Source organism: Loxodonta africana, chromosome 12, assembly GCF_030014295.1.
Source record: "Loxodonta africana isolate mLoxAfr1 chromosome 12, mLoxAfr1.hap2, whole genome shotgun sequence".
Lineage (NCBI taxonomy): Eukaryota > Metazoa > Chordata > Mammalia > Proboscidea > Elephantidae > Loxodonta > Loxodonta africana.
The window spans coordinates 11686091-11758179 of NC_087353.1; positions in this window are offsets into that span (position 1 = coordinate 11686091).

Here is a 72089-nt window from a genome sequence, read left to right on the forward strand (position 1 = left end):
TGATATTCCTTGTTCCATGTCTTCTGAATTCGGCTTGAATTGTGAAGGTACCTTACCAAAATGGCCTCGCCTGTGGGGAAGGGATACATACAGAGTCTTTGCAAAAGGCCAAGTCTTTCCATTTTGAGGCTTGGTTATTTATAAGGCATACTGGAGAAATCGGATAAAAACTAGCATCAGAACAATGCAACTCACTGAATATGCTAACAAATCTTTGCATAGTATAAAAATATAGTGATTTATAATTTATAAAAATGATTACGCATTCAGTGTTTCATTTGATCTGCACAACAGATTTGGGAACTGGGAATTATGGTGAAGCCAGAATGTAAAAACAGGTCTTCAACCATCTATTCTTCATTTAAAAACAGGTCTTCAACCATTAGCCCTCATGCTCATTTCTTTACAGTTTAGTGCCCCGGCACCTTTTTAATTTTTGACTTCTGTCAGCATCCATTTCAGAGGTACTCTGTCTTCATTCACCAACCAAACTGACTGGAATTCGTTTTAAAAAAACAAAAACTAAACACAATCGAAATGATAGAATCCAGTTTTTAAAATTGTGTCTGTTGCTTATAGGCTGCCAAATAACCAAGTTCTTTTATGTTTTCCTTCTGAAGTCAATTTTTGTCCTATGCAGGAGGAACCAAAGAGTTGGAGTTCAGAAAAGAGGAACACCATTTTGGAAACCCCTGAAAACCAGTGAGTGTTGTGGCCGTGAGCAGAAAAGAGCCCCTGGAACCAGAGCTCTGTGGAGACTGGAAAATAAAATGGTTTCCCCTCTGTTGTTGATTGCCATCAACACTAGATGAACAGGTTGGCAGAAAATGCTTATCAAAGAGGATTTTCCCCAATCTGATCATAATTGATGCAATGTGCCGTGTCGAATCACTTCCTGTTTCCTGATTGCAGGTAAGAAAAATGTGATTTAATCAGAACGTTTGCAACAGTTCAGAGCCCATGCAGCCTGAAACAGGTGCAGCTAACGTCCCGCTCTGCTGCTGCTCACACGGCCTGGCTGAAACCCCATGGCCATGGCCAGGTCGGGGCCTAGTCTAGAATGCATGGCTTTTGGCTCACCACCACAGTAAAATGAAAAGACTGTAAACTGTTTGAGAAAAAGGCCAGGAAGAAATTAAGCAGGACTCTATAGCACTCAGTCTTGTCAGAAACCAGCCTGTCATCCAATCAGCAGATTTTAAAAGAACTAGGAATACATTTCTTATTTTATGGAGAATATGTATATTGGGCTATAAATTCTAACAACATACTTTCTTCTCAGTCCTCATAGGCAACTCCAATAATGTCCCTCCCAACCTTTCTACCTTTTCTTACAAACATAGACTGTGAACACTTATTCATTTAAAACTATTTGTTGAGCCAGGCACTCTCACACATGCTATTTCTTTCATTCACGCCCTATGAAGTCCAGTCTTTTACCTCATTTCACAGAGACAAAATGAGACCTAGACAAGAAGTGGCTTGCCCAAAGTCACACAGCTCGTACGTCTCAGAGACTGCTTGGAAACCCAAGTATTTTAGAGATCAGGGTTCTGCCCTACATGCTGGCTGCCTCCCACCAACAGTGCTGTCCAAACTTTCTGCTTGAATCATACAGTGGCTTTGATTTGAGGTCAAAACTAGAAAAAGTCTTCAACCCAAAATACCCTTATTTAAAACTTCAAGTGCTTTCTGTGCATTTCATGCGTTGATTTTACACTTCTGTTCATTCAACAAATGTTTGCTGAGCTCCTTTTACATGTCAGACGTTTTAAGTGCTGAAGATACAGAGGTTTTTAAAAGGAGGAACAAAATCTCTGCGCTCCTGGAACTTATACTCAAGCGAATAGAGAGAGACAATAAAAAAATCATTAAAGTATAGAGGATAGAAGAAAGTCATGAAAGTAAAGCAGAAAAGGAAAATCAGGGGTGAGGAGGAGATTGTGATTAACTACAGGCTGGTCAGGGAAGGCCTCACTGAGAAGGTAACTTCTGAGCAAAGACTTGCAAGAGGTAGCAGAGGGAACCCTGAAGATGCCGGGAGAAAGAGCATTCAGGGGAAGAGAGAAGAGCATTTGCAAGGGTCCCTGAAAAAAGAGCATGCTTGGAACAGGAAGGAACCCAGTGTGGCTGGACCAGAGTGAGAAAAGTGGAGCATCGTGGGTGATGAGGCCAGGTCGAGTGGGTGCTGTAGGTCATGGTGAGGACGTCAGGCTTCCACCTAGGAAGGGAATATTAAAGGTTTTTGAGCAATGGGGAGGGGTGATAGGATCTTAAAAAAAAATTTTTTTTTTTTTTTTCACTTAACCTATAATAGGACCAGCCTGGACACTGGTTTGAGAACAGGCCAAAAGGCTACATGGGCAGCAGAGGGAACATTTGGGAGGCCAGCACAAAAATACACCTTGGAAATGATGATGGCTTGGACCCAGGTGGTGAGCAATAGTCAAATTCCGGACACATTTGAAGGTGAAGTCCGCCAGACTTGCTGACGGACTGGATGCAGGGTCTGAGAGGAAACGTTAGGAATGACCAAACGATTTTGACCAGAGCAATTGAAAGGGTGCAGTTGCTGATGACTGAGACAGGGAAGGCTGTGGAAATACCTCTCATCTCTGCAAGTCACACACAGCTTTTGTCTTTCCTACATCAGATCTATGCAAATTTACAGTGCTTAAATGCATTTGATTCTCCTCCAATGTAGCATACAAAATGGGAATACCCCTTTAAAAACATGTTGTTGTCTTAATCATCTAGTGCTGCTGTAACAGAAATACCACAAGTGGATGGCTTAACAAAAAAAAAAGTTTATTCTCTCACAGTCTAGTAGGCTACAAGTCCAAATTCAGGGCGTCAGCTCCAGGGGAAGGGTTTGTTTCTCTGACGGCTCTGGAGGAAGGTCTTCGTTATCGGTCTTCCCTTCGTCTGGGAACATCTCAGCACAGGAACCTCAGGTCCAAAGGATGCACTCTGCTCCAGGCACTGTTTTCTTGGTGGTATAAGGTCCCATGTCTCTCTGCTCACTTCTCTCTTTTATATCTCAAAAGAGATTGGCTTAAGACATTATCTAATCTTGTAGAGCTCATCAACATAACTGCCGCTAATCCATCTCATTACATCATAGTCATGGGATTTTACAACACATAGGGAAATCACATCAGATGATAAAATGGTAGACAATCATACAATGCCAGGAATCATGACCTAGCCAAGCTGACAGATATTTTGGAGGGACACAATTCAACCCATGACAGTTGTCATTTCTTTAGAAACAAAGAAAACGTGTCTTTTGGCAGGAAAAATGATCCATATTTAGTTAGCATTTCTAAGGTGAATATTTTTAATTGGAAATCAACATGTAATACCACAAAACAAAAATCTGCATGTGGAAAAAGCTTATTTTTCAACCATAACCATCTCCCCTGAATATAATTAAAAAATAGAAATTATTGGCTTCTACCAATAATCATAAATTCTTATTATTTCTGTGTAAACATGATAAAGTTTTAAGCCAGCAATCAAGATTAAAAAAAAAAAAAAATGTTGCCATTGCGTCAATTCTGACTCACAGCAGCCCTATAGAACAGCGTTGAACTGTCCCATAGAGTTTCCAAGGAGTGGCTGGTGGTGGATTCAAACTACCAATCTTTTAGTTAACAGCTGATCTCTCAACCACTGCGCCACCATGTAATTCCTTAAAAGTAAAATATAAAGCCCTTTTAGTAGATAATGAAAGTACGTTTAGAACCACCTCAATACATTTAAACTCACCTTAAATGTCAGTGAAATATTTTTCGTTCTATTCCAAATCTATTGGTCTTCCACTATTTCTCTCCTGGACCACCACAATAACCTTCTAAAAGTCTTACCTGCTTCAATCTCACTCTCCTTCCCATTTTAACCCAGCCTATATGATAACACCCAATGTGGCTTTCTAAAATGTAAATTTGGTAATGCGTCTCTCCTTTTTTCTCTCCTAATTAGTACCGTTCAATCATTTATCGTTGCCCACAGCGGGGAGAAAAAGTCCAAACTCCTTAAACACAAAGTAAGTCCTTCACTACTTGTCTCCTGCCTTCCTTCCCACTTCATTTCCTCTTGCAAGTGCTACAGCTGAGCCACAACAGCCTGTATTCTATTTCCTAAACACAGCTAATAAACTCATTCATGCCTTTATGTCTTTCAACATAATTTCATCTATGCCTAACATTTGCTTCCCCTGTTTTTGTTAAACCATTACTCATCCTTCAAGACCCATCTCACATATTATAGTTCTTGTGAAACCTTCCAAGCCTTATTTAATACAAAGTTAGATGCTCCCTACATATACAGTTGGAAACCCTGGTTGCATAGTGGTTAAGTGCTACGGCTGCTAACCAAAGGGTTGGCAGTTCAAATCCACCAGGCGCTCCTTGGAAACTTTGTAGGGGCAGTTCTACTCTGTCCTATAGGGTATCTATGAGTCAGAATCGACTCGACGGCACTGGGTTTTAGTTTGGTTATATATACAGTTGTTGTTGTTAGGTGCTATTGAGTTGGCTCCAACTCCCAGCGACACTATGTACAACAGAATGAAAACACTGCCAATTCTGGCACCATCTTCACAATCCTTGCTATGTTTGAGCCTGTTTTTGCAGTCACTGTGTCAACCCAGCTCATTGAGGGTCTTCCTTTTTTTCACTGACCCCCTAGCTTACCAAGCACAATGTCCTTCTCCAGGGACTGGTCCCAAATGACAACATGTCCAAAGTACATGAGACCAAGCCTAGCCATCCTCACTTCCAAGGAGCACTCTGGCTGTACTTCTTCTAAGACAGGTTTCTTTGTTCTTCTGGAAGTCCATGGTATATGCAATATTCTTTGCCAATACCAAAATTCAAAGGCATCAATTCTTCAGTCTTCCTTATTCAATGTCCAGCTTTCACATGCATATGAGTTAATTGAATATATCATGGCTTGGGTCAGGCACACCTTAGTCCTCAATGTGGCATCTTCTGTTTAGTAGGAAATGGTATTTTAAAATCTCAGACTTGGGCACTGTTTGCTCTTTGATACTGAAGTATCATTATTTCTAGGCCATTTCAGTGGACAGGGCTGTGAAATATATTTTTAAAGAAGTCATGAGTTTACATTGAATCCCATAATTCCAGAACAACAGTACAGAGTTCTTCCTTTCTTTCCTCCATTTTATATTTCCCTATTTGTTTTATTGCATGGTAAGAACATTAGTCCCCAGCCACATCGATATCACTACTCATTTGCTGTAACCTACAATACACACAAAATAGTTTCAAAATTATTGCCCCAATATCGCTACATCCTAAAAACCTACTAAGTTCAAGATTTATTTTCAATTCTTTCAATCCTTAGAATATAACCCACAATGATATATGGTCAGAATACCAGATTTAAAAAAAAAAAAAAAACCCATTGCCATTGAGTCAATTCCGACTCATGGCGACCCTACAGGACAGAGTAGAACTGTCCCATTAACTTTCCAAGGAGCGGCTAGTGGATTCGAACTGCTGACCTTTTGGTTAGCAGCTGATCGCTTAACCACTTCGTCACCAGGCAATACTACAATTAATCGGATTTTTCTCTGTAGTGATGTTATCAATTTGAGATAGCTAGTTAAGTTTTTTTTTCTGCTTTTATTCGATTTTAAGGTTGTTTTTCTTTTTTATTGGGTCCTTGACAAAATGTCAACATGCAAATCTGAAAGAACCCATAGTTTTGCTTTAGAATAGTATACCAAGGCACAATAGATTAGCAAAAAAAGCAAAGCAACAGCCCAGAAGCTTGGAGACATGGTTACTTACCCAAGTATAGCTGTCCTACGTCTCTAGTGCTGCTATAACAGAAATAACACAAGGCGATGGCTCTAACAAACAGCAATGTATTTTCTCAAAGTTTAGAAGGCTAGAAGTCCAAATTCAGAGCTCCAGCTCTAGGGGAAAGCTTTCTCTCTCTGTCAGACCTGGGGGTGACTCTTTGTCTCTTCAGCTTCTCCTTCCTGATTCCTTGGAGATCTTCATGTGATCTCCAAATTCAGAGCACCGGCTCTAGGGGAAAGCTTTCTCTCTCTGTCAGACCTGGGGGTGAGTCTTTGTCTCTTCAGCTTCTGCTTCCTGATTCCTTGGAGATCTCCATGTGTCTTGACATCTATCTTACCCCATCTCTGTCTCTGCTCGCTTGTTTAATCTCTTTTTACATGTCAAAAGAGATTGACTCAAGATACACCCTACACTAATCCTGCCTTATTAGCATATCCATTCCCAAACAGGATTATAACCACAGGCATAGAGGTTAGGATTTACAACATATATTTTGCCAGGACATAATTCAATCCATAATACTAAATTTATTTTGCCAGGACATAATTCAATCCATAATACTAAATAAATACAGTAGTGGTATACAATACTCTAGTTATAGTTCCCATTTAGTGTTTATTATAGGCTAGACCCTGGGTTGGGTGGCTTATAAAATCTGAAATATTCCTTAAGTTATATGTTATATGCTCATATTATTTTCACATTACAGTTGAGAAAGCTAAAGATAACTGAATCTAAATAATTTGTTCTGTCAGTTAACTAAGTGGTTAAACCTGTATTCAATTCCAGTTACATGTGACTCCAAAGCCAATGTTCTCTCTACCATATCATTCTGCATATCATTGAATGTCTTTGGCCCAGTTCAGTCATGGGTTGAACGTACTGGACTCTAAGTTCTCCAAGGCTCTAAAATTCTGATTACGATGACACTCTTTAAGAGTTCTTTCAGTTTCCTACGTTGACATTTTGTCAAGAATCTAATGAAAAAGGTGGAAGAATTGGAGAAAGGACTGGTCGTGAACTCATAAGTAAGGATCCTTCCAACATCTATTAGAACTATATAGAACAACTACAGACCAGGCCCAGAACTTACTCCCAGACTTATATGGTACAGAAGACCTGTTAACCACAGAGTGGGACGGAGCTGTGACCAGACTTCATGGAAAGCAACTTAGACATGAAAGCATTGCCACAGAGGTAATGCTCCCTGCTTCCACTGCCTCAGCTTTGTCCCTGATTCCCCTCCGCCAGGCTGCCAATCCCTGAACTAAAGCAAAACAACAGAAAAACTAAACTTCTCATTTTCCTTTATATGAGCCTGAACAATGCATACAGGGAACCACACAATCACCATTGAAATCCATTCCAACTTCCATTCATTTCTGGACAAACACAGGCCTCGCTCTCTAAAGATTGCAATGGGGGTGGGGGAGGGTAACAGAGCAGGTAAAGAAGCTTAGAAGAAGAGGACCAAGCCAACAGACCCGAGCAAGTATGAGAAATCTGAGCAGTATCCCTCCAATGAAAGAGTCTTAATGCATGGAAGTAGAAGAAGCTTTCATATCTTTAATTTGTCATTTCAATCAATTTCAACGAACATAGCACCCATGGAACTGGAGCAATGAAGAACAAGCTATCTGAAATCAGGAAACAATACATAAAAAACATAAAACAATAATCCCAAGATAAAGACCGCAATGTAGGCATAAAAGTGCAGATTGAGATCTTCGGGAAACTAAATCAGTGAACTAGATTCCTAAATGGGGAAAGATAGGAGATTTGGATTATAAAATTAATCTAGAAGAAGGCAAATCTCAGAGCTCCAAACAGTACAAACAAACTCACAGGCTAACCACATCCTGGGTCTAGGGAAAGGCTTGACTCTTAAGAGTAAGAATATCACAGAGAAATTCTTCTAAATCTTAGATATGTATTGACCATATATATATATACTAATTTCAAGACTATACTAAAAAAAAAAAAAAAAACCTTACCAACAAGGTTAGTAGATGTCCTACAAATGGAAAGTATCAAGTTGGCATGAAATACTAAATGCCTGAATAATTTTAAATCTTTCAAAGAATGTTCCCTATCAAAAATTATGTTCATATTCAAGACTGACAAAAAAAACCTTACCAGAAAATAAAGAAATTATAGGAGTTACATACCTTTCTTAAAATGAAATGGAAAACAATCAATTTATGTTGGAATAAAAAACAAGAATAGGGTGGACAAAGTAAAGAGAAACCTGTGAGAGCCGGAACTCGACGGAAGTACCTTGTTTTTCTGGGTCTTGCAAGTTTTCCACCTTTGACAGGGTGCAGTCTTACCGCTTTTCTATTGCTCTCTATTAGTGGAAAATATTTGCGTTTTCCTTCTCTGACAAGTTTCCACCTTACACAAGTTCTGGCTTTCACAGGTGTTACTGTGTAAAATAAATAAAAGACTGAAATGAGAAAAGCACAAAGTTAAGCTTAATTCTTATAAGGTGATAGAAATAATAGAGCAGCATTAATTTATAACATATTAACCAATACAATATTAATAATCGGGACCTGACATTAGTGTATCATTGACTGAAGGCTGGATTAGGAAAAACGACTGCGAACTGTTTCATCTTGCTTGAAGAATGGGCTTCAAGACACCACTTCGTGATGCTGAAGCCCACTTAACAGATGAAAATTATCACTAAGACAGTCCAAGTTCACAATATATATCAAAATGCAAAAGAAAAATCTAAGAAAATATCATGAAAACATTAAAAGTGGAAAGCATACATATGATAAAGACATGTAAGGTGAAAAGTACTGAGAAACGAGGAGTGCAATGCAAAAGAGATGTATTTAAATCAAAATGACAGAAGAATAAGAAAGGCTCAAAATGAAGAGACAGGCATAGAAATACCAAGTAAATGTAAACGAAAATATCAGAGAAGTAATATTAATAGTAATAAAAATATAGAATACAGGGAAAATTACATTAAATGGAATAAAGAGGCTCATTACAATTTTATAAAAGGTATGAACCATAAAGAGGGTATGTGTTGTAGAGACCATAGCCTCTACTTCAGCGCAACAAAGTTAAAAATAACCTTTGAATGGCCAAAAAAGAAAAATTTGATTTAAAAACCTTTGAATAACTCTTAAGTCAAAAATAAAGCAAAAATACTACTACAAACTACTTAGAAATGAACAACAATGAGAAAAGTACATATGAAAATTAATGGAATGCCAAACTGCTGTACTCAGAACAAACCCATTGCCTTAAATGCTTACATTATTTTCCAAAACTGAAATCAAAGAAATTCTCTTGGAAATAGCAATGGCACATAACATTTTCATCCCCAAATGGGTCAAAAATGTTTTAATAATATTTAAGCTGGGGAGTATGTCAGGATATGGTCAATCTCATATTTTATATGTGGGAATGAAAATTGGTGAAACCTTTCAGAGGAGAAATTTGTCAGTAAATATCCAAAGCCTTTAAACTACTGCCCAGAAATTCCACTTTTAAAATTTTACCCTGAGAAAATAAATTGCTATAAAGGTGTACAAAGATTTACCTCCAAGAATTTTTACCAGAGTATTGTTTATAATAGAAAAATATTGGTAACTTACTAAATAAAAACCCTGGGAGGATACATATGATAGTGTACATCAATGTGAAGGTACACTATTTCAACATGGAAAAGAACAAAGTAGAAGAATATTACTACGATTGAATAATGTCCCCCCAAAAATAAGTGTTGTAAATCCTAATCTCCATGCTTGTGGTAACAATCTCTTTGGGAATGGGTTGTCTTTTTATGTTAATGAGACAGGATTAGTATAGGGTGTATCTTGAGTCAATCTCTTCTGAGATATAAAAGAGGTTAAACAAGCAAGCAGAGAAGAGATGGGGGAAGAGAGATGCCAAGCCACGTGAAGATCACCCAGGAAGCAGAAGGTCAAAAGGGACAAGGACCTTCCCCGAGAGCCGACAGAGAGAGAAACCCTTCCCTTACAGCCAGCACCATGAATTCAGACTTCTAGCCTCCTAAACTGTGAGAAAATAAATCTCTGGTTGTTACAGCCACCCACTTGTGGTATTTCTGTTTTAGAAGCACTAGATAACTATGACAAATATGTAATACTGTTTATACTGAATATATAAAACTGTTTAGGATATGTAGGTAAGTGGGAAAGCAGGTTAAAAAACACTATGTATAGAATGATGCCGGCTAATATTAAACAAATGTAAATGTGCACAAACACATATAAAATAATTACCACACATTCCTTCCTCAAAATAACTATCTCTGTAGTTTTAGACTTCTTTTTTCTAATATTTTAAAATGAATATTAGCAATTTACAATCCTCTTAGTAAATGTTATTAAGTGCAAATAGAATTTGAGCTATATTGACAACTAACAACAAATCAAGTATATATTTCATCATTCTTTTGTATCTGGCTTTGTACCGGTCCCTCTAAGAAATACCAAAAAGATAGAACTTTAAGGGACTTAGAATGCATTTGGTCAATTTGCTCATTTTACTGATGACAAAAATGAATCTCAGAGGAGGCAAGTGATTTATCCAGGCTCAGTCAGAGTCTTTAGAACAGAATTCTGATCAGAATTTTCATCTCCTGGTTCCAGCCAATGTTTTCAAATACCCCTGCCATAGAGGACATGCTTTGTATTCTGTGTAAAAAGTTATCGTTGTTAGTTGCAGTCGAGTCAATTCACACTCACGGAGTAGAACTGCTCCACAGGGTTTTCGAGGCTGTGATCTTTCAGAAGCAGGTTACCAGGCCTGTCTTCTGAGGTGCCTCTGGGTCAGTTCAAACCACCAACCTTTTGGCTAGTGGTCAAGCACTTAATGTAGGAGAGAAAAATTCACTAACCCTGATTTTTCCAAAATGAAAACCTTTCTGGTCTATTCTTCCATCAATGACATATGAAACAATGGAAGGGCTACCTTAAATTATCTTTAAAATGGAAGTAGGTTCCAAAGGTAGAGATGCTGTAAAACCTTGAGACAACTTTTCTTTTCTTTTCTTTTTTTGGTTTGAAATAAGCATGAATGTTTTGAGCATTGTCATACTCTATAAAGCAGAGCTGTGATTTCTATGTTGCAACCCACAGAGGAGCAGACTATTGAAGCAATGACTTCAAATTTGTTTTTCAATCCGACTTAGTTGAAAAGGGTAATTTATTCTCTGGGGTTGGGTGCAGCAGCTAAACTACCTGTCAAATGACTGCAATGTTTCTGGGCTTATGGAAGCAGCTGCGGAGTCCCTATGTAAAGCAGAGCTGTGTTCTCGGCTTTCGCATGACATTTCCCCTTGACGCCCAAACACTTGTTGGGTTTTGAAAGTGGTTATGAAAAGAGGGGCCTTGAGAGGGAAAAAGCAGACAAAACTTCATGGAACAAGCTTTGTGGCTGGCTCTGATCGGGATGTGTATCTCTATGGCAATCAAGGTCTGCTCCCGAAAGCAGAAAGAGACAGGCCTTGCACACTCATGATTAGACCAAGCTCAAGTTGCCAAATATTAACATGAAGGACAAAGCCTTAAAAAAAAAAAAAAAAAAAACACCTTTTGTGGGTATTCTCGTTCACTCCGAAGCCAGAGCTGAGGTCTGCTAATACCTTACAGGAATGAATCTGATTTAACCACAAAACCAAGTACTTCAGATGAGAATCCCCAAACCCTCTCCTCAGGTGGCCAGTGATGCTCCCAGAGATCAAGGATATAAAAGTGTCTTACTGAGAGCTGTCAGTGATGCCAAGACCAAAGGCATTCATTCAGTTAATATTTATTCAACAAATACACAGAATCAAGAATCAGAGAACTGAGTTCAGTAAGTCAGGGAGTTGTCAAACAGGTCATCAAAATCACGGAGGAGGTATCAGAACGAGGGGTGCCAATAATCAAGGGAGAAACAGACCTGAGTAAGATACTGTTGCCTGAGGCTGGGTTTTATGTGTTCTCTTTGGGTGTACGGTGCAAGCGGGATGGCCAACTGTGTTTAAAAGGACAAGGTGGGCAAGAGACAGATCCTTGGGATGGTGTGGTGCAGTGAATTACTTAAAATGACACTTCTAGACATACTTTTTGTAACCCCCACCAAACAATTAGAGGGTCAGTGAAAAAGAGGAAGGCCCTCAACAAGACGGGCTGACACAGTGACTGCAACAGTGGACTTAAGCATAACAACGATTGTGAGGATGGCACAGGACTGGGCAGTGTTTCGTCCTGTTGTACATAGGGTCACTATGAGTTAGAACCGACTTGATGGCACCTAGCAGTCATCATTCTAGGCTTAACATAAGCCATCCCAGAGGCTTATGTTAAGCCTAGAATGGTGGTGGGAACAAGGATCTCACCACCACCAAAAAAGAGCTGGGAGTGAAGTGTGTGGTTTGAACTTGGGATCCCTGTGCTGAGAAGCTCCTGGAACCAGGAGACCGAAAGAGGGAGAACTGTAACACCAAAGACGGTGAGAAGTGACAGCAGAGAAATGGCCACAGCAGAGGCAGGAGACCGGCAGGAGACTGCACGGTGGGTTGTCTGGCCCACAGAGTGAGAAAGGCGAGCACCTTCAGGCAAGAGGCTTACTGGAGGAATGGGTTGCCTCAGGGCACTTACTGGCAGAGCTAAAAGAGCTTTGTAACACTTGCCTGAGCAGGACAGAGGCTGAAGGGCCAGAGAAATGTGTGCCTGCAGGCATGGCTGAAAAGAGGCTGTCCTGATAGAAGAACTGTCTCCTGAGTGTTTCTGAACCTGAATTGTAAACCCTGTAATCATGAGTATTGTCTGAATTATTGAACTCAGCAGAGAAGTAGAGAGTGTGTGGGAGGAACAGTTGGTGTCAGAATTGGTAAACATGGCAGAGAGAGGAGGCATGTCTGACCCCCACCTCATAGGAGTCAGCCTTAGGCTGTTGATCTTGCTTCTCCTTCCCCCTTGTGAAGTTAGAGGAGGTCAGATGCTGCTGCTGCCACGCCATTTTTACAGATGGGATTCTACTTGACAAGTCCTTTTTCAACAATAAAGCAATTAGAAGTACTGTCCCAGACCCAAAGACAGACCTGCCTAAGATAGAGATATCAAAGATTCTGGGAAATGAAAACCTAACTCCTACTCCAAGAAAGGCCCAGATACGGTCAGGGAATGTAGAAATGTACCCGGCATGTATGTATGTAATGATGTATGAGGGCAAAAAGACATAGCTTCCTTCATCCAAGGCAAAAGGTAGAAGATGCTTTTGGTCTGCTGGGAGCTACCCTTGGCTGATTCAAATCTGACCCCACACTTCTTTATGTGCAAGCCTCCAACAGGCATATTATCCCGAATGGACTCTTATCTGTAAGTAAGCTATTAGTGTCAGCTCTGCCTATGACTTTGCCAGCCCAGATCTCAGCAACAAGAATCTATGACCTGGTTCCTGCCTACCTCTCCAGGTTTATCTCTTTTAACCAGCTCTTTTATACTTTATGGTTCATTCATGCCAATTTGTTATGCTTTCCAAAGCCACTTTGGCTTGAATATGCCACTCTCTTTGCCTTATATATAATTCTCATTCTTCATATCAATGTATCCTTGAGGATTCAGATAAGCCATCCTCTCCTTTATGAAGTTTTTCACGATCCCCCAGTTTGTTGAGATGTCTTCCTTCTGTGATCAAATGTAATCCTGCACACTTTATCATAATACTTATACTACTTGTTGTTATTGTTAGCTGCTGTTGAGTCGACCGGAAACCCTGGTGGCATATTGGTTAAGAGCTATGGCTGCTAATCAAAAGGTCAGCAGTTTGAATCTACCACGTGCTCATTGGAAGCTCTATGCGGCAGTTCTACTCTGTCCTATAGGGTTGCTATGAGTTGGAATCAACTTGATGGCAATGGGTTTGGTTGGTTGGTATTTTTTGTTGAGTTGACCGTTACTCATGGTAACCCCAAGTGTTTTACCCTGTAAGAACTGCTCCATAGTATTCTCTTGGTTGTAATCTTTTTTTCCCCCCAGAAGCTATTTATTTATTTTTGGTAAAAATATACACAGCAAAATATACTCCAATTCAACAATTTCTACATATATAATTCAGTGAAATTGATTACATTCTTCAAGTTGTGCAACCATTCTCACTATTCTCTTCCAAATTATTCCATCACCATTAACATAAACTTCTTTCTGTGATAAAATGTGGCCCTGCGCAACCCTTATCATAACACTTATGCTACTTGTTATTGTTAGCTGCTGTTGAGTCAACCCCTAGGCTTCTCATCTAACCTTTCAAGTTGCTGTTGTCAATTTGATCACATATAGATAATTCTTTAATAAAGCACTGTGCTCAGGGCAGACATTCTTTACTAATTAAGCTAAACTACTCTTTGGTTTAAAGATGACTTCAGTGGATAGTTTTGGCTTAAGATTTGAGGTTTAAAGATTACCTCATGGCAATAGTTTCAGGATATCAGTTACCCTTAATGGCTCCAGAAAGTCTTGATTCCATGAGAACTTGATAGTCTGTTTCATATTTTCCCCATTTTGATCAGTATTCTTCTATAGAATACGTAATCAAAATGTTCAGTAATGGCAGCCAAGCACCATCCCATTCTTCTGGTCTCATGGCAAAGAAGGCAGTTGTTCATGGAGGCAATTAGATATGCATTCCAGCTTCTCCTCCAGTTCCTCACTCTCCTTCTTCCTCTACTGCTCCAGGCGAATGGAGACCAATTTTCATACCTGGGATTCTTGGCTGTAATCTTTATGGAAGCAGTTGGCCAAGTCTTTCTTCCACAGAGCTGCTGGGTGGGTTTGAACCACCAACCTTTGGGTTAGCAGCCAATCGCAAAACACTTGCACCACCCTGGATCCTTTATGCTACTATTCTCTCATTATGTATTCGTCTTCCCTACTGAATGGGACTGCTTTGAAGATAGAGGTTATGTTGTTTCTGTCTATATCCCAAAACATTATATTGGACCTGATACATAGTAAGTGCTCAGTAAGCTGTCATCATATCTTTCACTGAAGCCCTAACTGAACCATCCCAATCTAATCACCACTGGCCTGATTTATTTTGTCCCTCACATGATGGCACTTCCCTGAAGACAGATGAACTCTTGCAACAATACTTTTTACCATTAAAACTTATTATTTGACTCTGCTACCCAGAGAGGAAAAAAAAAATGTTTACCATTAGGTCAATATGCTGCAGACAAATTCTCTGTGAACAAGACGTACCTATAGTCCTGTCCTTGTATCTGTCTTACTTAGGGCAAGACACAGTTGTCCATCCCTGAGTGATTTCTGAGTAATTTAACTATAAGATTGGCGCTTGCACATTGTAGGTGCTCAAAAAGTGTTTGTTAAATGAGTAAAATGATATACGTGAGCACACAGACTCTCCAACTAGCAGTCAGAATGAAACAGAAGAGGTAGACTGAGATAGAACCAGATTCCTCCTGCTCATTGACTACCACTAGGGCAAAGATATGTGCTGTGTTGAGAAGGGCAACAGGTGAGGAGTCTGAAGACCTTGGTTCAGGTTCTGCCCTGCTGCTCGATAACTGTATGCTCTGAGTCCTAGTCTGATAGCATATGGCAAGGTACTTAACACTTCTGAATCTCAGTTATTGCATCTAAAATTGGGATAATAATTATCAACCCACACCTCTTTGAGGATTTCTGTAAATTTTAATGCAAGATCACATGTGTAAGAAGTCATTATAAGCTCTGTTGTCTTTGTTGTTAGGTGTCATCAAGTCAGTTCCGACTCACAGTGACCCTATGTACAACAGAAAGAAACACTGCCTGGTCCTGCACCATCCTCACAATTATTGCTATGTTTGAACCAGTTATTGCTGCTACTGTGTGGATCTACCTCATCGAGGGTCTTCCTCTTTTTCACTGACCTTCTACCTTACCATAACTTACCATATTGTCCTTCTCTAGGGGCTGGTCCCACCTAATAACATGTCCAAAGTACATGAGACAAAGTCTCACCTCCTCACTTCCAAGGATGTACTTCTTCCAAGACAGACTTGTTCCTAGTTCTGGTAGCCCATGTTATATTCAGTATTCTTAACCAACGCCATAATTCAAAGGCATCAATTCTTCTTTGGTATTCCTCATTCATTGTCCAGCTTTCATATGCAATGAGGCAGTTGAAGATATTACGGCTTGGGTCAGACGCACCTTGGTCCTCAAAGTGACATCTTTGGTTTTCAACACTTCAAAGAGGTCTTCTGCACTTTTGCAGCCCAATGCAATACATCATTTGATTTCTTGACTGCTGCTTCCGTGGGCATTGATTGTGGGCCCAAGTAAAACAAAATCCTTGACAATTTCAACCTTTTCTCCGTTTATCATTATGTTGCTTATTGGTGCAGTTCTGAAGATTTTGTTTCTTGATGTTGAGGTGTAATCCATACTGAAGGCTGTGGTCTGTGGTCTTCCTCAGTAAGTGCTTCAAGTTCTCTTTGCTTTCAGCAAGCAAGGCTGTGTCATCTGCATATCACAGGTTGTTCATGAGTCTTCCTCCAATCCTGATGCCTCGTACTTCTTCATATAGTCCAGCTTCTCGGATTATTTGTTCAGCATACAGATTGAATAAGAATGGTGAAAGGATACAACCCTGAAGCACACCTTTCCTGATTTTAAACTGCACAGTATCACCTTGTTCTGTTAGAACAGCTACCTCTTAGTCTATATACAGGCTCTGTGCATGAGCACAATTAAGTGTTCTAGAATTCCCATTCTTCAGAATGTTATCCATAATTTGTTATGATCCACACAGTCGAATAGCTTTGCATTGTCAATAAAACACAGGTAAACCTCTTTCTGGTATTCTCTGCTTTCAGCCAAGAGCCATCCAACATCAGCAATGATATCCCTCGTTCCACATCCTCTTCTGAATCTGGCCTGAATTTCTCACAGTTCCTTGTCAACATACTGCTGGAACTGCTTTTGAATGATCTTCAGCAAAATTTTACTTGTGTGTGAAATTAATTATATTATTCAGTAATTTTCACATTCTGTTGGAATGGGCACAAATATGGATCTTTTCCAGTCAGTTGGCCAGGTAGCTGCCTTCCTAATTTATTGGCATAGACAAGTGAGCACCTTCAGCTCTGCATCTGTTTGTTGAAACATTTCAATTGTTATCCTGTCAATGCCTGGTGCCTTGTTTTTTGTCAGTGCCTTCAATGTAGCTTGTACTTCTTCCTTCAATACCATTGGTTCTTGATCATATGCTACCTCCTGGAATAGTTGGATGTCAACCAATTCTTTGTGGTACAGTGACTCTGTGTATTTCTTCCATCTTCTTTTGATGCTTCTGTGTCATTCAATATTTTGCCCATAGAATCCTTCAAAATTGCAACTGGAAGCTTGAATTTTTTTTTTCTTTTTTATCAGTTCTTCAAGCTTGAGAAACACCAAGCATGTTCCTTTCTTTTGGTTTTCTAACTCCAGGTCTTTGCACATATAATATTTTACTGTCTTCTCGAGCTGCCCTTTGAAATCTTCTGTTCAGTTCTTTGATTTCATCATTTCTTCCATTCGCTTTAGCTACTCCATGTTCAAGAGTAAGCTTCAGAGTCTCTTCTGACATCCATTTTGGTCTTTTCTTTCTTTCCTGTCTTTTTAATGACCTTCTGCTTTCTTCACATATGATGTCCTTGATGTTATCCCACAACTCATCTGGTCTTCATTTATTAGTGTTCAGTGCGTCAAATCTATTCTTGAGATGGTCTCCAAATTCAGGTGAGATATACTCAAGGTCGTGTTTTGTTTCTCGTGGACTTGTTTTTAATTTTCTTCAGCTTTGTCTTAAACTTGCGTATGAACAATTGATGGTATTATTCATTTGGCAAATATTTACTGGGTGCCCAGTATGTGCCAGACACTGTTCTAGAAGCTGTGAATACAGTAGTTTAAAAAAAAAAAAAAAAACTCAGCTCTCAGTGTTTTTACATAATGCAAATTTCCAGCTAAACACACCATTAATTTTTATTGTGCTTTAAGTGAAAGTTTACGAATCAAGTCAGTCTTTCATACAAAAGTTTATATACACCTTGCTATATACTCCTAATTGCTCTCCCCCTAATGAGACAGCACACTTCTTTCCACCCTATTTTCATGTCCATTCGGCCAGCTTCTGACCCTTTCTGCCCTCTCATCTCCCATCCAGACATGAGCTGCCCACATAGTCTAAGGTGTCTACTTGATCCAAGAAACTCACTCGTCACCAGTATCATTTTCTATCCCATAGTCCAGTCCAATCCCTGTCTGAACAGCTGGCTTTTGGAATGGTTCCTGTCTTGAGGTAACAGAAGGTCTAGGGACCATGACCTCTGGTGTCCTTCTAGTCTCAGTCAGACCATTAAGTCTGATCTTTTTATGAGAATTAGGTCTGCATCCCACTGCTTTCCTGCTCCCTCAGGGGCTCTCTGTTGTATTCCCTGTCAGGGCAGTCATCAGTTTAGCTGGGCACCATCTAGTTCTTCTGGTCTTAGGATGATGTAGTCTCTGGCCCTTTCTGTCTCTTGGGCTCATAATTACCTTGTATCTTTGGTATTCTTCATTCTCCTTTCCTCCAGGTTGGTTGAGACCAATTGATGCATCTTAGGTGGCCATTTGCTAGCGTTTAAGACCCCAGACACCACTCTCCGAAGTCGGATGCAGAATGTTTTCTTAATAGATTTTATTATGCCAATTGACTTAGATGTCCCCTGAAACCATGGTCCCTAAACCCCCGCCCCTGCTACGCTGGCCTTTGAAGCATTCAGTTTATTCAGGAAACCTCTTGGCTTTTGGTTTAGTCCAGTTGTGCTGACCTCTCCTGTATTGTGTGTTGTCTTTCCCTTCACCTAAAATAGTTCTTGTCTACTATCTAACTAGTGAATACCCCTCTCCCTCCCTCCCTCCCCACTTTCATAACCTTCAAAGAATATTTTCTTCTCTGTTTAAACTATTTCTCAAGTTCTTATAATAGTGGTCTCATACAATATTTGTCCTTTTGCAGCTGACTAATTTCACTCAGAATAATGCCTTCCAGATTCCTCCACGTTATGAAATGTTTCATGGATTCATCATTGTTCTTCATTGAACGCATAGTATCTTATGATAGGCACATAAAATGTGTTCATTAAATATTTGCTGAGAATTAAATATATACAACAAATCCTTTCACAATGAATATATCTTCTCAACAAAAGCTTTTTTCTTATGTAAAGCCACAAAGAAATCACTTACTTTACTTATGCAACAAATGTATATTGAGCTCCTACTATTTGTCAACCACTTTTCTAAAGCTGGGAAAGCATTTCCTTCTTTCAAAGACCACACCATCTATTGGGAGATATGGACAAGTAAGCAGAAAATAATCACAGTATGTATGCAGTAACTCTAGAAACATCTTAATAAGTTTTGGGGTCAGGGAAGACTTCCAAGTGGCAATGATCCTTGAGCTATACCTTGAAGAAAGCATTTGAGTTTTTTCAGGGATTTGCTAGGGATTTGGTCAGTATGTAGAGAACAGAATGAGAAAAGGCACAAAGGAATGCATGTGTAGATAAAGAGAAACTATGCTGGACAAGTAAGCTGTGGCCTTGTATACCATGCCAAGGGGCTTAAGCTTTATCCAGGAGGCAAGGGGTCGCCATTAGTCAGAACCAACTCGATGACAACGAACAACGTTATAATCTTACTTCCAAATTAATGTATTATCTTGAAATTACACAATTATGTCTTTATGTAGTTAACAACGTAATTTTTTAGATGGACATTTTCTAATTTTAGGTTTTTCTCTTGTGAATTTTCTTAAGCTTTTAGAGCCTGCTACCATTTTTCCATGGTATAAGAGTGTCTGATTTAGCACAAAACTTAGATTATAGTTATTTTAAGTGTACTTTGTCAGTGTTTTATGGTGTTTATTCCATCTGGAGTGCCATGACTTCAAGTGCTCCACTGCGTGGACAAGTGTGAAAACCTCTGCTATTTCTCATTCGGAGTGAGAAAAACACAAAACAAGATACAGGATAACATAGTTGAACTTTGTTCTGTGCAACAGATTTGTTGCAAGATAATTGGATTAGATGCCATGTGTGTACCTCCAAACTCAGTTTTGAAGTTACAGTGGAAGATAAATAATTCCAGCCTCGCTTCACGATGTCACATTCCAGGCCAACAGGGTTGAATGCTGTTGGCAACACACCAGCATATGTACTCCTTTTGACAGTTGCCCCCTGTCCCCTTCATCCAGAATATCATACTGTTCTTCATGTCCACCCATTAAAATCCTACCCATCCTTCCAGACTCAATATCCAAGCCACTCTCTCTCTGAAGCCTTCCTTGATCATTTCTTCCCATCCACCACTGCCTAGTGAGAAGTAATTTTTGCCTCCAGTGTATTCCTAAAGTGAAAATTGTATGAGTTTTGATTTGGGTATATCAGGAAACCCTGGTGGCATAGTGGTTAAGTGCTACGGCTGCTAACCAAAGGGTCGGCAGTTCGAATCCACCAGGTGCTCCTTGGAAACTCTATGGGGCAGTTCTACTCTGTCCTATAGGGTCGCTATCAGTTGGAATCGACTCGATGGCACTGGGTCCGGGTTGGGATGTCAGGTCTAAATGTGGAGTTATTTGTAACACATTATTATTCAACTACTGGTGTCTATAAAGAAATGATGTGGCTCAAAATCAAAACTTAGACTTATCTGAAATGTAATGCAGCTCTGTTTTGAATCTCCTTGGCTGAGTCTCTACCTTTGAGGAAGCCTTGGGTACTCTGCTGCAAAGAGCTCAGAAAGTACAGCATAATTATCTGTGCCTTTCTAGGGAATTAAACACTTCCAGCTTCCTGATCTTCCTCACCTTCGTGCTGTAAGAACTCCTGAATACATCCCCTCCATAAAATCATAGCCGAAACTACTTGGAGATCACCCTTTTGTGTATCAATATCTGATATGCCAAGAGAAGAGACTTGCCAAAGGTGACTCAAAACTCATGGCAGAGTTAGGCTCAAGACCCCGGGTTCCTGACTCCAAAGCCAAGATCTTTCTACAGAACCCTCTGATGCATGTATAGAAGACTTCAGAGTCTCTGAGAGATTTGCTGGCCTGTCTTGAAGATTCTTCCTGCTACAGCATAATAATCAACTTTGAGATTGGTGCAACCATTAAACCATGCATATTTAGAGTCACTGAACAAGCCAGAAGAGACTCCTTTTATCATGTGCTCCAACATTCTTGTTTATATATAAGGAAAATGAGGTCTAGAGGAAAAAAAAAAAAAATCCCTTCCCCAAGCCAAATTCGTATTCAACTGGCAAGAATTCCACCTTCACCCCTTACTAATTGTGTGACCTTTAGAAAGCTACTCAACCTTTCCAGGCTCTTGTTTTACTATCTATGAAATGAGGTTAATAGTATTGACTCTGCTTGGTTGTTGTAGGGGCTAGGAGAGCCTCAGAGGCTCAGATCTGGAAATTATAGAGTCTTCTTTCTATAACACCAAGCCTCGTCTTGCTTAAACGTATAAGGTTGTCAGGCCAACCTGGTTTGTATCTCCCTTATTTTCTCTTCCTGCTATTGCCATCTTCCTTAAGTGATGGTTGGTTTGGGCCTGCAGCAGAGGTGCCTCATGAAAAAGAGAGGTTCCAATGTCTGCTGTGAGTCGGCCTGGCTGATCAAAGGTGTGAAGGGTGGTATGGAGGCTTCCATTTCCCTGGCTTCAGGGGCCTCCTGTAAAACAATTCTCAATGGTCCAGAAGGTAGAAGCTGAGTCCCAAGTGATCCCCAACTATCCTCTGGTACTTCACATCCTACTGTCCAAAATTCCTGCAGGTTTAATCCATTTACCTTATTTTCCCCATTCGCTAAACTGTCCACCTGTGTCCAGTGTATTTCTCTTTTCCTTGTTTTTTTTTTTTTTTTCTTCCACCCCTTTCCAAACTTGATTACACTATAACCAAGGCTTAACTTGGGCCTCGTTTCCTAGCTTAATTGAGTCCCTCTGATTTGAGGATGGTTATGGGCCCTATGGTTAAGAGCTTGACTGTTAACCAAAAGGCCAGCAGTTCGAATCCACCAGCTGTTCCCTGCGAACCCTAAAGAGCAGTTCTACTCTGTCCTATAGGGTCTCTTTGAGTTGGAACCAACTGGACAGCAATGAGTTTGGGGTTTGGATGGACTCAGAATTAAAATTGGGCTAAACGCTTGTGATAAAGGGCAGTGGTGATTCACTAGAATTTTCACCTTCCATGCCAGAGATCTGGGTTAGATTCCTGGCCAGTGCACCTCAAGCACAGCCACCACCCATCTGTGTACCCTTGATTGTTGCTAAGATGCTGAATGGGTTTCAGCGAAGCTTCCAGACTAAGACATACTAGGAAGAAAGTCCTCATGATCTATTTCTGAAAACCAGCCAATGAAAACCCTGATTTGCAACCAATCGTGAGGATGGCGTAGGACCTGGCAGCATTTTGTTCCATTGTGCATGGGGTCAGGGGCTTGCTTGAGAGCAGCTAAAAACAGTAAGGACAACAAATGCTTGTGAGGGTAAGGAGTCCTGTTTGTTCTTCCACCTAAGTACCCCCAACTCCATTCTAACCTCTCCCCTCCGTTGATGAAGCCGATAGTGAGTGAAATAAACATATTCCATACACAATAAGCTTCTGAGTGGTGACTCTTTTGGTCAAATAAAACCCTTGCAGAGATTGCCTGTAGCCTGTCTAGAAAAGGGTTAAAGTTCCCCAGAAAGGAAGTCAGCCCTCTTCCTGGATGCAGCATTGCAGGTTGAAATTTCATTTGGCTTTTACTTTAATTATAGCCCCCACGACTCCAGCAGAGAGTGGCAGGTATGATGGCCATTCAGTAACATGTTGAAAAAAGCCACAGTCTACATATTCCTCCTGCATTTCATAAATAGGCTGTGGCTGCAGTCAGCAGCTCGGCAGGAAGCTCCAAGCTGATATTTTTCCCAAACACCGGGCAGGACAATCAAGGGGGGGCGGAGAGCATTAAAATCAGGTACTCACAAAAATAGAAGCCGGGGCTGATGGCCACCACCGAGAATTACTTCACTACAATTCAATGAATTCTTCTGGTGCACTTTTATTTGACAGAGAGTGTTCCAAACACTTTGGAGAAGGAGGGCTGGAATACAGCAATGACTGAAACAAGGTCTCTGCTCTCAAGATAAAATCCAGGAAAGGAGATCGGCTGAGGCAGAACTAACCACAACACATGAGTGCCTAGAAAAGGACTCTGGGAAGTGCTGTAGTCGGTGTGCTTTTCACGAAGAGTTATCCTTTAAGGAGGAGAGTTCATCTGATATCATCTTAAGGAATGGGTAGGGTTTTGAAGGTCCTTGCTGTGGATAAGAGCTCCAGAAGGGTATTGAGGAAGTGCAGCCACAATAAGCTAAGCTCTAAGGCAGAAAAGGACAAGGTGTATAAGTCCCATAGTCTGAAGTAGAGGACACAAGCAAAGAAGTAGTGGAAAGGGAGGTTGAGACCAGATTACTAAGAATGGCAGGCTACAGTGTGCAGAATTTATTCATTGAAGGTTTTGACAGGAGTGTAAAATAATCAAGTCTATTTTAAACAGATTAATCCTTACGGAAGACTCAGAATGAATTGAAGGAGCCAACCATTAGGGTCTCTTCATAAGAACCAGGGAAATGACCACAGGGTGGACAGGAAGAGACCAAAGCAAGGGACACTGTAGAGGTCAAATTGACAGTCAATATTCTGGTCACCTCCCTATATTAAAATTGGCCAGAGGCTTGTCCTTGGATGAACTGCAGGAAATCACCACTCAATTATCACACTTCAGATAAGAAAGAAAGTGGGAACCCATATCAGTCCAGTTTGCTCAGCAAGAAGATGCTTACCCTGTGTGCGGCCTACTCAGAAGCCAGAGGAATTATGCAAGACTACTTTTCTATTGCACTTTAATCACAGTCTCCTAAACGAACTAAATGAAAGACAAAAGGCACCACCACCTTGTATATGTTTAAAATGGTGTAAAAATTAGAAATTTGTGGCCTTGAATTTTCACATCTATGAATTGAGAAGTCACTTTAAGGTGAGAAATGCTGTCTTAGCTATTTTTGTGCCTTCAGCAGCCAGCTTCTGCCTGGTACCTCCTAAGTGCCTAATCGATTGTTGCTGAAGGGATGGCATTTTGTGCATCCTAGTCAGAATCGACTCGACGGCACTGGGTTTTTTGCTGGGAGTACTAATTGCTATCATTCATTCAGCACTCACTATGTGCCAGGTACATAATTTGTTCCTAATCCTTGTAACAACCTAACAAGGTAAATATTCCAATTTTACAGGTGAGGAGATTGAGTCTTAGAAAATGAAATAAATAAATTATCCACGATCACACAGCTAGGCAGTGACCGAGCTGAGATTCAGACTACTTGGTTTTGATGAAGGCAAAGTCCACGATTGTTTCACTAAATGAACTGCCTCTAGCCATGTCGTTAAAAAAAAAAAAATGCATCCGTAATGTGCTAATGATGTAACATAAACATCACACAACTACCAAAAGCATTAAGGCTCCGTTCACTTGTCCAATACTAAGAACAAATTGTTGTTTCTATGAAGCAAGGGGTTAGGCTCTCATCCTCATCCAAACCACCAACGGTCAGGTAACAAGGACTGTGCCTCAATATTTAAAGCCCATCATTCTCTGAATGTCACGGTAGGGACTTCATTCAGTCAGCAGTTCAAATATGTGTACCAACTGGAACAGTCCACCTATAACCTTTCAAATAAAACCTCAAGTAAAAGCCTGGTATTTAATGTGCGTATGTCCATTCAAATATCATTCAATCTTTAAAACCGCCGTTTAGGAGCTAGGCATGAAAAAAATTAAATGGCTGCATTTGCAGGTGAAGTGTCTCCAGCCATCACTGGGCATCCTTTGAAGTCTCAAGGGATCTCCAGTGCCAGAGGCCTCAAGCACTACCTTCTCCTGGGTGCTCACCTTGAGGAGTTTGTTCACCTCAGCTGCAGCGTGGCCTCTCCTGCCTCTTTAATGGGGTGCCATCTCCAACCCTGGGCTGGCCTCACTTAGGAGAAATGAGTCATGTTCCTCTCACTTCATTGGTTCTTGAAGGCCTCACAGTCCACTGATGTGAAACCAAAAATAAAAAAAAACAAGCTCATTGCCATCCAGCCAATTCTGATTCATAGCGACCTTATAGGACACAGTAGAACTGCCCCATAGGTAGATTCGAACTGCCAACCTTCACTCTTAACCTGTCTTAGTTATCTAGTGTTGCTATAACAGAAATACCACAAGTGGATGGCTTTAACAAAGAGAATTTATTCTCTCACAGTCTAGCAGGCTAGAAGTCCAAATTCAGAGCATCAGCTTCAGGGGAAGGCTTTGTCTTCTCTGTCGGCTCTGGAGAAAGGTCCTTGTCATCAATCTTCCCCTGTTGAGGAGCTTCTCAGTGCAGGAACCATGGGTCCAAAGAACAAGCTATGCTTCCAGTGCATCTGGCTTGGTGGTATGTGGTTCCCCTGTAGAGACTGGCTCAAGACACAATCCAATCTTGTAGATTGAGTCCTGTCTCATTAATATAACTGCCAATAATCCCACCTCATAAACATCATAGAGGTAGGATTTATAACACATAGGAAAATCACACTAGATGACAAAACAGTGGACAATCACGTACTACTGGGAATCATGGCCTGGCCAAATTGATACACATATTTTTGGGGGACACAGTTCAATCCACGACATAACCACCGTGACACCAGGGCTCCGATGTAAAACTACAGAGGGCAGAATTATCTTTACGCAGGATTCAGTAAGGCTCAAGATGTTGTATTTATTGACTCTTCAAGAAGTTTAACTTGTATCTGTTGTTCAGACCAGCTCGTCTGCGAGTGCATAATTTAATCATCATAAAATGGCCAACAGACAAATCTTAGCAGCAATAGGCCTCCTCTTCACACATGCATAATGTCAGGCAGGCAGAATGGGAATGACAAGTTCTTTTTCTTGAAGTCGAAAATTTCATTTCTCTGCAGTGATCTCGTGGTTTCTATATGTTCTTCTGGAAGGCTCAAACATCAGGTCTCCTGCGCTTGTTCTTTCAGGTTAGCTTCAACCATTTGCCTTCTGGGACTGCGAAAGCAGGTCATTATGCAAATGAGGTACATTCCTAGAGTCAGAGAAGTAACAGCTTTCCCTAGCAGCATAGGGAATGTTCTATTCCACTAAAGTTAAAAAAGTATGAAAATACTTTATAGTGTACTGTGATGTCATATGCTTTACCTTTCGTACTAAAAAAATCATTATTTAAAGTGATAAAAACTGTCATGAGGCAGATGACCTGAAAAATGTATAGTTAAACTTACAAAAAGATATATAAACAGAAACCCAATGCATGTATTTGATCTTTTTTTCTTTTTTTCTCAATTAGGATATTAGCATAGAAGACTGGTCTTCAGTCATTGTAACATAGTTGAGAAGAGAGAAATACTAAAATATCATATTATCAGAAGCAAAACTAAACAAAACAAAGAACAAGATGTACCCAGAGTGCTATGTGAACACAGAGGGAGGGATACTTCTCCTAACCCAGGATAAGAAGGGGAAAAGGGGCAGTGGTCAGGAAAAGGTTCTTGTAATATTGTTACTTGGATCAAGTCAGGTGACAAGTTTGCAGGTGGAGTAAAAAGGAACACGTGCAGGTGGGGCAGGAGATGCTCTAGAGAAGTAGCCCATGCAAAGGCACAGGGCGAGAACGTGTAGTTCCCTTGGCAAGCCCAAGTGGTCCAATGTGATTAGAGCGTGGAGTGTGGCAACAGAAGTGAAGCCAGGAATCGTGTCACCGGGAACCAAATGTGCCTGCCCTGGAAACCTGAACTCCATCCTGAGATCTGGGGGCTGCAGTACAGGGTCATTAGTAGGCGAGTTTTAAGCTGCTATTGGGAGATTTTAAGGCAAAATGAAATAAATGCATCAGGAGTGAAGAGTAATCAAGTACTCATTCTAACTGCACATGAGGGGAGGTTCCGTAAAAGATATGAGATAAAATGAAGAGAAGGACTTCTGGACAATATGGCGGTATTGAGGAGATTTCAGCTTATGGTCACATCCCACATATGACACCACAAAACTCTAATTCTACATTGATGGGCGGGGGGAGCAAAATTCGCAGCTACTGGAAGATAAATGCATTGACAATTACCCTTTAAGTTAAATTTCATTTAATTAATTAATTGAAGAAATGTTTATTCTACACTCTGTACCTTCCCTACATATGCATTCAACTCATCAGTGTTATTCTTAAACTCTGAGCTTTCTCAGGGGTAGGGACTATGCTGATGTAACTCCCTTCACGTGTGAGCAACTGCTGGTCTCCACTGGTTTATGTCCAGTGTTGTTAACACCCAGGTTCATTCTATACAAGAACCACTTACCTTTTCACCATCCTACAACAGCAGACTGTATCCCAATTATTGCCAATTAACTGAAATGCATTTGCCATAGATTTACATATATTTTAATTGCCTTCAAAACCCAGCCTCAAACTCACCTCCTCTGGTATCCTTCCCTAGCCATTCTGCTCTGAACCAATAGCTTCATTCATGCACTCACTCACTCATTCATTCATTCAAGAAATATTCCTGAGCACCAACAATAGGCTTAGCACTGTGATTAGGTAGTGCAGAGTCAAAAATTTTAAAATAGACATAGTTTTTGCCCTCTAAGAGCTTCTAGAATTGGGTAGGGGAGGATACAAGTAAATAAGGAATTAAAATAAAGTGTAATGAGAAAGGAAATATATAATCAGAGTTAGTATAATTAATTTGATAATAAATCATGTGTTGAACAGCACTCGGATTTTCTATTACTATATGGCTTTTGATATGTCTAATTTTATCTTCTCAATTAAATTTTAGCTTCTTAAGGGGGGGGATATGTCTTTATAATGTTATTGTTTCATGGGACATGGCTTAGTGTTTTATACATAAAAAGTGCTGGAAAAATGTTTCTGGATTTTATTTAATGACTCACCAAGGCAACTGGACAAGGGGATATAAGAAACTCAATACAGATATAAATGAGGCATTAATTAATGCAAGCGAGTTAAAGGAATAAGGTATTTATATTTATTGTTCACCTAGTATGTGTCAAAAATCCAAAACCAAACCTGTTGCCATTGAGTCGATTCCAACTGATAGCAACCCTATAGGACAGAGTAGAACTACCCTGTAGGGTTTCCAAGGAGCATCGGGTGGGTTTGAACTGCCAACCTTTTGGTTAGCAGCCAAGCTCTTAACCACTGAGCCACCAGGGCCCTGAATAATGGCAAAACAGAATAGCCTGCATCTAAATATAGGGCACTCTGTTAGGGGAAGGCATGCAAGGTCAAGGGAACAGAGACAAGGAGCCGCCAGCCCAGCCAGAGTGCGTAGAAGCTAAGTGGTGTAACCTCAAAATACCTCCAAAATAAATCATTTCCTCCAATCTCAGGAACTTAGCCTTCTTTTGGCATATATTTTAAACTTCCATAACTTCCATAACTTCTCTGTCTCTGATAGCAAGTACACTGGCCATTTTTATTGCAATGATTTTTTTTTTTGCTTATCACAACAGAGAAACTAGCAGGAGAAAACAAAAATGAAAAACACAGTGACGTCTTTTTTTTTTTTTTAACAGAAACTCTATTTAGTTTACTATACATTCTTACACTCAACTAAATATAAATGTTTGCAGTGTGTCCTATCTCATTCTCAAATTCTGTTTCCCCAAGGATTTGCAAGTCCCTGGGTGGCGCAAGTGGTTAAGCCCTAGACCACTAACCCAAAGGTTGGTGGTTCAAATCCATCCACAGGTGTCTCAGAAGTAAGCTCTGGTGAACTGCTCTTGGAAGATCACAGCTTGAAACCCTTACACGGTGAAGTTCTGGTCTGCACACATGGGCCGACACGAGCCGGAGTCTCCCCAGTGGCCACCGACAGCAGCACGGACTTACAGACACCCTTAATGAGGCCCACCCTGGGTTCATTATCCAGTTTGACATGGACCAACACGAGCCGAAGTCTCCTCAGTGGTAACCGACAGCAGCATGGCCAACACGAGCCAGAGTCTCCCCAGTGGCCACCGACAGCAGCATGGCCAACACGAGCCAGAGTCTCCCCAGTGGCCACCGACAGCAGCATGGCCAACACGAGCCAGAGTCTCCCCAGAGGCCACTGACAGCAGCATGGACTTACAGACACCCTTAACGAAGGCCCACCCTGGGCTCATTATCCAGTTTGTATTGGGGGATTTCTGTCTTGCTTCAGAGCCTTTCTTACTGAGATTTACCAGTGTTCCTGCTCCAAGTTTGGTCTGTAGATATTAATTTTTTTTTTCTCCTCATCTTCTATGACCCGTTCTCATTCTCCACCCACAGCTACACCACCAGCTACACATGTTGGGCATCCTTGTGTGAGACCCACTAACCTGCAACTTGACCTAGTGCCTGTATGGGTATCTTGATGTGTGGTGTTGACCATCTGCACCCAATTTATCACACATTCTTAATCATTTGGAATATACTTGTTGACATTTACCGACATCTTCATGGTTTTCTTTAGCTTAATGACCTACATGATTTATAAATCAAAAGCAATCCTTTCTTCTCTTCAATAGAGAGCACACACTTTAACATCTTCTGTAATTATCTACTATTAAGATTAATCTATTGAGATTATACTTACAGGTAATCGTAGCGTAGAAGCATTCCTTGATATTCTGGCTTCTAGATTGTATGTCTGCCCAATGGAGTATATTTTTACTCTATGACTAGAGAAATAATGATAACATTGATATGCCCTTATAAGGACATCGCCTCTTACTGATCAGTATCAGAAACCACCACCCACAAATTCACTTCCTTCTAAGAGCAAACAGAAGGCTAGGCGTCCAGAGACTTAGTGGGCTGTGGGACTTTGAACATATAACTTCCTCTTTCAGGGCCTCAGTGTTCTCTCTTGTAAAATTAGCGTGGTGATTGTGGTAGCTGTTAGTGGTCTTCGAGTCAGCCCCCAACTCATGGCGACCCCATGCACAACAGAATGTAACACTGCCTGGTCCTGTGCCATCCCTATGATCAGTCCTGGCTCAGACTATTATGATCCATCCATAGGGCTTTCACTGGCTGATTTTTGGAAGTAGATCGCCAAGTTCATCTTAGTCTGGAAACTCTGCTGAAACCTGTTCAGCATCATGGCAACATGCAAGCCTCTAGTGACAGACCAGTGGTGCACTGGCCACAAATCAAACTTGGGTTTTCTGCATAGAAGGCAAAAACTCTACCACTGAACCAAACTAAGATTACTGAACTAGATAATGCGTAAGGTTACTTCTAGCTCGAGCTTTCTATGAGACGAAGGGCTCATCATAGCGCTAAGTGCTGCAAGGGAATAAAACCAAGTCTGGTTTATAGATGGCATCCATGCTCTCCTGTAGCTTATACTCTATTGTGGAGGGTAAGACAACTAAAGGCTGCTATGTTAACTTTAAAGAAATGAAATGTTCTCCCGTTATCACCCATTGAATATGTTGTTACAGAAAAGCATACTTATAAAGCATCTTGAAGGATGATTGTTATTTTACAGCTCAGGTACCAAAAAAATTCAAACCCCCGCCAACTCATAGATTCCAACTCATGGCAACTGTATAAGACAGAGTAGAACTGCCCATAGAATCTCCAAGGCCATTGCATCTTTCTCCCACAGGGCGGCTGGTGGGTTCGAACCACAGGCCTTTTGGTTAGCAACCAAGCACTTAACCGTACTTGAGGAATGGGAAGGGGCACAGCATTCCAGGGAGAGGAAGGACAGAAGCAAAATCGTGGAGGAAAAGGACTGAGCACTACTCGGGCAACAGCAAGAAGTACGATTGGTTAGAACAATGTGCATTTATTGAGCTCTTACTCTATGTCAAGGCAGATGCAATAAGCCAGGAATATACAAATGAAAAAGACATAGTCATTAGTATTTTCAGGATAGCTGATAGTAACAATTTACCAAAGGAAGCAACACATGAATAAATGAAAAGCACTCTCTACCCTTATTGGAGATAACATGTAGAAAATTTCGTATTTTCAAAGTATTCCTTTTTTTTTTTTTTTTAATAGACTTCACTTTAGTCCCATGCACTGGATGGGTGTTAGAGATACAGAGACGAAACAGATGTGAGAAGTTATGGGAGATAAGATAGAGTTTAAATTAGGGCCAAGCTGCAGAGGGTCTACAATGCCCAACAAGGAAGGCTGTTCTTAATTTGAAGGACAACAGGAAGTCACTGAAGATTTCTGAGCAAAAAGGTCATATGAACAAAGTCACTAAGGCAATTAATCTGGCAACCGTGTGGATAGTGGACTGGGAATGGCACAGAGGCAATGATAATAAAATCCAGAGAAGAAATTTACCAGAGAAAGTGAGAGAAAGGTGGATTGATGCCAGTCATGCTGCTGAAAACGAATAAGCAAACGCTGGCTTGTTCAAATTTGTCAACCAGGCCCATTCCGCGGTGAGAGACTCTGGCACCCGCTCTGGGCATGCCAGGGCTCATCTATACCCGCCTGGTGGGCAGGAAGACCAGAGCACTCACAGACGCATTATCAAATCAAAAAGGCTACAGGAAAGCCAACATCCTGTCCTACATTCTGGGGCTTAACTACTGTTGACTTTGCTAGATTTAACTTTACTTTTTTTTTTTTCTTTTCTTCTTAAGGAACCCTGTCCGCTCAGTGGTCAAAGCATTCGACCACTAACTGAAAGGTCCGCGGTTGGAAATCACCAGTGGCTCCTTGGGAGAAAGATGTGACAGTCTGCTTCCACGGGGATTTACAACCCTTTGGAAACCCTGTGGAGTCCCTGTGAGTTGGAGTTACTAGGGGGCAGTGGACTTGGGCTTTTTTTTTTTTTTTTTTCCCTTGTACTATAATAAATCACGTTTCCAAGTGCTCTGAAAATACAATAAATACTTGTAAGCCAGGCACCATAGTCCAAGGGGAAAAGGGAGCAAACCAGAAAGTAATGGTGCCATAGTTCTATTTGCATTTATTTCCAGATCGAATCTCTGAGCATCTATTTCTCAAAAAAAAAAAAAAATTTTTTTTTTTTTTAATCCAGTGGCTGAACTAAATGCCGGCAGCTTGGCCTTAGTGTCCTTTGAACCAGAATCCAAACAGCTCAGGGCAGCTTCTATGGGGTTCTGCTCCCCTTCACTGTCAAAACAATAGCTGTCAGCTGACATGGGAGGCTCTATCAATACTACTATCTTCATAATTTAAATCTGCTCTGGTGCTCTCATAACTGCCTATGTCTCCATTAAGGAAAAAATATTCACCCACTTTAGGGGGAAAAAAAATCTCAAAGCCTCACGTTTACTTTTTAAAAAGCGCTGTCCTTTTTTTTTCTTTTCCTTTTGTAAATAATAGGCTTAATCAATTATCTTTCCTTTATCTGTAATTAAAGTGTTCCTTCCCAGGGTGAAATGTTGTCATATTTTTAAATGTTTGCTTTTAACTTGACAGCTAGAGAGACGTCTTTCCCAAGAGACCTCTGCAGTAGATTTTTGACCCTAAAGACCCTCATGCAGAAACTCCCAAACTTTTAAGGTGAGGCGTGGAGTGGCAGACGGTAAGTGGAAGTCGGCTGATAAAAGCTGACCCACTTCCACCGGGAACAATGGATTCGCAGCCCTGTGTACAGTCTTCTGGTACCATGATTGATTAGTTAGGAAAGAATTATTTTTTCATGGCAACCAGAAAGCAATTCCAAACCAGCAAATAAAAGAATAAGATGAGGAAGTTGTACAGAGTTTTGGCGAAGTTTTTTTGTTGCAACTTTGCTTTGCCAAAAATTGAGAGATGGAAGTCATTCTGCTGGTGGAGATACAATGCCATTGAAAGATAATTACCATATTTCCTTGGTTCTAAGATGCTATCAATTATAAGATGTACCATCTATTTATTAACAGCTTTTCAGAAAAAAAAAAAAAAGACCATGTTAAAAGTACCCATCAATTACAAGCTGCGTTCAGGTTCCAGAAACGTTCGCAGGTGAAAAATATGCATCTTAGAAGCAAGAAATATAGTATTTTAATTCAAAGGTCATCATCAATTAATCATTTTAAAGGGCTTAAGCAAAATGAGCTCACTGGACTAGAGGTGATTACGGACAAACGATGACAGTACACATACTAGAAAAGGAAACCATAAATATATGTCAGGTGTGTCAAGGAAAATTAAGGATTCCAGAGGAGGGAGCCTTAAATATTTTTTATTCTGTTTCTAAAAAATGTGAAGATTTATCGCATGTGACTAACCATTGACATCCATGATTACCAAATATGAAAACACATAGTAGACACACAACAAATGAAATGATATATGTTTTGTTCACTGTTTTATCTCCAATGCCTAGCTCATAGGAAGTGATCAATAAATATTTGTTGAATGAAGATATACTTGTTGAGCAAATAAAATCAGGCATTGAAGTAATCACTAAGTCCAGTGATTTTATGTTTTATGTATTGTAGGGTTCATTCCCTTTTGTCATTCCTTCTCCTGCCCTAAATCTGAACCTCGATGTCTCATTGGCATTGTTGCACCAGCCACCTCACTACGCCTGCTACTGTTCGCAGTCTATCAATCCCTCCACACACGTCGCCTCATTCTTTATCTGAAACTCAGATCTGAAGGAGAGAAGCAAGGTGTTAGTTATATACTTTTCGAACCTCCCATAAATTCCCATAAAAATAGAACAACTTCATAACAAAACTAGGTTAACAAAGCAGCCCCCATGAGCCCCAACATATGATGCACCAGGTCATGCTAAACCACCGAAAGCCAACAATTCCTAGGAGAAGGCAGGGAGAACACAAAACCCTCAGAAGTCTCTGCATGGTGCAGACAGTTAACGTGCTCAGCTGCTAGCTGAAAGATTGGAAGTGGGAATCCTCCCAGAGGCACCTGAGAAGAAAAGTCTGGTGGTCTACTTCCAAAAATTCAGCCACTGAAAACCTTATGCAGCACAGTTCTACTCTGACACACATGGGGTCACCGTGAGTCACAGTTGACTCAAAGAAACTGGGAAAAATTCTGATGGCTGAGTACTCACCCCTAAAAGAAAGATACTCACCTGGCAGGCAAATCAGAAAACAACAGCCAAAACTGAGTGCAAGACATTTACGGGAGGGCCAGATGGTGCGGGGCAGCCTGGGCTGTGGGAACTCCAGAGATGCACAACGATGACAGGTTTTTGGGAGCTGAATCCATATACGTAGGAGAGAGATACTAAGGACAGAGAAAAATGGTTCAGATCAAACTGGAGGAGAAGAACAAAGGCAAATAGTTAAGCTTTGGTTGGAACCTGATCTAAACAAACCAATTGTATATACATGTATCAGAGAAATTTGAACACTGACAGGATATTTGATAGTAAGAAATTACTGTTAATGATGTCAGGTGCGATAATGGTATCGTAGATAGTCTGGGCGCTCCTTGGTTCTTTGGCTTGTAGACGATTCTCACATGGCATCTGTCTCCCCCCTCCCTCCGCACACTGTCTCTGTGTCTAATCAAAGGAGCCCTGGTGGTGCAGTGATTAAGAGCTCAGCTGCTAAGTGAAAGCGTGGTGGTTCAAACCCCCCAGCCAATCCACAGGAGAAAGATGTGGCAGTCTGCTTCTGTAAAGACTACAGCCTCGGAAGCCCTTTGTCCTGTAGGATTGCTATGGTCGAAATGGACTCAACGGCAACAGGTGATTGATTGATTCATTCATTCATTTACTTATGTATTTATTGGCTGTGTCTAATCAGCTGTTTTTATAACTCAGAAGTGATCCACCCCACTCCTGACACGACAACTTTCGGAGCTCTGGCGGCACACTGGTTAAGACCTTGGCTGCTAACCAAAAGTTCGGCAGTTTGAATCCACCAGCTGCTCCTTAGAAACTCTATGACTCTATGGAGCAGTTCTACTCTGTCCTACAGGGTCACCATGAGTCGAAATTGACTCTACAGCAATGGGTTTGGTTTTGGTTTTTTTCTTCTCAGGTATAACCTCATTAAGATGACAAAGACAACCCTGATTCCAATCAGGTTACAACCACAGGTATAGGGGTTAGGATTCCAACGTCTGGGGAGGACATAGTTTGATCCATAACACCTGGGCTGGGCTGCCTGCCCCTCCTCATACTCCTGTAGAATTCAGTGCATTACCTGATTCGTCGCCTTTACCAAGTCATGCTCACCCCCCCACCCACCCCACCTCCGACACACACACTGGGCATGTCAAGGACAGGACTGTCTGGCTCATTTCAGGACCTTCTGCACTTAGAAGAGTTCTCAGCCAGTGGTAGTTGCTCAATTACTGTTTGCTGAACTGAGATAAGATTTTGTTGCCATATTTTCCCCAATACATACTTTATCTAATCCATTCCATTCTTTCCAAGGCTGACAAGTTGGTGAGAGTGTGAATTGGTAAAAACTGGGGGCAAAATAGCAACATGCATCAAAAGCCCTAACAATGTTTATCTCTTTTGAGCTTGTAATGTTACTTTTAGGAATTTATTCAAAGGAAATCATCCGAAATTTACAGGAAGGTTTATTTAAAAGAAGCTTCAGCAGTAGGAAGCACCCTAAACTTCAGTTTATAAGGGATGAACTATTACTACATTCATATAATGGAATATTCCAAATATTAGGCAGCCATTAATAAACAGGAAACCCTGGTGGCGTAGTGGTTAAGTGCTACGGCTCCTAACCAAAAGGTCAGCTGTTTGAATCCACCAGGTGCTCCTTGGAAACTCAACGGGGCAGTTCTACTCTGTCCTATAGGGTCACAATGAGTCTGAATCAACTCGACAGCAACGGGTTTATTTATTTATTTTTTATTAATAACCATGTCTTAATAGAATATTTAATGAGATGGGGAAATGCTTGAGGTTTATTACAAAGGAATAATATTAGGTTACAAATCAATATATTCAGTACCAACTCAACTGAATTGTAAGAATATTCACCTAGAAAAACAGTGGATGAAAATATACCTAGTTACACTTCTAAGCTTGTAAGACTAGAGGTTATTTTTAAATTTATTTGTTTACACTTTATTTTTCAAATTTTCTCCAATAAATACACAATGCTTTTATGATCAAAGCATATTTTTGATCTAAGAGATACAGATAAAATTTCTCTAACATTGAGAAATCCACAATGTTGAGGCCCAATTCTATCATGTCAGCTCTAACATGTTTTAAATGTACACTACAAATACATTTAAATAGCAATTTTGGTCACATGACCACACTGCTTCCCCAGGGTTTTTTAGTGAATCATGCCATATTATGACAAGACCAGTGGACAAGCTTCTCCAGATGTCACAACTCAAAGGCATCCTTGGTGGAAGGCCACTTTCTCCAGTACTGCTGAGACTAAACCATGGGGAAAGGGGAAGAGCCAATCAACAAGCCCACATAGGAATGCTGATTCAGTGCATGGGGTCGGATGAAAGGTGTGACCCCAGTTAGTCCAGGTGGAAACCTCTAGGCTGCAGCTGGAACTCTACGACAGGGGAACCCTATCCCAATTTCTAGACTTCCAGGTCACACGGTGAAGTGGTCTCGTTAAAAGGAAATCACTACTTTTTTTTTTTTTCTTTCTTCCCTGATTTCTTTGCATTCCAGAAACTATTTCCCTTATTCCCTTCACTGCCCCCTACCCTCTTCTTCTCTCTCTTTTTTTTTCTCTCTCTCTCCTTTTCTTTCTTTCTCTTTTTCTCAACAAGATCCTTCCTAGATTGCTGTTTTCAACTTCATTTCAAGAAACTGGTGTGATCAAAAGGTAAATAATTCTAGTTGTAACTCATGCTTCTATGTGGGATCTCTGAGGTAATTCTTAGCCACACAACACTGAGATCTGAGAAGGGCTGGCAGCTAGAGATGCTTTTATATTAACAGTGCTGTAGGATGAGGTGGCCCTTTCTGCCTGAGCATTATGGAGGGTGGTTTCAAGTCACTCTCCTGATAACCCAAGTAATGGAAGCTGAGAAAGAGTCAAGGTAGAGAGGAATTAGTGATCTAGAAGTCAGAGGGGCTGAGGACAGGACTGGGCTCAGGTCAATAGAAAAGGAGAGGCAGAGAAGTAAGGTAGACCTCTAAGAGTGTGAAGCTGGGCATACCTCTGACCAGGCCAAAATGAGGCAGCAGAGCCACTCAAGGCACTAACCCTACCTGTCATCTTCAGCAGCTTTGTATCTTCTCAATCAGTTCACACAGTTCTGTGGTTTCTCGAAACAACCCTCCCTTCATTAAAATGCTTTCTTAGACCATGAAGCACAACCTTTAAAACAATTCTTTTCTCTCTCCATCCTCCCTCAAAACCATCCCTCCAAAAGGATGCCACAAGGCATTAAGCTATGTCCCATAGGCACATTCTAACATTTCGCCTAATGATAAAATTCCTTGTGTCTTCACGTTATGATGAAAGGAAACTGTAAGTTTCCAAGAGGAAATGAGGACAGTTGGTCTGGCAGAAACCCCAATCTCCATCAAACTGAAGTTTCCTCAGAGCCACCACTCTCTTGCCAAAGGGGTTACTGATTTCCTTGGTGCAGGAGGAACACAGGGCTGTGAGCAATGGTGGTGTCACTCATCCACCCCACCTGAGTTAAGAGAAGAGCAATGAGGCCCTGGCCTTGGATGGATCATGCTTTCTCTTTCAGTTAACTTTTCTAATTTACCTACCATTTAATTGCATCCACACCCATTCCAAATATCTTCTAGCCCTATAACATGAACTAACCTAGATAGGCAAAGATCCAGAACTATTACCTACGACACTGCTACTAAAGGATAATTTAATAATAAGAGCTGAGTAGACTCTATTCTTTATAAAGCAATTTCTTGTACATTATCTCACTTGAGCCTCACAGCACTACCAGAACCAGTACTATGATAAATCTTTTAGGTTCTTAAGAAAATCAAGGCCCTGACAGCGAGGAACTTGACTCAAGTCACTTAACCAGTAACAAGTGGGCTGAAAGGTAGGGCTCTTGTCTCCAGAATCCTCATTTACACACTATTACACTAACCACTGAGAAACTATGCATGAAATAAGGTTGGTTCCCTTTCGGTCCCAACCACAGAATTTTACTATGAACACACCAGGTGGGCCTCAAGCTAACACGTTTACCTCTCCACTATGACTCAGTTTTTGGAACCCAGCAGACAATCAGGGCAGCCTGTTTGTCCCACTACGGTATATTTTTTTTGAGTCAAGAAAGTAGAGACACCATTCAGAAAAGGTAAGCCAAATAAACAAATTAGTGTTGTTAAATATCCAGATGGTGTCATATAACATGACTCATCTCCAACCATTTCTATTTCAAACTTGGGCGAATTATCTTGGCAAAGATACCATCAGTCCTATTGGCAGACAAGGTAATTTATTCTTAAATATATCAAAACTATTATATTATGCTATTACATGAGTTGAAATCAACTCTATGGCTCCTAACAACAACATTAACACTTATTTATAAGATTAAAACCAAACCAAACTCATTGCCATCTAGTCGATTCCGACTCATAGCGACCTTATAGGACAGAGTAGAACTGCCCTGTAGGGTTTCCAAGGAGCAGATGGTGAATTCGAACTGTCCATCTTTTGGTTAGCAGCTGAACTCTTAACCACTGTGCCACCAGGGCTCCATTTGTAAGATTGGTGGGCCAAAAATCTGGGGAGAGACACAGACACTGTTGTCATCAACAGAGCATTGGGAACCACTTGATGCACTTTCCAGAAGAACAGAATCTTGGAGTTGGAGAAGTCACTGAAAGTCATGTTCTCCATCTCCCATTTCCTCTGCCTTCACATTCCCCTGGGTTCCTGGACAGCCAGGGCTGGCTTATCCGTCAGGCAGGGAAGGCACACTTCCTAGTCCTCTAATACTTCTAGGGGCCCATGAAAATATTTTATTATTATTTTTTAATCACAATTTAAAAAATGGACTTTTAGGTTGAAGAAAATTTTTAGAGATAATATTAATATATTCATCTTTATACCACCAAAAACCAAACCCACCCCATTGCCATAGCATGGATTCTGACTCATAGCAACCTGAAGACACAAAATACAATTTTAAACATTTTATTTTTATTTTTATTTATTTATTTTTTAAATTTTTATTAAGCTTCAAGTGAACATTTACCATTCCAATCAGTCTGTCACATGTAGGTTTACATACATCTTACTCCCTTCTCCCACTTACTCTCCCCCTATTGAGTCAGCCCTTACAGTCTCTCGTTTCGTGCCAATTTTACCTTCTTCCCTCTCTCTCTATCTTCCCTTCCCCCCTCCAGTCAAGAGTTGCCAACACACTCTCCCGTGTCCACCTGATTTAATTAGCTCACTCTTCATCAGTATCTCTCTCCCCCCCACTGACCAGTCCTTTTCATGCCTGATGATTTGTCTTCGGGGATGGTTCCTGTCCTGTGCCATCAGAAGTTCTGGGGAGCATTGTCTCTGGGATTCCTCTAGTCGCAATCATACCATTAGGTGTGGTCTTTTAATGAGAATTTGGGGTCTGCAACCCATTGGTCTCCTGCTCCCTCAGGAGTTGTCTGTTGTGTTCCCTGACAGGGCAGACATCGATTGTGGCCGGGCACCACCTAGTTCTTCTGGTCTCAGGATATTGTAGGTCTCTGGTTCAAGTGGCCCTTTCTGTCTCTTGGGTTCTTAGTTGTCGTGTGACCTTGGTGTTCTTCCTTTGCCTTTGCTCCCGGTGGGTTGAGACCAATTAATGTATTTTAGATGGCTGCTTGTTGGCATTTAGGACCCCAGGTGCCACAATTCAAAGTGGGATGCAGAGTGTTTTCATAATAGAATTGTTTTGCCCATTGATTTAGAAGTCCTCTCAAACCAAGTTCCCCAGACCCCAGCCCCTGCTTCGCTATCCTTTGAAGCTTTCATTTTATCTCGGAAACCTCTTTACTTTTAATCCTGTCCAATTAGGCTGACCTTCCTTGTTTTGAGTGTTGTCTTTCCCTTCACCCAAAGCAGTTCCCATCTACAGATTGATCAATAAAAAGCCCTCTCCCTCCCTCCCTCCCTCCCTCCCCCCTTTGTAACCACAAAAGTATGTGTTCTTTTCCGTTTTTTCTATTTCTCAAGATCTTATAATAGTGGTCTTATACAATATTTGTCCTTTTGCAACTGACTCATTTCGCTCAGCGTAATGCCTTCCAGATTCCTCCATGTTATGAAATGTTTCAGAGATTCGTCACTGTTCTTTATCGATGCGTAGTATTCCATTGTGTGAATATACCACAATTTATTTACCCATTCGTCCGTTGATGGACATCTTGGTTGCTTCCAGCTTTTTGCTATTGTAAACAGAGCTGCAATAAACATGGGTGTGCATATATCTGTTTGTGTGAAGGGTCTTGTATTTTTAGGGTATATTCCGAGGAGTGGGATTTCTGGGTTGTATGGTAGTTCTATTTCTAACTGTTTAAGATAACGCCAGATGGATTTCCAAAGTGGTTGTACCATTTTACAATCCCACCAGCAGTGTATGAGAGTTCCAGTCTCTCCGCAGCCTCTCCAACATTTATTATTTTGTGTTTTTTGTATTAATGCCAGTCTAGTTGGTGTCAGATGGAATCTCATCGTAGTTTTAATTTGCATTTCTCTAATGGCTAATGATCGAGAGCATTTTCTCATGTATCTGTTGGCTGCCTGAATATCTTCCTTAGTGAAATGTGTGTTCATATCCTTTGCCCACTTCTTGATTGGGTTGTTTGTCTTTTTGTGGTTGAGTTTTGACAGAATCATATAGATTTTAGAGATCAGGCGCTGGTCTGAGATGTCATAGCTGAATATTCTTTCCCAGTCTGTAGGTGGTCTTTTTACTCTTTTGGTGAAGTCTTTAGATGAGCATAGGTGTTTGATTATTAGGAGCTCCCAGTTATCAGGTTTCTCTTCATCATTTTTGGTAATGTTTTGTATTCTGTTTATGCCCTGTATTAGGGCTCCTAGGGTAGATCCTATTTTTTCTTCCATGATTTTTATCGTTTTAGTCTTTATGTTTAGGTCTTTGATCCACTTGGAGTTAGTTTTTGTGCATGGTGTGAGGTATGGGTCCTGTTTCATTCTTTTGCAAATGGATATCCAGGTATGCCAGCACCATTTGTTAAAAAGACTATTATTTCCCCAATTGACTGACACTGGTCCTTTGTCAAATATCAACTGCTCATAAATGGATGGATTTATATCTGGATTCTCAATTCTGTTCCATTGGTCTATGTGCCTGTTGTTGTACCAGTACCAGGCTGTTTTGACTACTGTAGCTATATAATAGGTTCTGAAATCAGGTAGGGTGAGGCCTCCCACTTTCTTCTTCTTTTTCAGTAATGTTTTGCTTATCCGGGGGTTCTTTCCTTTCCATATGAAATTAGTGATTTGTTTCTCTATTCCCTTAAAGTATGACATTGGTATTTGGATTGGAAGTGCGTTGTATGTATAAATGGCTTTTGGTAGAATAGACATTTTTACTATGTTAAGTCTTCCTATCCATGAGCAGGGTATGTTTTTCCATTTAAGTGTGTCCTTTTGAATTTCTTGTAGCAGAGTTTTATAGTTTTCTTTGTATAGGTCTTTTACATCCTTGGTAAGATTTATTCCTAAGTATTTTATCTTCTTGGGGGCTACTGTGAATGGTATTGATTTGGTTATTTCCTCTTCGGTGTTCTTTTTGTTGATGTAGAGGAATCCAAGTGATTTTTGTATGTTTATTTTATAACCTGCGACTCTTCCAAACTCTTCTATTAGTTTCAGTAGTTTTCTGGAGGATTTCTTAGGGTTTTCCATGTATACGATCATGTCATCTGCAAATAGTGATAGCTTTACTTCCTCCTTACCAATCTGGATACCCTTTATTTCTTTGTCTAGCCTAATTGCCCTGGCTAGGACTTCAAGTACGATGTTGAATAAGAGCGGTGATAAAGGGCATCCTTGTCTGGTTCCCGTTCTCAAGGGAAATGCTTTCAGGTTCTCTCCATTTAGAGTGATATTGGCCGTTGGCTTTGCATAGATGCCCTTTATTATGTTGAGGAATTTTCCTTCAATTCCTATTTTGGTGAGAGTTTTTATCATAAATGGGTGTTGGACTTTGTCAAATGCCTTTTCTTCATCAATTGATAAGATCATGTGGTTTTTGTCTTTTGTTTTATTTATGTGATGGATTACATTAATGGTTTTTCTGATATTAAACCAGCCTTGCATACCTGGTATAAATCCCACTTGATCAGGGTGAATTATTTTTTTGATGTGTTGTTGGATTCTATTGGCTAGAATTTTGTTAAGGATTTTTGCATCTATGTTCATGAGGGATATAGGTCTATAATTTTCTTTTTTTGTAATGTCTTTACCTGGTTTTGGTATCAGGGAGATGGTAGCTTCATAGAATGAGTTGGGTAGTATTCCGTCTTTTTCTATACTTTGAAATACCTTCAATAGTAATGGTGTTAAGTCTTCTCTGAAGGTTTGGTAGAACTCTGCAGTGAAGCCATCTGGGCCAGGACTTTTTTTTGTTGGGAGTTTTTTGATTACCGTTTCAATCTCTTTTTTTGTTATGGGTCTATTTAGTTGTTCTACTTCTGAATGTGTTAGTTTAGGTAAGTAGTATTGTTCCAAGAATTTATCCATTTCTTCTAGGTTTTCAAATTTGTTAGAGTACAATTTTATGTAGTAATCTGATATGATTCTTTTGATTTCATTTGGTTCTGTTGTGATGTGGTCCTTCTCGTTTCTTATTCGGGTTATTTGTTTCCTTTCCTGTTTTTCTTTAGTCAGTCTAGCCAATGGTTTATCAATTTTGTTAATTTTTTCAAAGAACCAGCTTTTGGCTTTGTTAATTCTTTCGATTGTTTTTCTGTTCTCTAATTCGTTTAGTTCAGCTCTAATTTTTACTATTTGTTTTCTTCGGGTGCCTGATGGATTCTTTTGTTGCTCACTTTCTATTTGTTCAAGTTGTAGGGACAGTTCTCTGATTTTGGCTCTTTCTTCTTTTTGTATGTGTGCATTTATCAATATAAATTGGCCTCGGAGCACTGCTTTTGCTGTGTCCCAGAGGTTTTGATAGGAAGTATTTTCATTCTCGTTGCTTTCTAAGAATTTCCTTATTCCCTCCTTGATGTGTTCTATAACCCAGTCTTTTTTCAGGAGGGTATTGTTCATTTTCCAAGTATTTGATTTCTTTTCCCTAGTTTTTCTGTTATTGATTTCTAGCTTCATTGCCTTGTGGTCTGAGAAGATGCTTTGTAATATTTCGATGTTTTGGATTCTGGAAAGATTTGTTTTATGCCCTAATATGTGGTCTATTCTGGAGAATGTTCCATGTGCGCTAGAAAAAAAAGTATATTTTGCAGCAGTTGGGTGGAGAGTTCTGTATAAGTCAATGAGGTCAAGTTGATTGATTGTTGTAAGTAGGTCTTCCGTGTCTCTGTTGAGCTTCTTACTGGATGTCCTGGCCTTCTCCGAAAGTGGTGTGTTGAAGTCTCCTACTATATATGTGGAGGTGTCTATCTCACTTTTCAATTCTGTTAAAATTTGATTTATGTATCTTGCAGCCCTGTCATTAGGTGCGTAAATATTTAATATGGTTATGTCTTCCTGATCAATTGTCCCTTTTATCATTATATAGTGTCCTTCTTTATCCTTTGTGGCGGATTTAAGTCTAAAGTCTATTTTGTCAGAAATTAATATTGCTACTCCTCTTCTTTTTTGCTTATTGTTTGCTTGATATGTTTTTTTCCATCCTTTGAGTTTTAGTTTGTTTGTGTCTCTAAGTCTAAGGTGTGTCTCTTGTAGGCAGCATATAGATGGATCGTGTTTTTTTATCCAGTCCGTGACTCTCTGTCTCTTTATTGGTGCATTTAGTCCATTTACATTCAGCGTAATTATAGATAAGTAAGTTTTTAGTGCTGTCATTTTGATGCCTTTTCATGTGTGTTGTTGGCCATTTCATTTTTCCACATACTTTTTTGTGCTGAGACGTTTTTCTTAGTTGCTTGTGAGATCCTCATTTTCATAATGTTTAACTTTGTGTTTATTGAGTCGTTACGTTTTTCTTGGCTTTTTTCTTGAGTTATGGAATTGATATTCCTTTTTGTGGTTCCCTTTTTATTTACCCCTATTTTTCTAAGTAAAAACCTAACTTGTATCCTTCTACTTCGTCTTGTATCACTCTCCATCTGGCAGTTCAATGCCTCCTATATTTAGTCCCTCTTTTTGATTATTTTGATCGTTTATCTATTGATTTCCATGATTTCCTGTTGTGTGTATTATTTTGTTTATTTATTTATTTTTTAGAATTAGTCTTAATTTGTTTGTTTTTGTGCTTTCCCTGTTTGAGTTGCGTTGATATCAGGACGTTCTGTTTTGTGACCTTGTATTGTGCTGGTACCTGATATTATTGGTCATCCGGCCAAACAATCTCCTTTAGCATTTCTTGCAGTCTTGGTTTAGTTTTTGCAAATTCTCTAAACTTGTGTTTATCTGTAAATATCTTAATTTCTCCTTCATATTTCAGAGAGAGTTTTGCTGGATATATGATCCTTGGTTGGCAGTTTTTCTCGTTTAGTGCTCTGTATATGTCGTCCCATTCCCTTCTTGCCTGCATGGTTTCTGCTGAGTAGTCTGAACTTATTCTTATTGATTCTCCCTTGAAGGAAACCTTTCTTTTCTCCCTGGCTGCTTTTAAAATTTTCTGTTTGTCTTTGGTTTTGGCAAGTTTGATGATGATATGTCTTGGTGTTTTTCTTTTTGGATCAATCTTAAATGGGGTTCGATGAGCATCTTGGATAGATATCCTTTCTTCTTTCATGATGTCAGGGAAGTTTTGTGTCAGGAGTTCTTCAACTATTTTCTTTGTGTTTTCTGTCCCCCCTCCCTGTTCTGGGACTCCAATCACCCGCAGGTTATCCTTCTTGATAGAGTCCCACATAATTCTTAGGGTTTCTTCATTTTTTTTAATTCTTTTATCTGATTTTTTTTCAGCTATGTTGGTGTTGTTTCCCTGGTCCTCCAGAAGTCCCAGTCTACATTCTAATTGCTTGAGTCTGCTCCTCTGACTTTCTATTGCGTTGTCAAATTCTGTAATTTTATTGTTAATCTTTTGGATTTCTACATGCTGTCTCTCTATGGATTCTTGCAACTTGTTAATTTTTCCACTATGTTCTTGAATAATCTTTTTGAGTTCTTCAACAGTCTTATCAGTGTGTTCCTTAGCTTTTTCTGCATTTATCCTAATTTCATTTGTGATATCATTAAGCATTCTGTAAATTAGTTTTTTATATTCTGTATCTGATAATTCCAGGATTGTATCTTCATTTGGGAAAGATTTTGATTCTTTTGTTTGGGGGGTTGGAGAAGCTGTCATGGTCTGTTTCTTTATGTGGTTTGATATGGACTGCTGTCTCCGAGCCATCACTGGGAAACTAGATTTTCCAAGTAGTCAGCTGGTGCGCTGGCTCCTAGTTCTGAAAACAGTCGCTGTCTGCCCGTATTTGTTCGTTTTCCGTCTCTAAGTCTGTGCTTGTTGTTCAGAGTTCGTAGATTGTTATGTATGTGATCGATTCCCTTGTTTTTCCGAGTCTTTGTTGCAAGAGGGATCTGCGGTAGCGTCCACCTAGTCCGCCATCTTGGCCCCCCTCTCTAAACATTTTATTTATATTGAGGGAGGGACCCCACAAACACAAGAATGTTTAGGGCCCATTATAATGCATTCTAGAGGCCAGCATTTCCTTGCTTTCTAGTGTTTTCAGGGTGAAAACTAGGGGAAAAAAAAGAAAAAAAATTGTCATGAAGTTGATTCCAACTCATGGCAACCTCATGTGTTTCAGAGTAGAACTGAACTCCATAGGGTTTTTATGGCTTCCTAAATAAAACATTTTTGTTTACCCCTAATTATCAGAGGATGATATGCCACTTCTTACTCCCTAAAACTGTAAGGTCTTGGTTTTTGTATGTAGTAAAAACCCTGCCTCATTGCATTGCTACAATAATATTGCATTGAGCAATAATAAGTTAACACTTCACTGAATGCTAGACTGACCTTCTGGGAAGTCTTATTCTCCTTTCCCTGCAATTAAATATCAGTGAGTTGAATTAGAGGTGGGAGGAAAGAGAGGAAGAGAAAGAGGTGAGCAAATTAAAAAAAAAAAATTAAAAACCAAAAAAAAAAAAAAAAAAAAAAACCAAACCCAGTGCCATTGAGTCGATTCCAACTCATAGCGACCCTAGGGGAAAATCCAGATGTAACAATATGATTAACTCTGAGTTGCTATGGAATTTTCTATGGAAGGCCTTTTAGGTTAGGACTGAGATTGTTCGAGGTGTTAGTGGAAAGTTTAGAATGAACACAGTGAGGACATGCTTACATAATTATGCAGCAGGTGAAGGTAAGAACTCCAGTTATACCTTCACTGCTAGGGAAGGCATACAAAAACTCAGGCAATTAAACACCTGATAATCTGAACAACAGTGAAGTGTGATCAGGGAACATCCAAGGAAAGATGGAAGAAGGGGAGTAGCAGAATCTCTCAAGTACCTGGGGTTAAACTCTGGCTCCTTGGAAAAATTCTCTAATTTCTCTGAACTTCTGTTACCTGTCTGTAAAATGAAAATAAAAATTACTGCCTAGTAGGGTTGTTTTTTTTTTTTTTAGGGTTGCTTTACATAGCTAAGGGCCCTGCCCAGGGGTCACTAGACCATAAGTTCCTTAAGATCACAAATTGCAACGTATCTATCCAAGAATTTCTAAAATTCAGCACACTACCTGGAAAATTGGCACAATTCATCCATATACCAATGGGAAGGAGGTGGTTAGTGCTGTAGGTAATACTGAGGATGGAAACACACACCTTAGGTCTTATTTTTATCTTGTCAAAGCCAAAGACAATTCTTAGAAATCAGGGTATCCTGTGGGAGCTCCATGTGCCATAGACAAGCCCGTCCCAGCACTGCCTACTGTCCGGAGACACCACGCAGTGTTCCTCCTCAAGCCTTCAGGTTCAAGTGGAGAGGATTTTTCTTCCAAGACCAGCCTCCCCCACCAATCAACACGTTCCCAAGTCTCTATCCCCAAACCCAGTTTCGGAAGGCTCCGTGCAAACTTATATCAGAAGCCTAATCAAAGCACTACAGCCAAGAAAGCAAGGCGGGAGCAAGGTTTCACCCAGAGGTTCTTAAATGCAAGGAATATGTGTGTGTATGTGTGTGTGTGTGTGCGCGCGCGCGCGCGCACGCGCGCACAAAGTTGCTGTGGGAATTTAAAGGAATACTCATGTGCACACACATACATATATGCATATACGTTCCTTTAAATATACACATATTTATCAAATATATATTTATATATGTATTAAATACATATCAAATACATACAATCTTAAGTATATATGTATATCCCTTTAAATATATATGTGTATATATATATTTTGTGCACGTGTGTGTGTATGTATATATGTATTAAAAAATCCACTGCCATGGAGTCAATTCCCACTCATGGCGATCCTATAGGACAGAGTAGAACTGTCTCATATGGTTTCCAAGGAGGGCCTGGTGGATTCAAACTGCCCACCTTCTCGTTAGAAGCTGAAAGCTTAACCACTGCGCTGCCAGGACTATGTATATAATATAAACACATTCCTTTAAATTGTCACAGAAACTCTAGAAAATCAGCATCATCACAGCGCTTATAGAATATGTGATATCATACAGTAGAAAGTATCATAACTGGGATTTGAACCGAGATCTCTTGCCTCTGAAGTGTATATGCTACCCATCCACCAGGTCTATCATCACACTGATTACAGGGTTGATTCACCTCCCCCCGCCCTAAGCACTTTTGCCTTTGTGGGCCCCGTCCCCCAGAAAATTAAAAGATTAAAAACTTATGCATTAAGAGTTCATAGATATAATGACAAATATCTTATATGAAAACAATTTTCTTCAACTTTAAAGTTGAGTTTTGAACCTTTTGCCACCTGGCAACAAGTATATTAAAGAAAGCAAATCATTAAAAAAGCAACTTATGTAATAGAACCTAATTCTAAACCACCATCCAGACGGGAAAAAAAAAAAAGAAAAAACTTTTTTTTGTATCAAGTCGCGTAACTACAGAGACAGTGAAAAGATGGTGGTTGACAAGGGTGAGGGGAAACGGGAAGAGACCAACAGGGGGAGCACAGGGCACTTTTAGGGCAGTGAAGCTATTCTGATACTGTGATGGTGGACACACGATATTAAAACCAAACTCTGTTGCCGTTATTCCGACTCATAGCGACCCTACAGGACACAGATCAACTGCCCCACACGGTCCCAAGGAGCAGCTCCTGGATTCTAACTGCCAACCTAACCACTGCACCACCAGGGATAACCATGTATCAGTACTGGTTCGTGGATTGTAACCAATGTCCTACAGTTTCCTAATAGGGGAAACTGCGCAGGGGTGAGAAGGGGTATGTGGGTATTCAACTTTCTGAACCATTTCTCTGTAACCATAAAACTGCTCTAAAATATCTATTAAATAAAAAGAAAGAAAGAGCAGCCAACTGGGAAAAATATTTACAAGATATGTAGAGGACAAACAAAAATAAATAAAATAAGAGGACTCTGTGCGTCCGCGGGTAGAACCGTGCACCTCTGCGCGCCCCTCCCCAGCCCAGGGAGCCCAGGGAGCCCAGAGGCGCTGCATTCTGCAGGGCGCCTGCTTAGCCCTCTTTCCCTTCCGCTGACTCACTCAATCACGCTCGCTCCGTTTGGTCTCTGCCTTACCCACGAGGCCTCTCTCACCGAGATTGCATCTTGGACTGGATGCTGACTTTCTTCCTCTAAGGGATGAGGAGCAATCTCCCCTCCCTTCCTTCTGACCACTGATTCACAAGCACGTGATTGATAAAAACCAAGGGAAAGAAATCCCTGACTGACTTCCAGCCCAGAGTCCCTGGCTGTAAATCCACCCTCAGTATCCTTGCCCTGTAGAAGACGACTGTGCAGGTTACAGCCTGGAGGTCCGTGGGGAGCATCTGGGCCTGAAATTCATCTTGCACTGGCTCCTACGTGCGGGGGAGTGTCTGATCACACCGACCTCGCTCTCAGCCAGGCCCATTTTTCTCCCTTCGTGGCTAATGAGACAAACAGGCCCAGAACATTATTTTGTTCTATTGATCACATTTTGAACCTCAAGTCGCTGGGACTGCACGATGCTTCTGCAGCCTCCTGTGAAGCATTCAGCCAACACGGAGTGAACTGCTAAGCAGCTCTTGCTTCTCGCCAGGGGTGTTGCTCCCTGCAACTTTCCTACCTTTCTGCTTGCTTCTCACTGAGCTTACACAGTTGGAAAAGCAAGCAGTCTCCACTCCTGGGTTCTTCCTTTGCTGCCTGGACTCTAAGTCCAAAAGGTTTCCAGCAGACCGGCGTCTGCTGTTGATTTTTGGCTCCTTGGAGAACCATTTCCCAGGAGCTTGGGACCAACCCATGGACAAAAGACAATTTCACTAGCTTTCTGATTTCTAGTCCTTCTAAGAAGTGATTCATCTTGTCTTCCTCAGTCCATTTGTCACCAGCACCCATGCCTTCCCCCTTTCCTCCTCCTCCTAAGACTGTCTTGAGACCCTAGAAGCCCCTTCAGCTACCCTTACACAAATAGGCAGCGGAGGGCCCTGCGCCTGGCTTTGGAAAGAGCTCTGGGCCACCCAACATTAGTTAATCATCTATTGCTGGCCCTGAAATGCATTTGGGGTGGGAGGATGGTGAACTTTCCCTGCCTCAGTAAAAGGGCACCCATTTTGCAGCATGGCGCCGGGGCCCATTCTCTCCCATTCATTAGCACAGCCTCACTTTGCAGCTCTGGGTATATGTGTTCAAGTTCAGCTATGGTGCTGATATAAACCAACCATGCACATTTCCAAGCTTTAATCCTGGAGTCACTGGTAAATTTTTAGATATAACAATGCAGAATGAATTGCCACTCTCACAAAACAAGTGAAATGATCATTTTTGCCTGCAGCTCACCGCACATAGTAGGTGCCCAAGAAAGGGCTTTTGAATAACTTGAGTGGTTCTTTGGGCTATTTCACCGAAGGGTCCTGAAACAATTGTGTGTATGTGCAAAGAAAATAAAGCAGCCCATTATTTTTAATGAGGATTGGAAATGACCCCTACTACTACAGGGTCAACACCATGTGATTTGTAGTTCTGTTTTGACAGATGCTTTTGGAAACAGTTCCCAAGTGCTTTTGTTCCTCTGAAAGTCCTAATATTATTTAATAGGATTTCTACTATGTAACTCATGCCAATTTATTTATGGGTTCCCTAATCTGTTATGCAATGCTACAGCACAAGATGACTTACAAGTCATTAGTGCTAGAAAATTAGTTTAAAATTGAGGAAACCAAGGCCCAGAGAAATGAGTGAATGTCTCAAGGCAATAGTGGACAGTTGAGGTTTGAGGACTAGAACCCAAGTGGTCCTCACTGAAGCGCTTTCTGCTACACATCTCTCAGCAGTAGCTTTAATGGAAAGACCTGGCTGGCAGGGTCTGCTGATTCTAGAAGGACAACAGAATTGAGGATAGAGGCTCATCCTTCACCAACACAGATAGCAATAATTTGACTATAAGTACCAAGAAGCCTTAGGTGATGTGTGTCTTGCTTATTGTTGGATGCCAAACACCTGGCCTAGGTGGTCTTTCAATAAGAATTTAGTCCGTAAATTAAATCTTCTTATTCATTATGTCATTGATGCTCATAAAGACCAGTTCAAAAAAATAAATCTTTTCATGGCCAAATTCCAGTCACTGATCACCTCCTATTGTGCATGTAAAACACCTGAGTCACCCTACCTCAGTTTGTATTGAGTTTGCTTTAGCTGCTTCCTAAACTCAGGGCAAGAGTGAGGCAGGATATTAAAGGTCTGGGCAGACACAATGAAGGTGAAGGCAGAATGAAGGTGACTTTTGTCCCTGTTCCTAGTGGGCCTTTAGTCCTCAAGACTCATTCTGACCTTAATCACATGAGACTGTTTTGGCCAACTTTTCTCCAAACACTTTATTTGTTATAGCAAGAGAAGTAGAAAAAACAAACATGTGCTCAGGAAAAGAATGAAAGGAATAAATTAGTAGCAGTAGGTAATAGATTCTCATTTCGTATCTGCTGTTTGTTTGACATATTATTTTGCACAAAAAAAAAAAAATTCAAAGCCTTCCTTATGCAAGGACAATGAGATAATACAGCAAAATTCTCCATTTTCAACACTCGGTCAGATGAACTTTTCCTTTCATATCTCCTCCCAGAAAAAATTCATGCTGACACATGGTTTCTGTGTCATAGGTGCATAAACATAGGATATGGCTGTCTGTGGACAAATACACGCACAGGGCACTCAAGAAGTTAAGAATACGAAATTGTTGGTGTGAATGGCAAACTAGGGGCTTATGAAGGAAACGCCTTTCTTGTGTGATAATCTGTAACAAAACTCCTAATTCTCAGTTGTAAAACAGGTCACATAGATTTACCCTTGTTTTTTCTTCCAACAGCCACTGTGTATATTATTCAGACTTAAGCCAATAAACACATATACCTGGCTGGCTTTCTCAAGACACAAGGCTTTATAAAACCGCCGTTCCATTCTGATGAGTGGGACACGCATCAGAACCTAATGCTTCCCTCTTTACCTCTTTCCTTTCCTCCCTTTCCCCTTAATTGTAGGTCAACAATCAATACAGGTGGTACACGCTCATCACTCCCCATGGTGACAGACGATTTTTTCCCAAGACCCTTGCAGTCCTGAGGACTAAACATCAGCTTTGGTATCTACACATCAAAAGGAATGACACTGAGGTATCAACATTATGCCTAAGGCCCCATATAATTACCTTGGAAATGTTAAAAAAAAAAAACTAAACAAACACTTTTCCCCAGATAGTGGACAGCTAACAGAGGCATTTTGAACATCTTTGGTTCTATCACACATGAACAGGATGGCCAGGCACCTGGCTCTCTTCCTGCAAGCCCTGACGTAGCCTGGGGGAGAACCTCGGTCCACACAGCAGAAGCAGGAGCCACCATCTGGATTTCCCTTTTGTGTCTTCTGTCTTTTAGTTGAATTTGTTTCTCTTTTCCTTCTACAGTTACATCACAAAATCTTTTTTTATTCCTGTAGTGATTTACATTTACAATGCATCTCCATACACTTTTCCATTTGATTTTGGTGAAATCCACACCAGCCACCTGGGTGTCTCCGAATCATTTTCCAGCCTTATAGGACTACCTTTCTTTATACACACATAAAAAACACACAGGGAAAAAAAAAAAAAAACAGATATATATATATATATAATATATATGTGTGTATGTGTATATCTCTGTTTTCTCATTAAAATAATAAACATCTCAAAAATCTCTTGATGCTATTTCTTGCTTCTTCTGAAGGCCCCATCTCATTCAGAATCTGTCTTCTGGGGCTGGTCACTTCCTGATTCCCTGGACTCATCCATACAAATGACAGCGCCCATTAACTTTGATGCCTCAAAGAACTCCTGAGGGCTGTTGCTGGTAACAAGACTTTATTAAAGGTTTCATATGAAGAGAAGGGGGTTCCATCACAGCCTGTCAGGAGCGTTTCCTGCTGTGAGTAACAGAAAACCGGACAAATTGTAGCTTAAACAAGGAAGTGGTTATTTTTCTCATGAAACAGGAAGTCAAAGGTGGCTTTCTCTTGGCCTAATGGGCTGCTCAAGGATTTCTTGGAGGAACCAGACTCCTGGCCTCATGCTCTGCCGTCTTTAGTGCATGGCTTTGTCCTCATAGTTACAAGATGGCTGTTGCTCCTCCCAGCATCAGGTCTGCTTTGTAAGCATGAAGAAGGCAGACAGACCCCAATACATTCTTCTTTTGAGACTCTGAATTTTTATTCAAGAAAATAAGCCCCTCATTCATAAGGATTTCTTTCCCTTCATCTTATTGTCCAGAATGATGCAGGCTCTAAATACAACGCAGTTTGAGAAGAGTACAAGGGCAGCCTTTATAGTATAGGAAAGAAAGGTTAAAAAAAAAAAAGGTTTTTGAGAAACAAATGCATACTGTCTGCCACACGGCCAACCCTGCAAGCCCCCTTTCTCCAAGTGCTCCTGCCTGCTCCACCACAGGGAGCTTCCCACTGGCTTCCCCTCTCCCCTGAACCACCAGATCCCTGTCATGATGCCCAACACCCTCCACCTGAAGTCATTCTCACATTCCTTCTCCTCCCTTATTCTCTCTCTGGACCCCTAGAAACTCAAATTTAGAGCTCTTTATTTCATTCCTCTTTCTTCTATACCAAAAGCTAAACGTTTTCCAACCAACCAAAAGGCTAAAAGACATCTATCCCAGATTTGGAAATGATAGACTTTCTTTTCACAAAATTCCAATTATGGCACAGGTTTCTTCCTCATCGGTTTCTATAAGCACAAAGCAGCAGTGTATAGATCTCTTCTTCCACTTGTAAGATTATATGCCCTTACCGCCTGCCCAACTGACTCCTGATGGCAATGGGTTCGGTTTTTTGATTGTTTACCTCCTGCCCAAAGGAGCCCTGATGGCACAATGGTTAAGTCCTCAGATGCTAACCAAAATGTTGGTGGTTCAAACCCACCAGCAGCTCCACAGGAGATCTGCTCCTGTGAAGATTAGAGCCTAGGAAACCCTATGAGGCAGTTCTATTCTGCCATATAGAGTCACTATGAGTCGGAATTGACTCAATGGCACACAACAACCCCCTGCCCAAGGTAATAGCAGCTACAGATATTATTGTTACTGTGGTTGTGGTAATAGTTTTTGCTACTCTTTTAAATTGCATTTTTTCCTTGATGATGCAAAAAAAAGAAACTGAGCCACAGAGAAATTAATGATGTACCCAGCATCATACAGATAAATTAGTGAAGGAACTATAGATGAAATAAAATATACTGTGTCTTAATTGTGTCCTTTTCTACTACTCTGTAAGACAAGGCTCTCATTCCACTTTGGAATTTAATTTAATGCCACCCTTCTTTTGTCCAATCCAGGGAATCCACCAAATTATCCTGTGGAAAGATTTCATTTCATTTCTCTCTCACACACACCTGAAGTTCTTCTTCTTACTTTATATGGTGTATATTTTTTAATAATCTGTAAATGTAATTTTCTTTCCCATTCTTTAACTCCACAAAGAAAAAGCAAAAAATAAAAATAAAAAACATAGACCTTCCTCAAGCACTCTCACTCTTTTCTGAAATATTTTACTTTGTTTTGGTTGTTGATTTTTAAAGGTACTTCACTCCAACATACCTTAGAATCTAGGGAAGGTAAACATGTTCATAAATTATAGCTTGTATTTGACTTCTCTTCTACCTTGAAAAGAAAGAGCCTCCAGAGCATACCCAGCTTGATGGGTGGGCAAGCTGTGCAGTTGCCCAGTCCCCATACTCAGAAGGGCCCTGCATTTGGTTTAACGTTTTGCTGTCACTGCCTTTGATTCTGACAATTTTGTCTCTAAACTGTTTTGAGAGTGAACTCCAATGGGACAATGAAGGCCTGGAGGATCAGTTCATGGGAGGCCCCACCTTGCCCTGCTTTGCCTCTCTGGGACAAGTTCTTGGCTGCCAGCTCCCCAGTACCCTGGCGTCTGACCCTTGGCCTTGCTCTCCCTGCCCCTGCTGGGTGATCATTGTGACCCTCTTGTGGGGAGGGGTGGCGCAGGGCCTACATGCTGGTATGGGGAGGGTTGGAGGAGTGCACATGATGCACAGTGTGTTACAGTGGGACAGGCCACCCCCACCATACCCATTGCTTGCAGGCAGTGCTCTGACACTTCCGATGGGTGACCCTCAGGTGCCGTCTGGTGAGCCTCTTGCCCACCATCGATCCAAGTAACAAGTGTATCCTAGCACCATGCAGGCAAGAAGGCAATGGGATGACATATATAAAGTCTTGAAGGAAAAAAATTGCCAACCAAGAATTATATATCCAGCTTAACTGTCTCTCAAATATGATGGCAAAATTAGGGCATTTACAGATAGACAAAAGTTTTGGGAATTTGCAAAAACCAAAACAAAATTACAAGAAATACTAAAGGGAGTCCTCCGATTAGAAAATCAGTAACATCAGATTACAACCGAAGACTAGAACACAGGACAGAGCTACCAGGTATTTCCAATCAGCATCTGATCTCTAAAATCTACATGATAGTGCAAAAACTCAACAACAAAAAGACAAATAACCCAATTAAAAAATGGGCAAAGGGTATGAACGGGTACTTCACCAAAGAAGACATTCAGGCGACTAACAGATACATGAGGAAATGCTCACAATCATTAGCCATTAGAGAAATGCAAATCAAAACTACAATGAGATACCATCTCACCCCAACAAGGCTAGTGTTAATCCAAAAAAACACAAAATAATAAATGATGGAGAGGTTTGAAGAGACTGGGACACTTGCACACTGCTGGTGGAAATGTAAAATGGTACAACTACTTTGGAAATTGATTTGGCACTTCCTTAAAAAAGCTAGAAATAGAACTACCATATGATCCAGCAATCCCACTCCTTAGAATATATCCTAGAGAAATAAGAGCTGTCACACAAACAGATATATGCACACACATGTTCATTACAACACTGTTTACAATAGCAACAGATGGAAACAACCTAGGTGCCCATCAATGGATAAGTGGATACATAGACTGTTATATTCACACAATGGAATACTATGCAACGACAAAGAACAATGATGAATCCATGAAACATTTCATAACATGCATGAATCTGGAAGGCTTTATGCTGAGTGAAATTGGTCTGCAGCAAAAGGACAAATATTCTACGAGACCACGATTTTAAAAGCTCGAGAAAAGGTTTAAACACAGAAGAAAACATTCTTAGATAGTTATAAGGGTGGGGAGGGAGGGAGAGGGGTATTCACTAACTAGATAGTAGACAAGAATTATATTAGTTGAAGGGAAGGACAACACACAATACAGGGGAAGTCAGCACAACTGGACTAAACCAAAAGCTAAGAAGTTTCCTGAATACAACCAAACACTTTGAGGAACAGAGTAGTAGGGCAGGGGCCTGAGAACCATGGTTTCAGGAGACATCTAGGTCAATTAGCATAACAAAGTTTATTAAGAAAATGTTCTGCATCCAACTTTGGTGAACGGCGTCTGGGGTCTTGAAAGCTAGCAAGTGGCCATCTGAGATGCATCAGTTGGTCCCAACCCACCCAGAGCAAAGGAAGATGAAGAACACCAAAGACACAAGGAAAATATGAGCCCAACATACAGAAAGGGCCACATAAACCAGAGATTCTACCAGCCTGAGACCAGAAGAACCAGATGGTGCCCAGCTACTACCAATGACTCTCCTGACAGGGAAGACAACAGAGAGCCCCTGCCGGAGCAGGTGAAAAGTGGGATGCAGAACTCAAATTCTAGTAAAAAGATCAGACTTAATGGTCTGACCGTGGCTGGAAGGACCCCAGAAGACACGGCCCTCAGATTCTCTATTGGCCCAAAACTAAAACCATTCCCGAGGTCAACTCATTAGACAAAAATTAGACTGAACTATAAGACATAAAATGATACTTGTGAAAAGTGTTCTTCTTAGCTTAAGTAGATACATGAGACTAAATGGGCAGCTCCTGTCCAGAGGTGAGATGAGAAGGTAGAGAGGGACAGGAGCTGGATGAATGGACAGGGGAAACACAGAGTGGAAAGGAGGAGTGTGCTGTCACAATATAGGGAGAGCAACTAGGGTCACATAACAATGTGTGTATAAATTTTTGTATGAGAAACTAATTTCAATTGTAAACTTTTACTTAAAGCACAATTAAAAAAAGGGGGGGGGCGGGAAAGATGTCTTCTCCACCTAATCCCAAATAGCTGGGTAACTGACCAGCTCTCCTTGAATAACCAAACAGAAAATTTTCTCCAAGTTAACAAATACCATAAAGAGGTTCCTGTCTCTGAACTACGGACTTTTTTTTTTTTTTTCCACACCACCTAGTCCTAAGGCCCCCAAAGTCATCAGGTTAGAGAACACAACCTCAGAGTAATCTCAGCATCGTAATGGCAGCAGCAGCTCACAAATGAATGGAGTATGTCCGGCCTGATTAGATTGGCCAGAACACTTTAAACATCAAGCGAACTGACCCTTGACACGAGACAGGTTGATTTATTATCCCGCTAGCACTGCTGACAATGAACACTGTGAGCTTGCCTCTGTCTGGCCATTTTTTAAACTCTTTGCACACGAGTGGCACCTATATCCTCTAACACATTACCACAGACAGCCCTGCTGGAATGCTAAGAGGCTCCTATATAGATATTTTTTTTAAGAGACTCAAACTAAGAGTCTAATCGAGTGCAGCCAAAGAGGTCTGCTGTGCATGCATGGAGATAAATATGCACCACATTATTAAAAAGCAAGTAATGTTCATGACAGGCAATGGTGAGTGCGGAGAAACCTCAGCATAGAACGTGAGAGCTGGAAGGGAGTGTGGAGGTCACGAGGTGCCTGAAGCTCAAAGTGAGGAAATGCCCATCCAAGGTTACTCTGCAGGGACCAGTGCTCTGCTTTCCAGATTCCATGTCCAGTGCTGGTATAGGACTCCAGACTGCTTTAATCCCACAACACTGAAAAATAAATAAATAATTTCCATAGCTGTTCAGTGTTGCAGCCAATTCCATCTTACATGTTTTGTAATAAAAATCTATTTGTTTAAACATTACTACCTCAGAATTTGGAAACCGTGGTGGCGTATTGGTTAAGTGCTAATGGCTGCTAACCTAAAGGTCAGCAGTTCAAATCCACCAGGCGCTCCTTGGAAACTCTATGGGGCAGTTCTACTCTGTCCTATAGGGTCGCTATGAGTCGGAATCGACTCGACGGCAACGGGTTTTTAGCTCAGAATTTGTGTTAATGCAGAGTGGGAGTGAAGAGAAAGCTCAGCTGTAACTTTTGTGATTAAGAAATTAGTAGCATAGATGAGATTGTAGAGGACACAATGCGCCTGCTTAAAGCCAAGGGTAAGAGCTGTTGTTCATGTGTCATTCAGAAATAATGTATTTTCAGGTAAACCAGTAATGTGCCAATTATATAATTTTGTCCATTATTCAATTGGGCCTCCAAGGATTTCTGTTTGTCAGCTCTATATTAGCTTAGTCCAAATTGTCATTTGTGCCTGAACATTAATGAAACTTCATTTTGTTAATTCAGGTTAGTGCTAACCAAGGACTGAGTGCCGAGAGTCCTGAGAACTTGCATCTCTATTGCACCACTTAGCATTCTTTTACTAGGAAAGTCCCCTTCATCTCTTGAACTTCAATGTCCCCAACAGTTCAATGGGGATAGTATAATTTATTGTTCTTGGCTCACAAAACATTGTGAAGATTCATGAGATGATGGATGTGAAAAATCTTCACAAAATTTGAAGTCCTGTGCAAATGCGGGTAATGATGATGAAGATGTGTGCTCCCTCCACAAGGCCTCTGCTACATGACCACCACTTAAATCTTCTCAGCTGTGGCTGCTGCCTGCCCTCTGGATGCCTTTCCCCTCTGACCATTTGTCATTGTTTGCTGTTAGTACAGATAAGCCCCTCTCTCTCATCTGAATGGAAGCGCAGTTTATCTGGAGGAAAGCCTAAATGTCCAAGCGATGTGGACATGATCACAGATGTAAAAGCAAGGCAAGGTTCTGCTACTTGCTCACCATGAAAGAAGACTAGGGCTGAGGCTTTGGCTAATTGGCCTCTTCATAATTTTTATTGCTTCATAGACGTGGAACAATTGCATGCCCGAATTCAGCGACAGCTTATAAAGAGCAGCATATGAAAGGCTTTCATTACAAAATGAAAGTCTAATATTTGCACTCCCAGGAAGTTGATGGGGGAAATAGGAGCAAGGTCATCCTGCGGAGTTTAATTAAACTTTTAAGTTCATTGAAGCATTTGAAATAAGTACCAATTGTCCTAAGTTTGGGAAAGGAGTAATAAAGAAATAGAGAGGAATAATATTGCACAAGACTTTCATAAAGACATTCTATAATTTAAACGGAATACTCTAGAACAAAGCAAATCCCTTGGAACACTCAGATTCCATGAGCCTGGCAGCCAGACATATTTCCTCCATGCAGGAGTCTAGAAGAATCTCGTCTAGGGAATCAAACTCACCAAAGAGGAAAAAGCTAAGAAGACTGACATCAGGGGTTTCTTGTCCAAACCCTGCTGGACCACTCTCCAGTGAAGTTCAAAGTTGGCCAGCTACGCTCTGGCTTTCGGAGCTGGTAAACAGATTGTTAGCCTGTCATTTTTAATCATGACAAACATTCAAGGAGTACGAGACATCTGAGAAATGCTTCTAACAAGGAAGTCAGTGACAAGAACAAACGAACTGGAACTAAGGCAATTTGGGAGAACTAGAAGCTATGTAGGAAGAAGGAAACTTGAGAAGGTAACTCTTATTGATATCTATAGAGAGAAGAGAAAATATTGCATCCATATTGCAAAAACAGGATGCTTAGGAAAAAAAAAAACTTAGAGAACGAAATTTCTTAGAACTTGAAAATATGAGAACAGACTTCAGCTTCCAATATATAGAAAGTTTAATAGAGCATTGCTTAAAGCAATTTAGCAAAAGATAATCTACAAAATAATAACTTTTCTTGAAACCAGCAGAAAGCTGAAATCACATGGAAACTAACTAACCCAGATTAAAGGAAAGAAAGGAAGACAGGTATCTCCAAGGAGAGACGGGACTCGGGCATTTGCTTATGGAAGATGCTATAACAGCTGGTAACCATTTGGCTAAAATTCTGAACAAATTGTTAGAAATCACATGTGAACTAGTGTGAGAGTATCAAACCCCTGGAAAACAAAAAATGCCCACTCACAAGTTCTTTTCTATCACCTCACCAGGCAATCACCAGAAAGAGCAGAATATTTGAGACAGCCTCTTTCATGATACATGACTTGGGCAAAGGAATAGCAGCCACTGTGGGAAAGGCACAGAGTTCCCCTGGATCTTTCTCTTCTACCTCCCTTACAGAACAAAAGCCTTAGACCGTTGAGAAAAGGACATAAAACTCTGCCACTCCAAGATGCAAGAGAAGATCCACTGTACCTGGGAGAGGAACAGAAAAATACCCCAGGCCTAGACAACTAGTGATGCACTACTGCTAGAGGAGTAAGATGGCTAAGAAGACCCTGCTCCTGAGACACAGGGACACAATGCCTAACTGAGACTGAGGCTAAACTAGAAAAGCAGAGAATGCCATCACCCTCACCCCCACCACTAGGCTAGGAAGTGTCTGGAAACAACTAAGAGCAGTTTACTGCTGGAGGAAGAATGAGATCATGGAGAGAGACCTTCCCTAATGTGCAGATGAAAAGAAAAGACCTAAAGCTGAGATAGGACAGACATTGAGAAAAATCCTTTACTAATCAGCCCCCACCCTAAACAAAAAGGACCACAAGAAGTCTGTGGTACACTGAGGTTGACCATATCGACAACAAAATCCCAACCAAGCTTTACTGCTGATTATACCAACTTAACTCCCCACACTAAAGGCCTAGCAAAGAAAATGACATGTTCATTTCTAGGCATAAGTTCTATTACCTCAGACTCTAGTGTACTATGCAAGATGCCCAAAAAGTGTGAGCCTCACAAAAAGCAGAAACACACACACACACTCTGAAGAAACAAAATATACAGTAGAACCAAACTCAGATATGTACCAGATGTTGGGACTATCAGACAGGGGTTTAAAATAACTGTGATAGCTCTGGTGGTGCAGTAGTTAAGAGCTATGGCTGCTAACCACACTGTCAGCAGTTCAAATCCACCACCTGCTCCTTGGAAACCCTATGGGCAGTTCTATTCTGTTCTATAGGGTCACTATGAGTCGGAATTGACTTGATGGCAACAGGTTTATGATTAATATATTAAAAGCTCTAATGGAAAAAAGTGGAGAGCATACAGGAAAATATGGGAAATTTCAGTAGAGAGATGGAAAATATGAGAGAATCAAATGAAAAAACTAGACATACTACTACTACGACTGCCAAATAAAAAAACGAAGAATGTCTCTGATAGGCTGATCAGTAGACTCAAGAGAGCTGAGTAACTGTGACTTGAATATAAAATCAAACCCATTGCCATCGAGTCAATTCTGACTCATAGCAACCCCACAGGACAGAGTAGAACTGCCCCATAGGGTTTCCAAGGTGCTCCTGGTGTATTTGAACTGCTGACCTTTTGGTTAGCAGCAGTAGCAGACTTGAATATAGGCCAATAGAAATCACCTAAACTAAAACACAAAGAGAAAACAGTGACAAATACAAAAAACAGCATCCAAGAGCTGTGGGACAGTATAAAATGATGTAGCGTAGGCATAATTGGGATAGAAAAGATAGAGCATATGGAAAGCAGTAGTATTTTAAATGATAATGGCCAAGAATGTTCCAAAATTAAGAAAAGACCACAGAACTAAGCTCAAAGAAAACCAAAGTATAAATACCAACAAAATAAACAAAAGGCAATTATGTGATATTGAAACTACTGAAAACCAAAGATAAAAAACTTTGAGGAAAAAAGAGAATATCAAAGTTATAAAGATATTTAACAGGCTTCTGTTTCAAAACTATGAAAGCCAGAAGACAATGGATTAAGATCTTTGAAGTGCTGAGAGAAAAAATTAAATTCTATATCCAGTGAATATATCTTTTAAAATGATACAAAAAAAAAAGTATTCTGAGAGAAATAAAAACTGAGAAAATTTATTGCCATCAGAGAAGAAATATTAAAGAAAGTTCTTTAGACAGAAACTTGAATCTAAATAAATGGAAGATAACTGAAAATGCCATACATGAAAGTAAATAAAAATGTGGAGTTTTTCTCATTTTAACTGCTCTAAAATATAATTGACTGTTTAAAGCAAAAATAAGATCAATACATTGTGTGTTTATAGCCTAGGTAAAAGTAAAATATAAAATAACAATAACAAAGGATGGGAGGAAGAAGTCAAGAGTATACTGTTGTAAGGCTTTATACTACAAATCAAGTAGCACAATATATTTTGAAGGCATATAGTGATTAATTAAAGATATATTTTAAGCTATATGGTAGGCATTAAATAATTTTTGTTGTTGTTGGGTGCCATCAAGTCAATTCCAATTCATAGTGACCTCATGTGACAGAGCAGAACTGCCTTAGGGTTTTCTTGGCTGTAATCTTTATGGAAGCAGATAGCCAGATCTTTCTCCCATAGAGCTGCTGGGTGGGTTCAAACCACCAACCTTTTGGTTAGCAGTTGAGAGCTTAACCATTATGTCACCAGAGCTCCTTTCAAATAATTTTTAAAGAGGCATAAATAACAAGCCAATAAGGGAATTACACTTTAAACCAAGAAGAACTATATTTAAACCCTTCTGGCTGAAACAAGCAATGAATGGACAAAATATATGAAATGCTAGTTTACAAGAAATTGGACATCAGACAATGAAGGGCAATGATCACTCAGAGATGGAAAACAAGTGAGATGAGCACTATGATTTCCCTATCTGACTGACTTGAGAAACTTGGGTAAAGTACACAGAAGGGTCTTACCTCAACTAAAAAAAACTGGGGAATAAATAGCTCTAGACTCAGCAATTCTCCGGTGCCACCTAACAAATCTTAAAAGACAAAAAAAGATCACATTGTTTTGAAATAACTTAAATGTGTCCTAGAGCAAAGTTGAAGAAAATTTATAAACATACAAAAATAATCTGCACCATGCAAGTTAAGAGTCAAAATGTCTGGAATCCAGTGAAAACTTACCAGGAATGGAAAGAAGCAGGAAAATAAAACTAATAAGAAGAAATCAATCAATCAATCATTCAAAACAGATCCAGAACTGACATAGATGATAAAATTATGACTCCTCTAGATGTTTAAAACATTAAACCCAGTGCCATCGAGTCGATTCCGACTCATAGCGACCCTACAGTTTAAAACAGTTTAAAACATTAGAGACCTGAAAAATACCTTCCGGAGATGAAAGCTACAATGTCTGAAATGAAAAATACAATGGACAGAATTAATGTCAGATTAAACAGAAAAGAAAAAAAAAAGCGAACTTGAAGACATAGAAGTGATTCAAAATCAAAGAGATTACAAAGAATCAAAAAGAACAGGAATAGTTATAAAAGAACTTCAGTGAACTATGGGACAACTTCAAATGTGAGTAACTGAAGACCACTAAAAGGGGACAGGAAAAAATCCAAAGAAAATTAAGACTAAAATTTCCCCAAATTTGATGAATACTGTAAGCCAACAGATCCAAGAGACTCAATAGTTCCCAACAAAAAAATAAAGAAAATTATTATAAGGCAATCATAATCAAACTTTCAAAACTAGTGATAAAAAGAAAATCTTAAAAGCAGTTAAATGCTTTACGGACAGAAGAATAAAGATGGCAGCAGATTCTTATTAGAAACAGTACAGGTGAGAAGTCAGCAGAGAAATATCCTTAAATTACTGAAAGATATGTCTACCTAGCATTCTATATCCACTAAAAAATAATCTTTTTAAAATGATGATGTAATAAATGCATTTCAGACATACAAAAGCTGAAAGAATGAGCACCAGCAGACATATACTATAAGAAATATTAAAGAAGTTTTTCATGAAGAAGGAAAATTGAGCCAAATGGAAGTAGTAAAAAACAAAATCTTGCAGATACAATTGTAAACATGTTCCATCATAGCTTCTCTCGGATCCAGGAGTACTGTATCGCTTGTAAAAACTGACATTTAGGCACTTTTTATTTTTCTAAAGATGTGATTTGGATCCTATGCTCTAATTAAATTATCTTTTAAGACCTTCCAAAGATGTCCATTTTTAAATGCCAAGTTATAAAAGTAAAGCTTTTGTAATGAAAATATTAAGTATCATTTTTTTCTCTTGAAAGGAATGTCAAGTTTTCTTTTTTTTTACACAATGATTAATAAATTGAACTTATACAGAAAAAAGGGTGTACCACTAACCCTGAGGGAAAAAAAAACTACTGTTTTCATTAAAAAAAAATAATTAAAATAAAACATAATCACAAAAATACTCAACCTAAAGAAAAAAGAAATAAAAGCAATAAAGTGTAATTGGGACAAATAGCAGGATGGTAGATTTTAATCCAACCATATCAATAATTACAATTTATATAAATAGGCCAAACAAATCAATCAAAAGATAGAGATTTCATATTAGTAAAAAAGACTCAGTACTATGTTATCCACAAAAAACCCATTTTAGATATAAAGATGTATATCGGTTAAATGTAAAAAGATGAAAAAGATATACCATGCAAACAATAATCAAAAGAAACTTGAATTAGATATATTAATATCAAAGTGAACTTCAGAATAAGAAATATTACCAGAGATAAAGAGGGACATTACGTAATATTAAGTGGTCAATTCACCAAGATGACATGAAAATTATAAGTATACAGTCAACAACAGCACCTCAAAATAAACGAAGTAAGACCAGAAGAACTAGATGGTGCGTGGCTACAACCGATGACTGCCCTGACACGGAAAAAAACAGAGAATCCCTGATGCAGCAGGAGAGCAGTGGGATGCAGACCTCAAATTCTTGTAAAAAGACCGGACTTAATGGTCTGACTGAGACTAGAAGGGCCCCAGAAGTCACGGTCCCCAGGCCTTCTGTTAGCCCAAGGCTGGAACCATTCCCAAAGCCAGCTCTTCAGATGGGGATTGCACTGGACTGTAAGACAGAAAATGATACTTGTTAGGAGTGAGCTTCTTGGCTCAAGTAGACACATGAGACTATGTGGGCAGTTCCTGTCTGGAGGGGAGAGGAGAAGGCAGAGGGGGACAGAAGCTGACTGAATGGACATGGGGAATACAGGGTGGAGAGAAGGAGCGTGCTGTCTCACTGGGGGAGAGCAACTAGGAGTACATAGCAAGGTGTATATAAATTTTTGTATGAGAGACTGACTTGATTTGTAAACTTTCACTTAAAGCACAATAAAAATTTTTAAAAACTAAAAAAAATGAAGTAAAAACTGAAAGAACTGAAATTTGTCTAAAAATTGTAAACAAATCCACAGTTATAATTGGAATTATAGTTGGAATTCAACATTCCTCTCTCAGTAGACATAAAATAAGTAAGGATATAGAAGATCTAGACAACACTGTGAAACGATGTGATCTAACTGACATTTATATACTGCTTCAACTAACAACGGCGTATAAGGCACATTGGTTCTTCAAGGGCACATACAAAATTTGCCAAGATAAACCGTATTCTGAGTCATAAAACAAATCTTGAAAAAAAATAAATCCTACAATAGATTTCTTATATTGATAGTTTATCTTCTTATCTTGATCAATCTGACTGGAATTTTATCATTTTTATTATCTTTTCAAAAAGCAGGTTTTAGTTTCACCAATTTTCTCTAGTATTTTTCTATTGCTTTTATTGATTTTTTCCCCATCTTTATTGTTTTCTTTCTTCTACTTCTTTTGAGCTTAATTTGTTCTCTTTTTTCTAGTTCCTCAAAGTAGGATCTTAGGCAATTAATTTTAGACCCTTTTTGTTTCTCCCATAGCGCAACCATTTAATGTTATAAATTTTCTTCTAAGTGCTTCTTTAGATCCACTCCCTAATATTTTGATGTGTTTTCATTTTCATTTAGTTCTCCATATTTTGCTAATGTATTTACTCTCTGACCTGCTCTTCATTCTTTTCTGCATTTCCATACTAAAAGACTCATTTCCTTCTACCTGAAAAAACCCCTTTTAATATTTATTTTAGCATAGGGCTGAAAGTAATGAAATTTCTGTTTTGTTTGACTAAAAATTTTTACAAATAATTTTTATGAGGCTAGCATTATCCTGACACCAAAAACAGAGAAAAAAGAAAATTAAAATGAATACTACAAACCAATATCTCTTCTAAGCATAGATGCAAAAATCCCAATCGAAATATTAGGAAACCTAATATACCAGGTCACTATGAGTTAGAATCAACTCAAAGGCAATGGGTTTATATACCAATTTCTAAGGAAAGAAAAACATATCAAAATCAAGCTAGGTTTATTCCAGGAATGCAAGGTTCATTTCACATTTGAAAAATAATACAATTCCTCACATTAATATAATACGCCTCCCACTAGAGTGGTAGGAACAGAAGCTTAGAGAAAGCATATTAAATAGCAGCTAAAGAAGAGGGAGCACAGGCAACTTTACCAAAGAGGTTTTGCTAATTACTGCCATAATTTCAGTAAACAAACAAATATAAGCAACTGACCTTATAAGATAAAACTTCTTATGTGCCCCTTTTTACTCATTTATTTAAAAGCCATATATGATGCAAGAAGGATGGCAATGAGGGTGACCAAATGTTGCCATATATTACAGTAATTACGCTAACGTATGTAGAGCTGAGAAAATGTCCAAGTCACAGAACAGAAAAGGCACCAATTCAATTCTAAAAGCTCATCTTGAGAGCCCTTCTGCAACCTAAGGTGTGGAGATTTAATACATACCCCGGCTAATAAAACGCTTCATGATTTGCCGTGTTTTGACAGAGACTACTGGCTGTCTAACAATGATTCATGCTCCCTTTCCATAATGCAAAGTTGTTGTTGAAAAACTGCTGCCCAGCCAGTGATGACATTTCCGGGCCCCCAATATCCATCTAGGTAAAGCCATGTGAATATACTCTGGACAACAGAACTGAGTGCAAGCGTTATACTCCACTTGCAGGCCTAGTCCAGAAAAGCTGCCCACATAATCCTCCACGCCCCTTCTTCCTCCTCTGCAGATGCATAGCATTGCCTAGGATGACACTGGGAGCCATGTGTTAAAGTTGAACGGACCCTCTATCAGCGAGGTCCAGGAACGCCTGGAATGACTATGTAGAAGAGAGGTTCCTGCTCTTCCTTATCCTTTCTAAAATCCAGCCCTAAATGTACTCTAATAAATTCCTTTTATTCTGTTTAATATTGAATTTCAGGTCTTCTCTGTTAGGTTAGACATTGTTGCCCTGATCAATACAAAAAGTGGTAGCTTGAAGTAGAGTGCTGTCATAACGATAATCAAAAGTGTGTCATTGACTTAATGTTTGAGTGGCAGGAGACAAGGAAACTTATAGTCTGGAAAACTCAAGATTTCTATGATGCAGTAACAAAACTTTTGGTCAATCTACTACCTGTGATGTCTTTGAAGGTAGAAGTGTGGCTACTGAGCCTATAGGTATAAGTACAGAAATTGTTGTTGTTATTGTTAGGTGCCGTTGAGTTGGTTCCCACTCACGCACAACAGAATGAAACACTGCCCTGTCCTGGCCCATCCTCACAATCATTGCTATGTTTGAGACCATTGTTGCAGCCACTGTGTCAGTCTAACTCGTTGAGGGTCTTCTTCTTTTCTGCTGACCCTCTACTTTACCAAACATGATGTCCTTCCCCAGGGATTGATTCCTCTTGACAACATGTCTAAAGTAAATGAGACGTAGTCTTGCCATCCTTGCTTCTAAGGAGCATTCTGGTTGTACTTCTTCCAAGACAGGTTTGTTCGTTCTATTGGCAGTCCATGACATGTTCATTATTCTTCGTCAACACCACATTTCAAAGGCGCCAATTCTTCTGGCTTCCTTATTCATTGTCCTGCTTTCCCATGCATATGAAGTGATTGAAAACACCATGGCTGGGGTCAGGCCCACCTTAGTCTTCAAGACGGCATCTTGGCTTTTCAACACTTTAAAGAGGTTTTTTGCTGCAGGTTAGCCTAATGCAATGCATTAATTTCTTGACTGCTGCTTCATGGGTATTGATTGTGGATCCAAGTAAAATGAAATCCTTGTCAACTTCGATCTTTTCTCTGTTTATCATGATTTCCTTATTAGTCCATTTGTGAGGATTTCTGTCTTCTTTATGGGGAGGGGTAATCCATACTGGAGGCTATGATCTTTGATCTTCATCAGTAAGTGCTTCAAGTCCTCTTCACTTTCAGCAAGCAAGGTTGTGTCATCTGCATAATGCAGGTTGTTAATGAGTCTTCCTCCAATTCCAATGCCCCATTCTTCTTCATATAGTCCAGCTTGTCGGATTATTTGCTCAGCATACAGACTGAATAAGTATGGTGGAAGGATACAACCCCGACACACACCTTTCCTGACTTTAAACCATGCAGAATCCCCTTGTTCTGTTCAAAGGACTGCCTCTTGCTCTATGTACAGGTTACTAATGAGCACAATTAACTGTAATGGAATTCCATTCTTTGCAATGCTGTCCATAATTTGTTATGATCCACACAGTTGAATGCCTTTCTCAAGTCAATAAAACACAGGTAAACATCTTTCTGGTATTCTCTGCTTTCAGCCAGGATCCATCTGACATCAGCAATGGTATCCCTTGTTCCACATCCTCTTTTGAACCCAGCTTGAATTTCTGTCTGTTCCTTGTTGATATACTGTTACGGCTGCTTTTGAATGATCTTCAGCAACTTATATGTGCTAAGTAAAGAATGATCTTCTTTACGTAAATGTGCTTTAATGATATTGCTCGATAATTTCCACATTTGGTTGGATCATCTTTCTCTAGAATAGGCATAAATATGGAACTCTTTCAGCTGGTGGCCAGGTAGCTGTCTTCCAAATTTCTTGGCATAGATGAGTGAGCACTTCAGTGCTGCATCAGATTGTTGAAACATCTCAGTTAGTATGCCATCAATTCCTGGAGCCTTGTTTTTCACCAGTGACTTCAGTGCAGCTTGGACTTCTTTCTTCAGTACCATCGGTTCCTGATCATATGCCACCTCCTGAAACGGTTGAACATCAACCAATTCTTTTTGATATAATGACACCGTGTATTTCTTCCATCTTCTTTTGATGCTTCTTGCATCGTTTAATATTTTTCCCATAGCATCTTTCAATACTGCAACTAGAGGCTTGAATTTTTTCTTCAGTTCTTTCAGCTTGAGAAATGCTGAGCATGTTCTTCGCTTTTGGTTTTCGATCTCCAGCTCTTTGCACATGTCTATGCTGGGAATGATAACTTGAAGAGGAATGGTGTTGCATTCATCATCAAAAAGAACATTTCAAGATCTATCCTAAAGTACAATGCTGTCAGTGATAGGATAATATCCATATGCCTAAAGGTTAGTTCGACTGTTTTTAAATTTATACAACAATTACTCAGGCCATAGATGAAGAAATTGAAGATTTTTACCAACTTCTGCAGTCTGAAATCGGTCAAACATACAATCAGAATGCATTGATAATTACTGGTGATTGGAATGCGTTAACTTGGAAACAAAGAAAAGGAACTGTAACTGGAAAATATGGCCTTTGTGATAGAAACAATGCCAGAGATTGCATGACAGAATTTTGCAAGACCAACTTCTTCATTGCAGATACCTTTTTTCAACAACATAAACAGAGACTATACCCATGGACTTCACCAGATGGAATACACAAGTATCAAATAGGCTAAATCTGTAGAAAGAAGTGATGGAAAAGCTCAATATCATCAGTCAGAACAAGGCCAAAGGCTGACTGCAGAATAGACCATCAATTGCTCAACTGCAACTTCAAGTTGAAACTGAAGAAAATTAGAACAAGCTCACAAGTGCCAAAGTACAACCTTGAGTATATCCCAACTGAATTTAGAGACCATCTCAAGGATAGATTTGATGCATTGAACTCTAATGACTGAAGACCAGACAAGTTGTGGAATGACATCAGGACATCATACATAAAGAAAGCAAGAGGTCAATAAAAAGACAAGAAAGAAGGAAAAGACCAAAATGGATGTCAGAAGAGATTTTGAAACTTACTCTTGACCATCAAGTAGCTAAAGCAAAAGGAAGAAATGATGAAGTAAAAGAAATGAACAGAAGATTTCAAAGGGTGGCTGGAGAAGACAAAGTATTACAAGTGAAGAAGTTGGAAAACATAAATTAGGAGAGTATGTTGGTTGATGCTGTTGAGTTCATAAAAGTATTAGAAGAGATAAACTCAGAAAGATATTGGCTTGTTTGAAAGAAAAAATAAAAGAAACTACAAAGAATTCAGAAATTTGGGACTTTACAGGGTTCAAACACCCAAATTTTTTCAGACGCTAAAGAGTGACAGATATGATGAGAATAGTTTTACAACACAAAGGCCATTAAGACTCAACCCTGTGGCAAAGAGCAGATTAAGGAAGTCATCTCCTCACTGATGGCCTCAAAATATTCATCATCAAGTTGAAAGAAGTATAGAGTCCGGAAAGAAAGCAAAAAAAATCAGGCTTGAGAATTATGTCTAGGGAAGAACTTTGGGCATGGCTACTGGCATATGGAACAAACTGAAAGCATATATACAAAAATATATAGTGGACATTTGCCTTTTCTCTATCTATCCAGTATCTGAACCTACCGCTAAGTGAATCTTCCTAAGAGGAAGGACTCTATCTCTATGGAGGGTACAAAGTCAGGTACTTACTCTCCTCAAATCCTGACAGCTAGAGAAGGTGATCTAAGCTTGACCAATCAGATGCATTGCACTGTTTCGGAAAATGAACCTGGAGCAAGTGACACACACACACAAAAAAACAGGTAACAGGTTAGAATTTATCCTGACACTAGTGTAATGGGGCTGGCTGCAGGCTGTGCCTTAGGACAGGGTTAACCAGAAGGACTTCTTGTGTGCAGAAACATCTTAACCTGGTTGTTTGTATACCAGGACTTGGATTAAAGTTCTGGATGCTCGACTTTCCTTGATTCCTGCATATATGTATATATGTATGTATGTATATTTGAGCTTTAGTATTTAGCCCTCCATCAATTTCATGAACTTTCTAGTACATCAACAATACATTTCTCTTTTGTTAAAATTAGCTAGAGTCAAATTCTGTTCTTTGCCACCAAGAATCCTCATAGTAAAAGTATGTGCCAGGGAAATAAAAGGTTGGTCTCCCACAACAGCCTGTGGCCAAGCATCTAAGAGTTTTACTAAAGGAGAAGCCAACGAGTATCTGCTCTACATGGGAAAATGCCCAGACCTGGGGCAAATAGAAAAAGGCTGCCATCCAGGTAGGACGATAATGAGCTTTTCTCCCAGGGCATGGGGCTGACCTGATGGGTATTTACACAGATGTCCAAATGCAAGGAAAACTTGAAGTCAGATACCATGCCATGTCCAAGAAAGAGGAAAGGAGCCCAACAGGAGAAGCCATATTCCAGCAAGTAAGTGCACAACAGGGACTGAAAAGAAGGCAAAACATAAGCAGCCAAATGGACTTAAGTGCAGAAAAAGGCTAAGGCTGGATGAGAAAATAAGGGATTTAATTCATGATCAGGTATGGGATATCCAGAACTCCTGGCTATTGCATACTGACCATGACACAATCTACATAAAGATTCAGATCAGGGCAAAAAGAAAATAATGATACAAAATATAGGAAGCCTCTTTGGTGAATTGCTTATCTTTGTGACACAGAAGCTAAGAGAAATAAATAGATACACAGTCATGATGATAATAGATAGATAGATAGGCAGATAGATATAGATAGACAACAAATAGGAATCAGTAAAGAATACAGAATTGACAGGAGGGAAACTGAATTAAAAGTAAAACTTTTCAAGTTCTATGCTAGTCTTAAGGTGTGTTGGTGGCGCAAATGGTTTGCACTCAACTGCTAGCCGAAAGGTTTGCAATTCAAGGCCACCCAGTGGTAATGAGGAAGAAAAGGCCTGGTGATCTGCTTCCATTAAGATTACAGCCAAGAAAACCTTATGTAGCATTTCTACTCTGTAACACATAGGGTCGCCATAAGTCAGAATTGTCCTGTCCCTAATTACCTGTGTGATCTTAGACACTCACTTCTTCTCTTGAAGGTTCAGTTTCCACCTTATAATATGAAATGCTAGATTAGATCTGTATTTTTTCAAACCATCTATCAGGGCAACTGGAGATGGGAGTTTGCAGTACATGAGAGTCCAAGGCCCTCACCCAACTTCAACCACATTAATTTAGTATTTAGTTCTTTTTAAAACTTCCACGTACGTTTTAAGGATTGGTTTCACTCTATCTTCAGGGTTAGGCATTTAAGGATTAACTGCTTGGCCAGTTCTGGGGCACCTTACTCCCTATACC